We start from the raw sequence: 72,089 nt of genomic DNA on the forward strand, positions 1-72,089 counted from the left end.
TCCTCCGCTTCCCATGTAGCTTCTTCAACAAATTGATTCCTCCATAGGACTTTAACTGAGGCAATCTTTTTATTCCTCAATTTGCGGATTTGGCGATCAAGAATTTGGACCGGAACCTATTCATAGGATAAGCTATCCTTAACTCCGATACTATCAATGGGGACTACCAATGAGGGATCGCCCAAGGACTTTTTCAACATCGAAACGTGGAACACCGGATGAATAGAGGCTAGCTCTGAAGGTAACTCCAACTTATAGGCAACACTCCCAATCCGCTTTAAAATCTGGTAAGGACCAACATATCGAGGACTGAGCTTCCCTTTCCTTCCAAACCTCATGACACCCTTCATGGGTGACACTTTCAAATATACCCAATCACCCACCTCAAACTCTAAGTCTCTCCTCCTCACATCGGTGTAAGATTTTTGGCAACTTTGGGATGTCTTTATCCTATCTTGAATAACCCTAACCTTCTCCATGGCTTGGTGAACAAAATCAGGCCCAATTAACTCAACTTCACCAACTTTGAACCATCCAATTGGCGATCTACACCTCCCCCCATACAAAGCTTCATAAGGAGCCATTTGAATGCTTGCATGATAACTATTATTATATGCAAACTCTATGAGAGGTAAGTGATCATCCCAATTTCCCTTGAGGTCAAGCACACATGCCCTCAACATATCTTCCAACATCTGAATGGTGCATTCTGCTTGGCCATCTGTCTGGGGTGGAAAGTCGTACTCAAGTTCACCTTCGAACCCAGTCCCTTCTGAAAGGATTTCTAAAATTAGGAAGTGAATTGAGCTCCTCTGTCTGAGATGATAGACAAGGGAACCCCATGCAGTCTGAGGATCTCCCGAATGTACAACCTTGCATAATCTTCTGCGGTGTCAGTAGTCTTAATCGCCAAGAAGTGAGCTAATTTCGTCATTCTATCCACAATCACCCAAATGGAATCGTTTTGCTTTCGAGACCTCGGCAAGCCTATAATAAAGTCCATGTTGATCATCTCCCACTTCTATTCCGGAATTTCTATGTTTTGGACTAAGCCACATGGCCTTTGATGATCCACCTTCACTTGTTGGCAATTCGTGCACTTGGAAACAAATTCTGCAATATCCCTCTTCATCCTACTCCACTAGTAGATTTTCCTCAAGTCATGATACATTTTCGTGGAGCCTGGATGAATAGAGTACTTGGAACTATGCGCTTCAGCCATAATCCTTTCTCGAACATCATCGACATTAGGTATACACAATCTACTTTGGTACCTCAACATACCATTTCCCCCTTTGGTGAAAACCATCACCCCTTGTTTGTGAACAACTTCCTTCAAATTGAGGAGGATGGGATCTTGGTCTTGTTTCTCCTTTACCTCTGCCACAAGTGAGGATGTAGACCCATCCTGAACAGTAACTCTGCCTTCATTGTTCTCTTCTAGGCGGACTCCCAATCGAGCTAATCTAGGTACCTCCTTGGCTAATTCCCTCCTTCCCTCTTCTACATGGGTACTGCTACCCATAGACAACCTGCTAAGAGCATCAGCAACAACATTAGCTTTACCTAGATGGTAAAGGATGCTCATATCATAGTCCTTGAGTAGCTCAAGCCATCTCCTTTGCCTCAGGTTGAGTTCCTTCTGGCTAAAGATGTATTGTAAGCTCTTGTGATCGGTGAACACATCAACATGCACTCCGTACAAGTAGTGGCGCAAAATGTTAAGCGCAAACACCACAGCTGCCAGCTCGAGGTCATGAGTTGGGTAGTTTTGCTCATGAACCTTAAGTTGCCTTGAAGCATAGGCTATCACCTTCCCCCTCTGCATCAACACGCAACCCAAACCAATTCTGGATGCATCACAGTAGACCACAAAGCCCTCTGTTCCATCGGGCAAGGTCAGGACAGGAGCAGTGGTTATCTTGGCTTTTAGTTTTTGGAAACTCCTCTCGCAAGCATCGGACCATTAGAACTTAGCCTTCTTTTGGGTCAGCTTAGTCAATGGTGATGATATGGATGAGAATCCCTCTACAAACCTTCGATAATAGCCGGCCAAACCCAAGAAGCTTCTAATCTCCGTCGGAGATGTGGGTCTGGGCTAATTCTTCACCGCTTCAATCTTCTGAGCATCAACCTGAATGCCATCTCCAGATACAATATAGCTTAAGAAGGCCACTGATGAAAGCCAAACCTCACATTTAGAGAACTTCGCATACAATACCTGATCTCTCAAGTTTTGTAAAACGACTCTAAAATAGTAGGTGTGCTCCTCTTCATTCTTGGAGTAGACCAGAATATCATCTATGAATACAATCACAAACATATCAAGATACGGTTTAAACACTCGGTTCATGAGATCCATGAAAGTTGCGGGGGCATTAGTCAACCCAAAAGACATGAACAAAAATTCAAAGTGGCCATAACGGGTTCGAAACGCTGTCTTTGGAATATCACACTCCCTCACCTTCAACTAGTGGTAGCCAGATCTCAGGTCTATCTTTGAGAAGCAAGTGGCACCCTGAAGTTGATCAAATAAGTCGTCTATTCTGGGGAGAGGGTATTTGTTCTTTACGGTGACCTTGTTTAATTGCCTGTAATCAATACACATTCTAAGGGACCCATCTTTCTTCCGCACAAATAGGACCGGAGCTCCCCATGGTTAGACACTCAGACTAACGAACCCCTTATCTAACAAGTCCTTCAACTGCTCCTTCAACTCCTTCAACTCAGCTGGAGCCATTCTATAAGGAGGAATTGAGATAGGTTGGGTATCAGGAAGAACATCAATCCCAAAGTCAATCTCTCTATCAGGAGGGACTCCAGGCAGATTCTTGGGAAAAATGTCGGGAAACTCATTGACAATCGGAACCTACTCAAGGGATGGAGACTCAGCATTATCGTCTTTCACTCGGACAAGGTGATAGATACACCCTTTTGAGATTAGCTTCTTGGACCTAAGGTAAGAAATAAACCTACCCTTAAGCGTGACAGGACTCCTTTTCCACTCTATGACTGTCTCATTCGGGAATTTGAACTTGACAATCCGAGTCCTATAATCAATAGAGGCATAGCAGACATAAAGCCAGTCCATGCCAAGGATCACATTGAAATCCACCATGTCCAACTCAACCAAGTCAGCCAAGGTATCCTTGTGATGAATTGACACAGTGCAATCTCTATAGATTCTCTTAGCTAAGACAGAATCACCGATAGGAGTAGCTACACTGAAAGGCTCAAGAAGATATTTGGGAATTTTATTGAATTTACTAGCCACGTAAGGAGTCACAAAAGATAGAGTGGCACCCGGATCTATCAAAACATAGCAATCAAGAGAAGATACTCGAATCATACCCGTCACGACATTTGGAGAGTCCTCTTGATCTTGGCGACTACCCATGGCATATAAATGGTTTGTACCTCCACTGGTGCCTGAAGTAGTGCCCTTTTGATTACCTCTAGCCGGCGGTGCGGTGGCATAATGCTGGACTCTATTTCCCCCTATTGGACACTTCTTCTGAAAATGGTCCATTTGGCCACATTTATAACAACCAACCCTTCCCGCTCTGCATTCCCCCAAGTGGAGCCTACCACACTTACCGCATGGTGGCTTCCCCCTCGAACCTTGACTTACGCTGGCCTGGTATTGAGAACCCTGGGGTCTGAAATTCTGGCGACTCTGTCCCTGCCGATCATACCTGCTCTGCGGCATAGGTGCGCTGGCGGTAGATGAGGCATAATTGGGAGGCCTCTTCCGAAAGAAGGACCTATTGCCCTTGTTTTGCCTCTGCTCATTCTCATGCCCAGCTGATCTTGCCTTTTTCCTCAGATGCTCCTCTCTATCTTTCCTCTTGTCATCCTCTACCTGTTGAGCATACACCATCAATCTAGAAATATCCATGTCCGAGATCAACAATGCTTCTTTGCACTTCTTCTTTACATGCCTTCCTAATCCAGAGACGAACTTCCTCATCTTTGACCTCACATCTGGGATCATTTCTAGAGCATACCTGGATAACTGGATGAACTTCAGGCTGTACTCCTTAATAGTCATGCCTTCTTATTTTAGATTTACAAATTCCTCCACTTTCGCTTCCCTCAATTCTCAAGGAAAGAAGTGGTCAAGAAAGGCTCCCTTAAATTCATCCCACCTAGCAGGTTCAAAATCCTCACCTCTACCTTGTTCCCATTGGTTATACCAAATGTTTGCCACATCCTTGAGCTGGTAAGACACCAACTCAACCCTCTCAACCTCCATAACATGCATAGCTTTTAGGATTTTTCATATCTCATCAATAAAGTTTTGGAGGTCTTCATCAACTTTAGAACCCGTTAATGCAGGCGGATTCATCCTCAGAAAGTCTCTAATTCTAATGGCAGCAGATGGCTCTTGGGAACTAGAGCTGAGAGTCGCGAACTCTGGTTACCATTCCGGGTAGCTATTAACTGAGTGAGTATTGCAATCGCCCCTCGAAATTCTGCCTCTGATATGGGTGCAGGCAGAGTAGAAGGCACTTGGGTTGCCTCTGCATACTTCGTAGGTCGGCCTCTAGCCCTTGCTGGCCGTACCTCTGATTGGGGCATCTTGGCGTTGTCAATGTTTCTCTGGCTAGCCGTACATTTTAGAGGCATTATTTGTAATGTAAAAATGCACGAATTAGAAAGGAGTTTTATAGAGTTTAACTCTATCGCACGAAGTCAGAGTATGAAAGAAGAGAAACAGTTCCTAATGTCCTATAGCCTCTTGCTTATAAATGTGGTGCACAACAAACCTATAAGCAAGACTCTACTAGACACGGCTTCATAGACTCCCTAATATACTTGAACTCTGGGCTTTGATACCATGTTTGTCACGCCCTGGGAGAGTACCCTAGACGTGACCGGCACTTGAAATCCATTTCTGACCTTCAAGCGAACCACTTAACTCAATCATTCTGTCATTCAATCATATACGCTCAAAGGAAGGCGCAATTATAACATGTTATTTACAATCTGGGGGCCGAAAGCCTAACATGTTTAACTCAAAAAAATAAGTATAATAGGACTCCCCAAAGTAACAGTCCAAACTCCCCACACTCTAGTCTATGAAGCCTCTACCAAAGTCTAGAAGGTGCCAATGACAAGCCCATGGCTACCACAACCAAAATAAGGAGACAACATGAAGCTATACAGGGAGCTCAAGATCCTCCGAAAGCTAGGAGGACTCACCACGTAGTTTAAAATGCGTACAAAATCAACGGTGTGCTGGTTGATGATTTCTGGTACCTGTCTCTGCATCATGAAACGATACAGGCCAAATGGTGTCAGTACGTGGAATGTATGAGTATGTAAAATGGTCGGATGAAACAACATCAAGAAAACATCAATATCAACTCAGGATCTCAACTCGTACATATATACATAACAACTCACTCAAATATCATAAGTCTAACAAGAATAGTTTAGACAGGACTAACTCATAAGCCACTTAACTCAATTGACTCGGAGCACTATCAAGACCTAAATGGGAGTTTCTCATATTCGACAACTATCACCTATGATACTTTACAAAAAAAATAGGAGTAAGCTTATTGGTGATAGTGCAACAATCAGACGTTATTGCCACGTCCGTCCATACCTTGCCAGGGCATGAATGCCTCTCTAATCATGGATACCATCACTTAGTCAAGTCCTATCATTTCAGGATAATAAAATGGGAAACATCTGACTTTAACAGTTCGATCCCATGGGAAGTATCTAATTTTAATGGTTCCATCCCTACCTACGTTGGCGGCGTAGTTTCGGGGGTTCGAGTATGGACTATAGTCTTACCCGCTTTGGTGCTCGATACTCCTCCCATGACTTCATGCTCATAAGTCTCTCTCCAATCATCTCAAACAAGCCCTCACGGCTAGTTTCATGTGGAACATTTCCCACTCATCAACTTTATCCTCATTTTCAACTCAATTAAGTCAAAATGGCAAGTTCCATTTAGGACCTCATCCACTCGTCAAGTCTATCCTCTAATTAACTCAATCAAGCCTCATTTAGGTAAGCACTTATGACATCTCCTCAAAACTCATCACAACTCTATGACTTTAGCTCAACAATTCAAGTAGAATAACACATTTAAGGAAAATGACTTAAGCAACATAATCACATGGCTAAAGAGATCAACAAAACATAATAACAAGTCATCTCCCTTAACTCATACTAACATGAAGGTTTTAGGAACTTCTTAGCTCAACAACATCAACACATATAGCATCAAATAAATAAGGGACAAAACTCATTCAAATATAAACCGTACCAAGAAACTCCATTTTTATGGACATCTAACGTCAAAGCAAGAGTAGGGCACATGGGTGGGCTCAACCCCTGTTTTGGATAGGCTTACATACCTTAGTGAAGACTTGAATAAAACCTTGATGTTGGGTCTTCAATAGGGAACTCAAATCTTGAACCTCTTAGAACTCTTATTGTTGGAATTGGAGAAGAAGAAGAACAGAGAGAGAGAGAGGAACTTCTAGGGCTTTTTAGAGAGTAAGTGGGGGCTGAAAATATGATCTCAAAATAATCTAGGGTGATATATATATAATTTGGGTAAGTTCCCAAATTGCCCCTTCTCAAAAGTTCTGAAAATAGGCAAATATGCACCTGGCGCAATAGTGGCGAATCGCGTCATTGCAGCGCCAGGCTGATTACGCCTAAAACCTGCACACCTCGTAGTGGCGCACCGCACCAGAGACCAAACTACTGAGGCATGTTTCTGGCGCGATAGTGGCGCGTCGCGCCCTTACAGCACCAAGGACAATATTTTCTGGGTTCTGGAAATTGGCTTGAAAAAACCTGCACACCTTTTAGTGGTGTGTCGTGCCAGAGACCAAACTACTGAGGCATGTTTCTGGCACGATAGTGGCACGTCGCTCCACTGCGGCGCCAAGCCCAGTTTTCCAGCAGTTCCAACCCAGGCCTGGAAATCTCTGTTGTGCTAGTTCATCTTAGGATCGTCATATCTTTTGACTCCAAACTCCAAAATGTACATTCTTGGTGGCGTTGGAGAGAAGACTCGACGAACATTAATTTAATAGGTCGTGGGCTACGCAGATTGTCATATATCAAAAGATAGGGTCGTTAGAAGTCAACCCCTCATGCGAACTCCTCCTCAAACTTAGTCACGACGAATCTTTTAGACTTAGCTTGGTCCTAAGGGTCCTTTGTGACCCCACATGACCTCTAACACTTCTCAATTTCTCAAGGACTCATCTTAACTCATGCAAATGCTCCACAATACTCGAGTTTGACCTTAAACGAATACAAAAAGGGTCTGAATCTTAGGGAAATTATTTTGAGTAGTGTTACAATTCCACTCAGCCAGTTTGGAAGGAGCTCCATTGATTCGGAGCTGCATTTTAGTACCAAACCTCCTATGTATATATTTGTTTATTCAGGGGTATGGCGGGGGCCCTATCCAGCCATATGTTACTATTAATATTCTTAAAGGGCTGTAGACATATGCGTGGGTTATACGTGTAAGTTCTATTCAGTTATGCCTACATGATGTATTGTAAATATTAAGATACTATGGCAGCCTTGTCGTCTTGCATGCCCTTTCATGATAAAATACAAATGAAAGAGTTTACATGTATAAAAAGGCTAGAACCCACTTGGGTTCTTATGGATAGTTCTTATATTGATAATTACATCTGATAGATACGAACATGAGGGTCTAGGTCGGACCCTAGTCGTGGCCCATGGGGTTGGGTGATGATAGAAGTGGTATCAGAGCAGTTTGTTCTTGAAATGTCTATAGACCGTATCTAGTAGAGTCTTGTTTATCGGTGTGTTGCGTGCCACATCTATAAATAGGAGGCTATAGGATATTTAGGATGTTACTTTTTTTCATATCTAAGATCGTGCTATAGATCTGAGTCATAGGAAAACTCCTTATATTAACCTTAGATCTTAACAAAAGGATGACATCAATGGAAGGAAGTGACTGACGATATTGGAAGTCACAAAGCACGCAGGTAAGCAAAGGTATAAAGGATATGTGTTAGGTATGGTATTGAAGTATGATTGAAATATAAAGTTGAAAACTGAGAGGAGAGTTGACAGGGAAGTATAACAGATGCAGTTCGAAGTTGGACATACGAGGTAAGTCCATTATTTTTATACTATTATTGATATTGAGAGCCCTATGTGGCTGTGATGTGATATGAATATATATGTTGGCCCTGTAAGGCATTATTGGTATTTTCTGTGTGCAGGTTTTAGAGATAGTTAAGAAATATAGAGGAAACTCTACTGAAATTTTCCCAGAATAGGAAAAGGGAATGAAACGTAGATTCTTAATATATCTTGGAAGTTGATACCAAGTACCCCTAGTATGTTGAATTAAAGTAGGTAATCTCTAGGTCGTCGATAAGAGGCACCCTTTTTACTTAGGGAATTTTATTTTGGGAAAGCAAAAGCCTATTTGAGCAATAAAGTTCAGCCTAAGGTATCTTCAGTCGTAGTTTGCCTTAAGCAAAAGCTCATGTTGAATAGCAAGATGCCCAATGATAGAGTTTCATTTTTGGTTGAAAAGTATAGAACCCTCAACTATTATTAGAGGACAAGATAAGTTGTTCACAACTTAAGAATAAATCTATAGGAAGACCATGTGAGTCAAGCATTAAGGAGAATAATGATGCTCATTGGATTCTAGCTCCCTTTTGGTGGTAATTGGAATATGTCCCAGGAGAACACTTTATTAGCCCTTGACCAACTAATTGAAGATGGAGTCTATAGGAGGAAATTCTAATAGAAGCACCCCAGATAGATGTCATGAACTGAATATGTAAGTATGAATTTAAAGGTGTGGTACAACAATACGGGGACAGGATACAGTACTAAGTAAGTTGGGAAAAGAAATTGGATGAATTTGAGACTGGACACAGAGATATAGAGCAAGGTATAAAAGTATAAAGGTATAAGTACCCCGTTAAAGGGGGGAAGCGAATAAGAGGAATGCAAGGGTGAGATGGAAATAGTGGACACTACAATATATTGGACATGGATGCTTAAACTCAATAAGATCCCTTTCTGAAACAAGTTAGTAAGGTTTGAAAGCCACGAATGATTGGATAGAAGTTAGAATAGTATCTAAGGTAGTGTTAAGAAGTTTTTGACAAGACCCTGAATGACACAACGTTAGAAGATGAATGCACATGGAAAGGGAAGGGTACGACTAGGGAATGGTATCGATTAACTCAGGAGATACTATAGAGGATAAGGATACAATGCTGGATTAAAAGCCAAGATGTTAGTTATGGAATGAGTCGCGAATGGTGTTGCAATAGATAAATAACCAAGGAAAGGGAATAGAAAACCCCCTATGATAGGAGATGAGATATGCTAAGATGGGTTCAGCCAAACTACCGAAATAGGATTAGAGTTAAGGGCAAGTAAGATATGGCCATAGTTGGACCAAAGAGCTATCCCAATATCGATTGTAGAATAAGGGAGGAAAAGGCAAGGTAACACATGAGACCTAGCAAGACGACGCTAAGATATTTCTCAAGTCAAGTTGAGCACCTTCTTATATTCTCGTGAAGGTAAAGGATGACACGGGATATCATGTTTAGAGGGTTATAAGATGGATAAGAAAATTGTGAAATAGTTTAACTAAGACAAGCAGAATTAACTAGTTACTAAAAGATGGCAAACTTATATGCCAAATTGCTTCCGAATTATACCAGCTAATGATAGACAGAGCTCAAAGCAGCTATGAAGGTCACTGTATGAACGAACTTTAGTACTACACAGTAGCCAACCCTAAGGATTAGGAAAACAAGAAGAAACCCAAATGGTAGAGTACTAATTAAAGTCTTCTCTAAGAAGTCCAGAAGTAATACATGAGGTCCCCACAGCTATTATCTTGAATAAAGAAGCTTAATTTACAGCTAACGTTTGGATATAAGTCCAAGAAGAAGTCAAGAACATAGGTAGGTCTTAGTACCACCTTTCACCCTCATAACTAATGAGCATACTACTTAAATGCTGGGAGATATGTCATGAGTTGGTGTTGTTAACTTTGAAGGTAGCTAGGACAGTCACCTACCACCTATCGAGTTTTCCTACAATAATAGCTACCATCCCAACATCTAGAGGGCCCCGTACAAGGCTTTATATGGTAGGACGTGTAAGTCCCCTATTGATTGGGTTAATATTGGGAAGACTAAACTAGCAGACCCAGACCTATTTGAGCAAGCTATTAACTAGTAGCCCAGAGTTGGAAGAAATTACAAGCGGATAATTGACATTAACATTTAGCGTTTAAGTTGATGATTGGGTATTCTTAAAAGTGTCACCCAAGAAAGAAATAATAAGATTCGGTAACAAAAGGAAACTTATCCCAAACTACATTAGAACATATCAAGTTGCTCGTAAGATAGACAAAGTTACTTGTAAATTGAACTTACCACCTGATTTGGAAACCATACGCCCAATCCATTAGATATGTATGCTTCGTAAATGTACTGGTGATCCACCTAGAGTATGTCCCATCAATAATGTCCAAGAAATGGAAGAGTTATCCAACTTATCTCCATCTTGGATTTGCAAATTAGAAGGTTGCGAACTGAGGATGTGACTTCTGTCAAAAAAGTGTGGCAAAACAAAAACAAAGAGATGGAATACCCTGAGAAGTTGAAAAAGAGATCGAGCAAAGATACTCGTACTTGTTACCTATAGCCAAGGGTAATCTAAACTCCTACATGGAGCAGATGGCGACTGTTATAGAGAATGCCCAAAATCTCCCTGAAACCCTATAAGACAAGTTAAAAGGGGGAAATATGTTATATCCCGTACTTCTATACCTTAAGACGTGTTCTTAAACTTCTTGAAAGTCACCATGTGATCCCTATAATCTATCACGTTACCAAATAACTCTAAGGAAGGGAGGATGTGATGCCCCATGATAGTGAAGGTTGGAAATAGAGTTATAAGCATTTAAAAGGAGTTGGAGGCCAACTAACAAATTGTGGAACTCGACTTGCTTGCGTAAGCTACCGGCTTGTACATCTTATATAACTAATATACTTGAGTACACATCAATATTAAGTAGCAAGGAAATACATAGGCTCTTAAAGTAAGAGGAGATTACAAAACCACGAAAGAGAAATAAGGAGATGATGCACCTACTTGGGGTGGACCACAGGCTGCCATGTGGAAGTTTTGGGTTGGAGGCATAGATGAGGTGGCACCCTAGGGGATGCCATATGTAACCTTCTAAAAGAGGGATATATACATATGCAATATGATGAAAATGTTTCATTTCTTCATCTTTCCACTTTGGAAAACTTAGAGAAACTAGAGAAGGCTAGAGGCAGCCACGAATTTTCTCAAGAATAGGTAATTCCTCCGATTTCATTTCATAAGTTAAGTGTCTAAGGTATTCTTCAGTTAACCAACAGTGTTTAACAACATAAAATTTATCATTGGGGCAACGAGGAGGTTTTTGTTCTTGTTAACAAATCCATTTTTTAAATGGGACTGCTGTTAGTAATACTAGTATAACTCCTTGTGTAAAGTTTCTTTTCGAGTGATTCAAGATGTTTTGGAAATATATTTCATAGGTATATAACTTTCATTTAGCCTCTAAACCCAATTTTGCTTTATCTTCTCACAAAAGGGTGATGAAGTATAGGAGAGATGCTGCCCAGATTTTGTTTTGGAAATCCTACATGGACTACTTTTGGTATTTTGGGCATATCATTTTGTACAAAATTGATATAGGGGTGATTCCAAATTTTATGCGACCCTAAGACACATTTATATAAATTTAATTGGGCCACAAATCTTTTTTCCCTCAAATACCCATTTAAAACTAAGAGATAATACAAGATAGTAGGTTGTCCAGAATTCACATTTTGATAGTTCTTGCGAATTTTTGCCAATTTTGGGTAAGGTAAGGTATTTACTTTCAATTTTGAGGTTATGGTGTTGGTATGAAGTGTTATATGTTGTTTAAGCGGCTGGAATTTTGAAAATATCATAGAAATACTTGATATTGGAAATAATCTAAAATTGAAGTCGTTATAGTTAAATTGTAGTCGAAATGAGGCATTGTGCATGTGGGGTGCTGATGAAGGTGTGTGGTAGTGTGTTGTAGGGCCTAAAAGTATTATAAAATATGTTTGGGAGATGTTGGTTGTATCCACACGACCCTCCGCTTCATACGGTTAAAGATTTTACAAAATAGAGACTAGAAACACTATTTTGGATATCGTAACTTTGAGCGAGTCATTTGGAGTTGGTATTGTGCAATGTTGATGTGAATTGCTTATATATATGCTATAGGTTATTTTTTTGGTTGGATGTATAATTAGGTATGTTATTGGAAATTCGGATAGGGCATATTATAGAGGAGGTACTACCCAATTTCCGGTAACTCCTTAACTAACTAAAGAACTAGTCGAGAAGATGAGCGAGGAAATGAGTTCTATGAATACTCGTGTGCAACTTAAGATGATGAAAAGTCAAGGATTGTTGATGTTCATATTGCTTCCGTGTTGAATAGGTTCAAAGAAAGATGAGGCGAACGTGACAAAGAGTAACCCGTAAGAGGTATGTAAATCCTGTCTCTCTTTTCTTTTGGGAATGTATTAGATTTAAGTGACAAATGATATGTGCATGAAGTATGGGGTAATTCTATTCATGAACTCTGAACATGATTCATGATTCATAATTCGTGTTCACTTCTGAATATTAAGACTCTTAAAGTAGTTAAGCTCCCATTCCTCAAGTCTTCTATATGCTGAAAAGTAGTGTATGTAAAGCCTGTCTCTCTTTTCTTTAGGGCATGTCTTAGATTTAAGTGACAAATGATATGTGCATGAAGTCTGGGGTAATTCTATTCATGAGCTCTGATCATGATTCATGATTCATAATTCGTGTTCACTTTTGAATGCTAAGATTCTTAAAGTAGTTAAGCTCTCATTCCTCAGGTCTTCTATATGATGAAAAGTAGTGTATGTAAAGCTTATTCCTTCTCTTGCATGTCTTTGGCATAAGTACGTAAAGTTTATCTCTTTCTTTCTTTTGGCATGTCTTTAAGTTAAGTAGTGAATGATATGAGCTTGAGGGTAAATCTACTCATATATGCCAAGCGTAATTCACGGTTCAAACTTACTTCTTGATGATAAAACTCTTACAGTAATTAAACTAGAGCTTCTTAAGCCTTACATACATTAGGAAGGGACTAGTATGTAAAGCTTAACTCTTTTTTTCTCTCGGCATGTCTTAGCCATAAGTTGTTGTTATATGTAATGTGGGGATAGTTCCATTCTTAGAACCCTGAGCATGACTTGTTAATCCTATTCACTTCTTGATGTTAGAATTCCCGCGATGGTTGAGTTATGTCTTGTAAGCCTTCTACGTCATACAAAGTAATACAAGTGAAGCGCAATTTTTCTACTTCCAAACTTATTTAAGACATGTAATATACCTCATAACGATATCATAAAGTTCAATTTGAAAGGTAATCCCTTACCTTTCCCAAAACTCATCAAACTCGTCGAAACTTGCCTCGGAAGTTTCTTTAGCGCGCCTAAAACTTCATAGATGTTTGCTAACATTTTGGGCTGCTCCAAAACATATATTTTCATTAATAAAATCTTCATAACGTCGTGATACACCTTAGATAATTAAATTACAGAGCAAAATTGAAGAACTCACTTTTGTTTTCCTTCCAAAACCGTGGCTCTCTCCCTCTCTAGTTTCTTCTCTTGTCTTCTTTCTTGTTCTTGAATTTTCTTGATAAGTATGAAAATTTAATAAGTCACAAGACATATATATATAGTCCACCTAAGGGGGTGACACGTGTTAACCCCTAAGTCATGGCACATGTCAAGCCCTAAGTGGTGACACGTGTCATGCCCTTATTGGGCCAACACACCCCTTTTCTCCAATCATAGGCTACCACATGGAATGTGGGGTCTACCATTCTTGCTCCAGCTTCTTCCACGTGGAACTCTCTCATACTTCCATGTAGCACTCTCTTCTCCCCCTCGTGGGTTCGTAATCTCGTCTTACTTTACAAACCTATGTAATCCTTGCTACATAAGCTTGGTATGTACTCCAGTAGCTTAAGTATGTAAGATTTCCAAGTTGGTAGCTTATGTAAATAAGTTGTGTCCTACGACTCATCATTCGGTCTCCAACTTCTTCCGGATTCTTATAACTCTATTTTCAATCTTCTCTACTATTGGGTATCACATTCTCCTTTCCTTAGAGTTGTTTGATAGAGTTATAGATTATTCGTCTCATATGGAAACTCTTAAGAAGCTTAAGAGTTCTTAAGAAGTCTTAAGAAGCTTTAAGAAACTTTAGAAAATCTTAAGAAACTTAAGAGGCTTATGATCCTTCCATGAAACTTAAGAGCCTTTCAAGAGACTTAAAAACACGTTCCAAGGAACAAAAGTATGGGTTTTAACATCCTTCCCCCCTTTAGAACATTCATCCTCAAATGTGAATCAAAACCCTCCTTATACAGACTATATAGAGAGTTTCTCTGTTCCATTGCAATAACATATACTTTCATCGAGCCATCACTATCAGAGTTCCAAAGGTTAGGATTACCTGTAACGTAAGGGGTAGGTACGGATACTTGTATTTCATTTCCTCTTCAGCTTCCCAGGTCATTTCTTTGCAAATTTTTTTCGCCAGAACAACTTGATGGAAGCTACCTCCTTATTTCACAATCTTCTACTCCACCGATCCAGGATGGCGATAGGTTGCTTCTCGTAGGATAACTCCTCTGTGACTTGGATATCCTTTACGGGATATACTCGGGTTGGATTATCCACACACTTGCAATGCATTGATACATGGAATACTGGATGTACTGCTTTTAGATTCTCTAGTAAGTCCAGCTTATAGGCAACCTTACCTATTCGGGAGAGGATCTGATACGGCCAATGTATCTGGGACTAAGGTCCTCTTTCCTACTGGATCTCATTACTTTCTTTGTGGGTGGTACCTTCGGAAATGCCCAATCATTAACTTGAAACTCTAAAAGTCGATGTCGATTACCTATGTATGATTTCTGTCGATTTTAGGCAGCTAATAACCTCTCCTATATGAGCTTCACCTTCTATACAACTTATTGGACCATGTCCGATCCCATTAGTCATGTTTTACCAATATCAACTAACCAATTGGCGACCTACATTGTCTGCCTTACAAAGTCTCATACAAGATCATCTAGATACTAGAATGACAGTTAGTATCGTAAGTAATTTTGAAAGATAGTAGGCAATTGTCCTAGATACCTTTGAAGTCAACCGTATAGGCCCGCAATATATCCTCTAGCGTTTGGCTAGTAAGCATAATTTGTCCCTCGATCTGAGGGTACAATGGTGTACGAAGACCTATCTGTCTTCCCAATCTCTTCGTGGACTGATCTTTAGTAGTTCGCTGTAAATTGGTCTCTTTTGTTTGAGACACCAACTATGAGAACTCCATAAGGTCTCACCACCCTCTCGACCTATAAATTCACATCATCTCGGCTGCACAGGTAGTCCTTGATTGAAGGAACATAGGATGATCTTGTTAATCTGCGGATCACATTCCATATAGAATTATCTATCCAGGGAGTGCAAAGTGAGTCTTGTAGCCAAGGTCATGTTATGGAATCTTCGACCTCGTATATTACTTCTTACCTTCTTTAGATGACATCAACTGGTACCCTTACCTTTTGGGTTTTGCTTTTTTACCCTCAGAGTTGGCTACCAAGTTGTGCTGAAGTCCCCTCACACGATGACCTATATAGCTGTTCTATGGTTTGCCTATCATTAACTGGTATTATGTTGAAGAATTGTGGCATACAAGTGCGCCATCTATTAGTAATCGGCTAATCCTGCTTGTTTTTCTTCAGCTCTTTTACAATTCCCTCATCATAACTTATAACACTCTAGGTACATAATCTCGTGTCGTTGCTTCGTTGCTAGTTCGGATTCTCCCATCTCGTGCTATCATAGCAGCACTAACACACTGGATCCCACTAGAATTCTGAAATTAAACGTGCCTGGGCGAGAGTAGTACTAGAATGGGTGACCCCCCTAGGAATTCCTCGTGTCACGTTCCACTGCCATCCTTGCAATAATGTGTGTAGGCTCTCATCTTAGCCCAAGATTTACCTTAGCGTCTTCTCGCTAGTCTTCATGTTTTGCCTTGCCCTCTCTTTTTCTCTCTTACAACTGGTGTCGGCATAATTTTTAATTCAACCATAACTGTGTCCTTTTTGGCCATTTGATTTAACTTCTCTTCGTATTCCTCTGTAACATCTCCAAAATATCATAACTCCTTTTCATCATGTACTGCTCCGCTTGGTGTTATGTTGTATATAACTATTTGTAGGTTGGACAACTACTCTTATACCACTGGTATGAGCTAAATGCGGTCTTTTCATCTCCCGACCCATCTTGTGTTACATATCAACTTCACACTAGGACTTGCTCATTCTAACGCTTTTTTGTCCTACTTCTTTCTTTTCTTTCTTTACGTACCCCTTGGTCTCCTCATTTCCTATCGTAGGAGATTTTCTATTTTCCTTGCTACTTGTACGTCCCAATATCAGCGACCAATGACGTTGTTTCCATATCTTAATCTGTACTCAAACACGGCCCTGCTACCCTTTTCACGGCCCTTAGTTTCCTCACTCCTACTCTCTTAACGTATTCACCCTTTTTTGTAGGCAACCATGATTATTCGCACAGTCTCAGATACCTTGGCTTCTATCTATTTATTGTTGGCCTTGAACTCTTGCTAACTCGTGCCAGTATGGGATCTCGCTTGAAATTTAAGCGGTCCTGTCAATATGTGACAGTGTTAGTTAATTTTCTCCCACGCTTATATTTCTCTTGTCCACTTCCCCCCTTTAGGGTGTACCCATGTCATCCTCTATTTATTTTCAACTGTTCATACGCATATGATTCTGTTCCAACACATTTGACATACTACACCATGTATACACCTTCTGTTAACTCATCTATACTTTAGGTTGCCCCTGTAAGAAACCTTAATATAACCATGGGGTGCTTTGAATTCTCGATAAGTAGTACACAATCTAGTTCGAGTACTGGTACTCGAGTCATATAACTAATGTAGTAGCTTAGTCGAAGCCGCATTTCCATCATCCCAATCAATACATCACTAGTGTTTATAATCGTATCTGATTCTCCATTCGGGGCAACTTATACTCTGATGACATGTGTTTCTAGATTTGCTATAACACTACCTTCATCCCAGTGAATACCACTTATTCCTCTTAATGGACTCGCAACGCATCAATGGTCTTGCAGAGCTACCTCCCTGATCCTTGAGGGTTCTTACTATTTTCCACGGTGGAGGTATATATACACAATACCTTTTTCTGCTTCATGCACTTTCATCGTTAATACCTCGCAGGTAGTCTTAAGACGTTCATATCCATCACCATTCTTCTCATCATATCAGTATCAACCTTCTAATTACCACCTATACCGCAATTTAGTTATTTTCCAAAGTCAGTTGTACTCCTAGTTTAGTCGGATATTATCATTACCATGGATACAATCTCTCAAGATATACTACAACCTTATATCTCATTCTCTTTTTATTTCAAAAAAAATCGACAGAATTTCCTCTATATTCCTTACTATACCAAACCTGCACTTAGGAAATACCAACAATGCCTCACAAGGACAAAATATATATATTTATATCACCGCCACACAGGGCACCTAATATCAATAACAGTATAAAATAATGGACTTACCTCGTACGTCCAACTCGAACTGCACCCGTTATACTTTCTTGTCTACATTTCCCTTTAATCTTTGACTTTAAATTTCAATAATATTTCAATCTTCTTACCTTATATAGCATGCCTCTTTCACGCCATTACTTACCTATATACTGGGTAGCTTCCAATATCATCCGTCATTTTCTTCTGTCGATATCATTCTTTAGCTGAAACCAAAGGTTAGAAAAAGGAATTTCATATCCTATGGCTAGGCTCTATCGCACGATCTAAGACAAAAAAGGAAAATAATATCTTAAATGTCCTGTAGCCTCTTATTTATAGATGTGGTGTACAACACACTGATAAACAAGACTCTACTAGACACGATTTGTAGGCATTCCAGGAAAGACCGCTCTAATACCACTTTTGTCACGACCTAACCCCGTAGGCCATGATGGGTGCCTGAGCTAGGCACTCGCGTATATCCCTACTATCTGTAAGTAAATTTGTCCCCTATTTAAGTTATAACACATCAATAGGCAGAATAACATATAAGCCGGTGAGGCTTATCATAGATACCACTGTACATATATGCATATACAATCCATACACAACCCACATACATGTCCACAGACCTCTAAGAGTAAGAACAGTAACATAAAGCGGGACAGGGCCCCCGCCGTACCCGTGAACAAATAAATATATACATCGAGAGTTAATACTAAAACTAGGATCTGGCACAATGGAGTGCTTCTGAATTGCTGAGTGGAAATCCTATGCTGATGGATCCCTAAAGTGTGTATAATTACCTGCGGGCATGAATGCAGCCCCCTCCCCTCGAGAAAGGGGGGTCAGTATGACATATGTATAGAGTATGTAAAGCATAGACATAATAAGGAAATTACAATTGGCGTAGGGATGCAGGGGGCAAGTATAACATTTAACCATTTACCGTACTCGCACCGTATAAAAACAATCACACTTATTACCATCACGTATTGTGCCCGGCCCGTTAGGGGACTCGGTGTACCATCTACATCATTCTGTCATCATAAGTACATATATATTATTAGCACTGTAGAACCTACAGCCCGATCTATGTATATAGTAAGTACATACCGAGGAACGTATGGCCTGATCCTCATATCGTATAATAATGCCGAGGAACGATGGCCCAATCCACATATCATATAGTAATACCGAGAAATGTTTGGTCCAATCCACATATCATATAGTAATGCTGAGAAATGTTTGGTCCAATCCACATATCATATAGTAACGCCAAGGAATGTTCGTTCTGATCCACATATCATATAATAATGCCGAGGAACATTCAGTCCAATCCACGTATCATATAGTAATGCCGAAGAATGTTTCGTCTGATCTGCATATCATATAGTAATGCCCAGGAACGATCGGCATGATCCATATACCATTTAATAATTATTATATTATAGCCGGCCCGGGACTCGGTGAAAGATGTATTACAGTATACACGAATAAAGTAGTGAGTAACCCTATACAATCTAAATCATTATCAGAGACTCGACAATGTAAGAAGATTAAGCTATCATCTAAGGACCATAATAGTAGTGTAGCCATCTTGAGTGCCTTCTAAATGACATTGAGGCCTATATCACTTAAGACCTCAAGGACCCTAGACATGTACTAAAGTAATACTAACAGTTCATAGAATCAAGGATACCCATCGTCACATAATCCTTAGGACTAGGAGCTTGTGCATCTAGTACTTCTCAACCTATGGAGTTCAAGGAAAGTAGTTCAACTTACTACAAAAGTTTGACATTCAGAATTGAATAAGAGATACGAATTACATTTAGGACTTAAAAGTGGAGTTACCCCAGAGCTCGTATCATATTTTACTTATAATTAGGACATTCCAAAGGAAAATAAAGAATAAGCTTTACCTAGCCTCTACTTTTCCTCAAGGATTCATCATTTACATATATCATACCCGGCCCATCATGGGCTCGGTATCATAACCTTATTATTGCATTACCTTACCATCATAGCACCACACTTATGTCAAAGATATATCAAGAGGAAAGAAGGGTAGCTCTACATACTTATGCCAAAATGTTCCAAGAGAAAGGAGATAACTTCACATACTTACTACTCTCTATTATATAGAAGCCTTGAGAGGCAATAACTCAACTAGTATAGGAATTCTACCATTGAGAGTATAGGAATTCTACCATCGAGAAGTGAATAAGACTTATGAGTCATACTTGGGGTTATATGAATGAAATTATCCCCACATTTTGTATATCAATCACTTAAGGCTAAGACATGCCAAGAGAAAGCTTCACATACTTATGCCAAAGACAATACAAGAGAAAGTTTCACATACCTTTTTCGGGATTAATTGAAATCCGGCTTGCCTTGATACCACCTTAACCTATTTGACATGAAAGTAAATGTAAGATTAATAGCCTTTCACTTTCCAACATCCCACTCTACAACCAAGTACTAATAGGAGTCATTTTCTTATCCATTACCCTCGACTAGTTTGTTACTAGTTCTGATACTACCAAAAATAGGGCAGCATTTCCCCTGTAACTTCAACATTCCCGACATTTTAAATCAGCCACAGTGTCAACAACCATACCAACAACAAAAACCAGCAGCATATATACAAGTAAACCACCTCAATATTACACAATACAACTCCAAACAACTAGCTCAAAACTACGATACAAAAATACAGTTTTTAATCTTTATTTTACAAAATCATTAACCATACCAAATGGAGGGTCATGTGGATGTAACCAAAAGCACCCACACCCTTTTTAAAAAACATTAAAGCCCTGTAACACGCAACCCAATCAGCTGCACCCACAGCACCACAACGACAACCCACTACTCGACTTCGATTTAGCTACAACCACTTCAATTTAGTTTGTTTCTAACGGCAAGCATCCTTATGCAATTTTTATACTTCCAACATTATTTAAGACATTTAATATACCTCATACCAACATCATAAACTCCAATTTGAAAGGGAATCCCTTACCTTGCCCGAAACTCTTCAAACTCATCAAAACTTGCCTCGAAAGTTCCTTTAGCGCGCCTAAAACTTCGTAGCTGTTTGCTAACATTTTGGGATGCTACAAATCATATATTTTCATTAAAAAAATCTTCATAACATCGTGGTATATCCTAGATAATTAATTCACAGAGCTAAATTGAAGAACTCACTTTTTGTTTCCTTCCAAAACTGTGGCTCTCTCCCTCTCTAGTTTCTTCTCTTCTCTTCTTTCTTGATCTTGAATTTTCTAGATAAGTATGGAACTTTAATAAGTCACAAAACATATATATATAGTCCACCTCAGGGGGTGACACATGTTAACCCCTAAGTGGTGGCACATGTCAAGCCCTAAATGGTGACATGTGTCAAGCCCTCATTGGGCCAACACACCCCTTTCCTCCAATCACAGGCTTCTATATGGCATGTGGGGGTACACCATCCTTTCTCCAGCTTCTTCCACATGGTAGTCTCTCATAATTCCATGTGGCACTCTCTTCTCTCCCTCGTGGGTTCATAATCTCATCTTACTTTACGAACCTCTGTAATCCTTGCTATGTAAGCTTGGTATGTACTGCAGTAGCTTAAGTATGTAAGATTTTTAAGTTGGTATCTTACGTAAATAACTCGTGTCCTAGACTCATTATTCGGTCTCCAACTTCTTCCAAATTCTTATAACTCTATTTCCAATCTTCTCTACAATGGGGTATTGCCTTCTCCTTTCCTTAGAGTTGTTTGATAGTGTTATAGATTATACGGCTCACATGGAAACTCTTAAGAAGCTTAAGAGTTCTTAAAAGTCTTAAGAAGCTTTTAGAAGCTTTAAGAAACTTTAGGAAACCTTAAGAAACTTAAGAGGCTTACGATCCTTCCATGAAACATAAAAGCCTTTCAAGAGACTTAAGAACGCATTCCAAGGTACAAAAGTACGGGGTGTAAGACTTAAATTATGGAAAGATTCATGGGGATATTCTATATTGCTTCATGAGATGAAATTTTAACCCTAAATCTATGTTTTTCTAGTTAAATTAGTGCTTTAATGGTGCTTAGGGATCAGGAAAATAGGGATTTTGCCCTGAGTATAGAGATGAAATGTACGACCCAACTTCGTAGGCCACAATTGGGGTCCGACCTGGACCCCCCGTATACATATCTATCAGTCAGGGTTATATCGAATTATAAGCATGCAATGCATATAAATCAAGTGTAGTCAAACTGGACTACAACGATATGATACGTACATGAGAACCCTCTTGGGTCATAACATTTCATATATTTGTAGCCTCTTTCTTATGTATCACCTCATGTAAGGGAACGCAAGCCAACCAGGCTTCCATAACATAACAACACGTACAATATATCATATAGACCTAGCTGAACCCAACTGACATATACAACCCACATATACAGGTCTGCAGATCTCTAAAAATATTAACGACAATATATGGCGAGATAGGGCCCCCGCTGTACCCCTGAATAGACAAAAAAAAATTATACATCAGTGGTCAGTATCAAAAACTAGGCTCCGATACAATGAAGCCTCTTCTAGCTGAGCTGTGAGAAACCCAAAGATGATGGACTCCCAAAACCTGCATCTGCACCTGCGGACATAAAACGTAGCCCCCCAAAAAAAGAGGGTCAGTACGATATATGTACTAAGTATGTAAAACATAACATAATATAACTTGAAGCATATTTGAGATAGAGGAACAGGGGATAAAATATCAAATCCGAAATTTGTACCTGAACTCTGTGAATTACAAAAGCATGCATGTTCAAATTATACCATATAGCCGACCCTACTAGGGATTCGGTGAATACATTTGTGAAACCATCATAGGCCCCATGCCATCAGCACCTTATTAAAATACATCATCATATATATACATACGTACCCGGCCCTCTAGTGAGGGGCTTGGTGGATAATGCAGTGAATTGTGCACGATAACGTACCCGGCCCGGGACTCAGTAAAAGAAGGGTTACAGTATACACGAGTAGAATAGTGAGTAACTATATGCAATTTAAATCATTATCAAAGACTCGACAAAATAAGAAAGTTAAGCTTTTATTTGAGGACCTGAATAATGGTGTAGTCATCTCGAGTGTCCTCTAAATGCCATTATGGACTGCCTCAAAAGTAATCTCGGTGACCCTAGACATGTATTAACATAGGGCCAAATCATTTATGGAATCAGAAACACTTAGTCTTGTATAGTCTTTAAGACTTGGAGCCTATACATTTGGTACCTCTTTAATCATATAGAAGTTTCCAAGGAAATAGTTTAACTACTATCAGAGTTCGATATTCAAAAGTAAATAGGAGATTTTAAGAATGGAGTTACTCCGGATCTCACATCATATTTAACTAACCACTAAGACATGCCAGAAAAGAAAGTGAGTAAACTCTATATAGTCTGTACTTTCCTTCAGGTGGTCATTATATACATATCTCGTACCCGGCCCATCCTCGGGCTTGGTGAACAACTATGGCATCGTAATCTCATTTTCATACCAAGTACATATCAAGAGAAAGGAAAGATAGTTTCCCATACACTACTCTTTAGCACGTAGAAGCCTTAACAGGCAATGCTCAATTCTTGTAAGGGTGTCAACACCTAACTGTAGTTAGGGATTATGAGGCATACCTGGAGTTCTGGGAATGGAATTATCCCCACATTCCACATACAATTCACTTAAGGCTAAGACTTGCCAAAAGGAAAGAAAGATAGTTGTACGTACTTATACCAACACATGCCAAGAGAAAGCTTTACATACCTCGTACGAGTCACTTTTTTTCACGTTCGCCTCGTCGTCCTTTGAACCTATTCAAAATGGAAGTAATACGAATATCAAGAACTCTTGACTTTCCATCACCTTCAGTTGCACCTTAGTATTCATGGAATCTATTTCCTTATTCGTTTCCTCGACTAGTTCTTTAATTAGTTAAGGCATTAACGAAAATTGGGCAGCACCTCCCCTATAACGTGCCCTATCTAAATTTCCAATTATATCCCTAAACACTATAGCCAACCAACAACAACAACCTTCAGCATATGTTTAAGCAATTCACACCAACAATATACAACATAAGCTCCAAACGACTCGCTCAAAAATATGATATCAAAATAGGGTGTCTAGCCTTTATTTTATAACACCTTTAATTATACGAAATGAGAGGTAACATGGCTGAAATTAAAATCAACCATACACCTTTTATAATACCTTTAGGCCCTTCAACAAAACACCACACTCCTGCAGCAGCACCTCATAAGCACTACCCGTTACTTCAACGACAATTCAACTATAACGACTCCAACTTAGTTTATTTTGAACGTCAAGCATATCTATGATGTTTTCACATTTCCAGCAACTTAAACAACATATAATACACTTCTTAAAAATACCATAAACTCCAAATTAAGAGGAGAAACCTTACCTTACCTGAAATTGGCCAAAACTGCCAAATTGTAACTCGGAAACTTTTCAAACTTGCTGAAATCGCGCGGACTACTTGTTATCCGTTTGGTGCTGATCCAAGACATAATTTTTCATTATTAACACCTTCATATAATTTAAAAACCCTTACCAAAACATGGGAGAATAAAACGAAGACATACCTTAACAAACGGCTTCCCAAACTTGCTGAAAATTAACTTCGAAAACCCCCTGAACGTGCTGAAAGTTGCAGACTGTTTGTGCCACTTCTCCGCTGCTCCAAATTGGAATTTCTTGATATAAAACATCATTATACAACTTTTCTATACCTTAAATAATTAATTCACGGAATAAAAGTTGGACCTTACCTTTCTTGGCCTCAAACCCTTAGCCCCTCTAGCTTGGCCCTTTATATTTTTCCTTCAACTTTCTTTTAAGTTGCTAAGCGTAAGGTTAAAGAAATGAATCCTTAGTCATCATCATATACATATATATACATATATACATCTCCATGTGCTTGAGGAATACCGTAGATAATTAATTCACGGAGGAAAATGTTGAAAAACTTACCTTGAACTCTTTCAAGCCATGGCTGCCTCCTTCTCTTCTCTCAAATTTTTCCTCTTATTTGGCTTCTGTTTTTAGATGAATAATGAGTTTAAGAGTCACTTAAAATGTATATATATTTTGCCTTAGGGGGTGACACGTGTCAGCCCCTAAGGGTGATATATGTTCGCCCCCATTAGGCCAACACATACATGATGCCAATAAGGGGATGCCACGTGGCAGTGGGGCCCACCTCCCCCAAGCAAGTGAGTCACCTACTTGACCCCAAGAAGGTGGTTTACCTACTTGCTTGAGGCGCTGCCATGTGTCACTCCTCCATTAGCTGCCACGTGTCGTCTTTTCCCCTTCCTCGTGGGTTCGTAATCTCGTCCTATTTTAGAAGCCTATGTAATCCGTGCTATGTAAGCTTGGTATGTCCTTAAGTATCTCAAGTATATAAGACTTCTAAGTTAGTAGCTTACGTAGGTAAGTCGAGTCCTACGACTCATCACTTGGCCTCCAATTCCTTCTAGATTCTTATGACTCTATTTCCATCCTTCTCTACTTGGGGTATCACATTCTCCCTTCCTTAGATCATTTGATAGTGTCGTAGCGTATCCGGCTCACATGATAATGTCTAAGGAACTTATAAGACATTCCGAGTGTTTAAAAGTATAGGGTATAACATCCTTCCCCCTTTAGAAATTCGTCCCCAAATGTTAAACCAAACTTCCCTTAGCACCTTATACAAATCGTAGGGAGATTCTTTACTGTTTCCATAACACATACTTCTATCTAAGTACTTAATATACGAGTTTCAGGAATTGGGGTTAACTGTAGACATCATTAATAGGTGCGAATACTTGTGTTTCATGTTCTCTCCAGCTTCCTCGGTCATCCTCTTTCTGGTTTTTCTTTTGCCAGAGTATCTTAACGGAAGGCACATCTTTAGTCTACAATCTTCTAGTTTGTCGATCTAAGATGACGATAGGTTGTTCCTCGCAGGGTTCCATTTCCTGGACATTATCTATGGAACATACTTCGGGTGGCTCACTAGTACCTTTGCAAAACATCCTTACCTAATAGACTGGGCGTATAGTTTTCCAATCAGGTGGTAAGCTCAACTTACCGGTAACTTTTCCCACCTTATGACCAACTTGACAAGATCCAATGTATTTTGGGTTAATTTTCCTTTTCTAGGTGACCCTGTTATGAAAATCCAATCATCAATTTGAACTCTGTATGTCGACGTCGATTATCTATATATTATTTCTATTGACTCTGGATTGTTAGTCGATAGTTTGCTTAATCATGTCGGGCCTTTTTAGCTTAGTCTTTCTAACATCGACCCATCCAATAGGAGACGTACACATCTTGCTCTATCCGTCTTGTACGGGGCCATTGGGATACCGGAGTAGTAATTATTATTGTAGGCAACTTGATAAGTGATGGAAAATCATCCCAGCTATTTTCGAAGTTAACAACACCAGCTCATGACATATCTTCTAGCGTTTAAATGGTACATTTTAACCTGTTCATCAGGTTTGAGGGTAAAGTAGTGTATGAAGACTTATCTGTCTTCCCAGTTTCTTCGTGGACTAATCCTCGGTAGTTAACTATAACTTGGGCTCCTTCATCTGGGATAATAGCTATGGGGACTCTATAAGGTCCTACTTCTCTTTTACTCTATAATTTTACACCTTCTCGGCTGAGTAGGTAGCCTTTGATTGAAGGAGCATGGGCTAATATCGTTAATCCCTAGGTAACATTCCCTCCAGAGTTATCTTTCGATGGAGTGCGATGTGAGTCTTGTAGCCCTGGTCATATTATGGAATTTTCAACCTCGTGCATTACTTCCTATCTTCTGTAAATTACATCAACTGGTACCCTTACCTTTTGAGTTTTACTTTTTCACCCTTAGAGTGGGCTGCCAAGTGTTGTCAAAATTCTCCGCCCACTGGCCCATATAGCCATTTTGTGGTTTGCCTCTCATTAACTGGTACTATGTTGAAGAACTGTGGCATTCGAGTATGTCGTCAGTTAGCAATTAGCTAATCCTTCTTGTCTTGCTTAAATCATTTTAACAATACCCTCAACGTAATTTATAGTACTCCAGGAACATAATCTCATGTTGGTTCTTCGCTACTAGTTCAAATTCTTCCATCTCGCGCGACCACACCCACACTATCGCACTAAATTCCACCAGAATTTAAAAGTTAAGCGTGCTTGGGCGAGAGAAATACTGGGATGGGTGACCTCTTTGGGAAGTCCTCATGTCGCGTTTCATGGTAATCCTTGCAATAATGTGCGGGGCACTCAACTTAGCCCAAGATTTATCTTAGCATCGTCTCACCAGTCTTTATGTGTTGCCTTGCCCTTTCCTCTATTAACTGGCAACCGGTATAGGGGTAGATCTTTAGTTCCACTACAACCATGTCCCTTTTTGGTCATTTTGGTTTAACTCCTCCTATTGTATTCACCCCTTTTTGTACGCACCTATTCATTAGGGTTGGCTACTGAGTAGCGCTAAAGTTCGTTCATATAGTGACCTTTAGAGCCACTTGAGTTCTGTGTATCATTAGCTGGCATAGCTTTAAAGGAATTTTGACATATAAGCTTGTCAATCCTATAGTAACTAGCTAGTCATATCCGTCTTATTTAAACCATTTCACAATTTTTCCTTACCCCCACTTGTAACCTTCTTAACACATTCTCGTGTCATTCTTTACCTTTACGAGAATATGAGAAAGTGCAAGAAATACCTTATCGCACTTCTTTCTATTTCCTTATTCACTCTGTGTTCTTCTCATTTCCTACCACAGGAGCCTTTCTATTCCTTTTTCTTTGGTTATTTATCTATCGCAACATCATTTGTGACTAACTCTATAGCCCACACTTTGGCTTTTGGTCTAGTATGCTGTCATTATCCTTTGTAATGTCTCTTGAGTTATTCAATATCTTTTCATGGTTACACTCTTTTATTTTTATACGCAGCCGCCTTCTAGTGTTATGTTGTTCAGGGTCTCATCACAAACTTCTTAACGCTGCCTTATGTAGCATTTTGGCTTCCATCCAATTATTGGTGGCTTCCGGACCTTTCTAACTTGGTTCGACAAGATATTTTATTAAAGTTTAGACGTCCATCTCAAATATATTGCCATATCAATTGCCTCCTCCTACTTTTGCCATTTTCTCATTAACTTTCCCCATTTAGAGGGTACTCGTACTTTCATCTGCTTGTACCTTGCTCTATGTCTTTATGTCCAGTCTCCATTTTGTCCAATCTACTTGGTACTGCATCAAGTCCCCATCTTCCTATATATTTTTACAACCTGGTTATCCGCGTATGGAATCTTAGCTAAATTATGAAACGATGAGAACCTTTTCATACATAGTGTGACACCTCATCTATTACTCTATACTTGAGTAATGGGACCCATGGGACTATTCGTCTGAGGCCAGATTCAAAAATTAATTAGTACTTGTAGTCATTCCGATTTCAATTAGGCAGTACTGGTATTCTGACGATAACTATTCCAGGTTTTCTTGAAGTAGTGACTTTGTCCCAACCTATATCCTTTGTTTCATGGGATGAACGTAAGTTGCACCATTTATTCGCTAAGTCTGCCATCTTTGTATTTTAAGGGTTCCACTATTTTTGGGGCGACGTTGTGTACACGCGTTATTCCTTTATATCTTAAGCTTCATACCCTTACTGCGTACTCAATGCAGGCCTTTAACTTAGTTAACATCTACTAAGGGCACCTTATTAGCGGTCTCACTTTATCCCTGTATACTTGTATCACACTTTTCAATTCATACTTACATATTCCCCTTTTAGTTCGTACTCATATTCAGTTTCTAACAACTCTTTTAGGTGCTTCTGTTAGAAGTTCTTTCCCAAATTAGTTGGTGGAGAACTAATAAATTGTTATCATAGAGCGCTTTCCGACCACTAGTAGAAGAAAACTAGAATCCCTTAAACATCATAGTACTCCTTAACACTTGCCCATATGGTCTTTTTTTGAGTTTATCCCCATGTTATGAACAACTTATCTAGTTTACAACTAGCAGTTGGGGCTTAGTACTTTTCAAGAAAAATGAAACTCAATCACTGGCACCTTACCCTTCTACCTAGTTTTTTTTTCTTACAGCACAATTACGGCTGGAGATACTGTGGTTTGAACTGTACTACTCAGATAGGCTTTTGTTTCTCCAACATAAACTTCCCCAAGTAAAAAGGGTATCCCTTATTGATGACATGAAGAGTACCTCTTACAGCTTTAATTTGGCATAATATAGGTACTCGGTATCAATTTCCAAGACATGTTATTAAGCTATATTTTATTCCCTTTTTTTGTTTTGGGAAAATTTTGGCAGAGTTTCCTCTACACTCCTTACTATCCCAAAACCTGCACGATGAAAATACCAACAATGCCTCACAGGGCCAACACATATATATATATTCATATCATATCACAGGTGCACAGGGCTTTTAATATCATATCATATCGTAGCCACACAGGGCTTTCAACGTCAACAATAATATAAAAATATTGGACTTACCTCGTATGTCCAGCTTCAAACTGCATCTGTTGCACTTCCTGTCTATTTTTCTTTCAGGTTTCAACTTCAAATTTCAATATTACTTTAATACCTTACCCAACAGATATCTTTCGTGCCTTTACTTTACTTACCTGCGTGCTTCATAACTTCCAATATCGTCACTTACTTTCTTCTATTGATGTCATCCTTCTTTTAAGATCCAAGGTTAGTATAAGGATATTTTCCTATGACTCGGATCTATAGCATGATTTTAGATGTGAAAGAAAAGTAACATCCTAAGTGTCTTGTAGCCACCTGTTTATATATGTAGTGCGCAACACATCGATAATCAACATTTTAGTAGACACGGTCTGCAGACAATCCAAGGATGAACTGCTCTGATACCACTTCTATCACGACCCAACCCCGTAAGCCACGACTGCGGTCCGACCTGGACCCCCCTATACAAATCTATCAACTGTGGTCATATCAAATTATAAACATGCAATGCATATAAATCAAGTGTAGTCTATCCGGACTACAACGACATATTACGTATATGAGAACCCTCATGGGTCATGTCTCTTTCATCTGTATCACCTCATTAAAGGGCACGTAAGCCGACCAGGCTGCCATACCATAACAACACGTATAATATATCATATAGACCTAGCTGAACCCAACTGACATATACAACCCACATATACAGGTCTGCAGACCTCTAAAAATATTAACGACAACATATGGCGGGATAGGGCCCCCGCCGTACCCCTAAATAGACAAAACAATTTTATACATCAGTGGTCAGTATCGAAAACTAGGCTTTGATACAATGGAGCCTCTTCTAGCTGAACTGTGCGGAACCCAAAGCTGATGGACTCCCAAAACCTGCATCTGCACCTGCGGACATGAAACGTAGCCCCCCGAAAAAAGAAGGTCAGTACGATATATGTACTAAGTATGTAAAACATAACATAATACAACTTGAAGCATATCTGAGATAGAGGAACAGGGGATAAAATATCAAATCAGAAATTTGTACCTGAACTCTGTGAATTACAAAAGCATGCATGTTCAAATTATACCATATAGCCGGCCCTACCAGGGATCTGGTGAATACATCTGTGAAACCATCATAGGCCCCATACCATCACCACCTTATTAAAACACATCATCATATATATACATACGTACCCGGCCCTCTAGTAAGGGGCTTGGTGGATAATGCAGTGAATTGTGCACGATAACGTACCCGGCCCGGGACTCAGTAAAAGAAGGGTTACAGTATACACGAGTAGAATAGTGAGTAACTATATGCAATTTAAATCATTATCAAAGACTCGACAAAATAAGAAAGTTAAGCTTTTATTTGAGGACCTGAATAATGGTGTAGTCATCTCGAGTGTCCTCTAAATGCCATTATGGGCTGCCTCAAAAGTAATCTCGGTGACCCTAGACATGTATTAACATAGGGCCAAATCATTTATGGAATCAGAAACACTTAGTCTTGTATAGTCTTTAAGACTTGGAGCCTATACATTTGGTACCTCTTTAATCATATAGAAGTTTCCAAGGAAATAGTTTAACTACTATCAGAGTTCGATATTCAAAAGTAAATAGGAGATTTTAAGAATGGAGTTACTCCGGAGCTCACATCATATTTAACTAACCACTAAGACATGCCAGAAAAGAAAGTGAGTAAACTCTATATAGTCTGTACTTTCCTTCAGGTGGTCATTATATACATATCTCGTACCCGGCCCATCCTCGGGCTTGGTAAACAACTATGGCATCGTAATCTCATTTTCATACCAAGTACATATCAAGAGAAAGGAAAGATAGTTTCCCATACACTACTCTTTAGCACGTAGAAGCCTTAACAGGCAATGCTCAATTCTTGTAAGGGTGTCAACACCTAACTGTAGTTAGGGATTATGAGGCATACCTGGAGTTCTGGGAATGGAATTATCCCCACATTCCACATACAATTCACTTAAGGCTAAGACTTGCCAAAAGGAAAGAAAGATAGTTGTACGTACTTATACCAACACATGCCAAGAGAAAGCTTTACATACCTCGTACGAGTCACTTTTTTTCACGTTCGCCTCGTCGTCCTTTGAACCTATTCAAAATGGAAGTAATACGAATATCAAGCACTCTTGACTTTCCATCACCTTCAGTTGCACCTTAGTATTCATGGAATCTATTTCCTTATTCGTTTCCTCGACTAGTTCTTTAATTAGTTAAGGCATTAACGAAAATTGGGCAGCACCTCCCCTATAACGTGCCCTATCCAAATTTCCAATTAGATCCCTAAACACTATAGCCAACCAACAACAACAACCTTCAGCATATGTTTAAGCAATTCACACCAACAATATACAACATAAGTTCCAAACGACTCGCTCAAAAATACGATATCAAAATAGGGTGTCTAGCCTTTATTTTATAACACCTTTAATTATACGAAATGAGAGGTCACATGGATGAAACTTAAACCACCCATACACCTTTTATAATACCGTTAGGCCCTTCAACAAAATACCACACTCCTGCAGCAGCACCTCACAAGCACAACCCTTTACTTCAACGACAATTCAACTATAACGATTCCAACTTAGTTTATTTTGAACGTCAAGCATCTCTATGATGTTTTCACATTTCCAGAAACTTAAACAACATATAATACACTTCTTAAAAATACCATAAACTCCAAATCAAGAGGAGAAACCTTACCTTACCCGAAATTGGCCAAAACTGCCAAATTGTAACTAGAAAACTTTTCAAACTTGCTGAAATCGCGCGGACTGCTTGTTATCCATTTGGTTCTGATCCCAGGCATGATTTTTCATTATTAACACCTTCATATAATTTACAAACCCTTACCAAAACGTGGCAGAATAAAAATAAGACATACCTTAATAAACGGCTTCCCAAACTTTCTGAAAATTAACTTCGAAAACCCCCTTAACGTGCTGAAAGTTGCAGACTGTTTGTGCCACTTCTCCGCTGCTCCAAATTGGAATTTCTTGATATAAAACATCATTATACAACTTTTCTATACCTTAAATAATTAATTCACGGAATAAAAGTTGGACCTTACCTTTCTTGGCCTCAAACCCTTAGCCCCTCTAGCTTGGCCCTTTATATTTTTCCTTCAACTTTCTTTTAAGTTGCTAAGCGTAAGGTTAAAGAAATGAATCCTTAGTCATCATCATATACATATATATACATATATACATCTCCATGTGCTTGAGGAATACCGTAGATAATTAATTCACGGAGGAAAACGTTGAAAAACTTACCTTGAACTCTTTCAAGCCATGGCTGCCTCCTTCTTTTCTCTCACGTTTTTCCTCATCTTTGGCCGATATTTTTGGATGCATAATGAGGTTAAGAGTCACTTAACATGTATATATATTTTTCCTTAGGGGGTGACACGTGTCAGCCCCTAAGGGTGATATATGTTCGCCCCCATTGGGCCAACACATACATGATGCCAATAAGGGGATGCCACATGGCAGTGGGGACCACCTCCCCCAAGTAGGTGGGTCACCTAATTGACCCCAAGAAAGTGGTTCACCTACTTGCTTGAGGTACTGCCACGTGTCACTCCTCTATTAGCTGCCACGTGTTGTCTTTTCCCCTTCCTCATGGGTTCGTAATCTCGTCCTATTTTAGGAGCCTATGTAATCCGTGCTATGTAAGCTTGGTATGTCCTTAAGTAGCTCAAGTATGTAAGACTTCTAAGTTAGTAGCTTAATTAGGTAAGTCGAGTCCTACGACTCATCACTTGGCATTCAATTCCTTCCGGATTCTTATGACTCTATTTCCAACCCTCTCTACTATGGGGTATCACATTCTCCCTTCTTTATATTCGTTTGATAGTGTCGTAGCGTATCCGGATCACATGATAATGTCTAAGGAACTTATAAGACATTCCAAGTTTTTAAAAGTGTACGGTGTAACATGAAATTCTTTGATTTGAGGGTTAATTAGTTATCCCAATTAGCTAATTTTCGACTTATGAGTTCTCCAAATAAGGAATAAACCATTTTCTAAAAAAAATAGTCTCAATTCGACACTGAGGTTTGGGGTAGAATTTTGACGTGATTTTTTTAGTAAATTCTTTTATAGAAATATGAATATCTACAGACTCTTTTACTCATCTAGATAGTATAATTGATCACATTGGAATCATTCGGAGGCTTAATAGAAGGACAAGGCCATAATGACTTTTTTGTCTTTGATTAAGGCAAGTTGAGACTTTTCTTGACTCTTTATAAAGTGTTAATGTGTTGTTAGACTTAATAAAAAGGGAACGGCAATGGAGGGACCGTATAAATAAGATGACAAGCATTTATGTAGGTACTGATTCCATGATATGAATAATTGTAGATTATATCCCTGAATTGATGGAATTTATTACTATGTGAGCCTGATTATAGTTCTAACATTGATTGTATGTCCGTGTTGCACACATAATATTGATAATATGATCTGTAATTGAAGATTTGCGTATGAACATTTATTTGAATACTCTTCATTATCTTACTCTCTTTGATGGTTACTTTGGACTTATTTATGATCGTCTATGCTGAGAATTGAATTAGGTGTCAAATTTAGTGTGTGTTGGCATTACATATTGAAATTGAAAAAGTGAAAGGATAAATTCCATTAAAGATTCATCTAGGATAATCCCCCATTTAGGATTATTCGATATAGGATGTTTCACCTAGAGAGCTTCCGGTATAGATTGTCTAATACATGATGGGTATATAGACCGTACGAGACCCACGGATCTCGACTATACAATATAAAAAGAGGATATATATAAGTCTTTGTCTAGGTAGGATGTATTACATCATCCTCATACACTCATATCATTCTTATTATTATATGGTGTAATAGCATGATGTGTAATTGATTTAGTGGTTATGAACATAATATATTAGAAAACCTTCAATTTGATATTGATTCTAATGTTTTCTGGAACTGATAAAGTATTTTCTTTAACTTCTAGCCTGGGTCTTTACATGAGTGTATTGATGTACATATCATTGAGTATTGAACAAGATAGTATAGGAATGACCCTCACCATCCTTCATGTTAGGGTCAGTCGAAAATGTTATTGAGTGCACTTGTTAATTGTACTCACTTTTACCTTTTCTGCATGTTTGTTGTGCAGGTTTTAACCCAGACACGAGTCATGGGTGATTTCTTGGTACTTGAAGAGTATTCAGAGTCTAAAGGTGGTTGCATGGTTGTTTCACAGTTTTTCTTTGATTTCCTTTTTTCATTGTTGCATTTCTTGTTTTATAGTTCATAGACGTGTGTCATATTCGTATTGTATTTTGAAAGTCTTAGGAGCTTGTAATTGTTTCACCATATTTTGAGTGTTATTTTTTGCGCACTTCGTATCTTATCACAGTTGTTAATAAAATGACCTATTTAAGTATTACTTCCTCTTTCAAGTATTTAATTTCCTCATTTTTACTCTTTTAATTGATTGCTTGAAGGTTGACTTACCTATTTGTGAGATTGAGCTAGTGACATCACGATTGCAGATTTCAAATCGTAACATAATTGCAATCGTCCAACAACCAAGAGAAATTGACTAAATAAGTCTTGTAGTTGCCTTAGGTGATCATTAGATGAGTTAATTTGACGGTTCAACCAAGTTGAATTTTCAGTTCGCACTCAACAAAATTTAATATAACTATACAAGTAATAAAATATACTATTTTTGCTATAGCTCCACGAGAAAATTGTTTGACCTAGTTTGAGTTGACAAAAAATTTAACAAAACAAAAAAGACTTTTTCATCTTGTGGTCATAAATTAAAGTTATGTCAAATGTATCAAAATATCCTTTAATCTTGTAGCCTTAAACATGACACATGGAAAATTGAAATTAAAGTTTTACCAAAAAACGAAAATGGTCATTCTTTTTTAAATAGATTAAAAAGGAAAGGAGACCCTTCTTTTTGAAATGGAGAAAGTAATTTCTACACATATAACTCATGTAATTATAGGGTATAGGTGGTAAAGTAGAAATTTATTTCTTCCATTTTTAAGAAAAAAATAAAATTTAATAGTTATTTAGTTGTTTTAGTGGACCATCAAATGGGTTAATTTGACAGAACAACCAAGCGAAATCATCTGAGCAGGGGAAATGGGCCTATAATTGTCTTGTTTTTTGCCAATTTCACGTGCAAATAGCATTTCCCTTTTCTAAATTCTCCTCTTCTTCTTTTTATTCCTTTTATCAACAACACTCTAATATTGTATATGTTTCAACACACCAATCACTAAATATAGCACATGAGTTCGCTTTCATCAATCCCATGGCTTGACTTCTCCATGGTTGTTGTGCATCTTAATGTTGAAATGAACATCTCCAAAAGGGTTTCCCAAGTAAAAAACATTGTGCGCAATAAATTTTAAAGAAGAAAATATCACCAAAAGTTCGCCTTTTAATATTGTTATCTTCTTGTCGTAATGTGAATTAAGCAGCCAATATTGCACTTACTTTTATTATTTTAATTTCTTTAACCTATTTATAATTAAAATAAATAGATTATAATTTGAGTAATTTATCCTTTCTAAATTAATTGTACGAATACTTTTAGATATTATTATTGAATGAAGAAGCTGAAGGATTAGGTTTAGTTTTGTCTTCTTCGTTATTTAAATAAATTAGTATTAAACTAAACAGACGACTATATGAATAAAAGTTAAAGAATTCCAAGTGGAGGAAGAAGAAGTCGAAAGCCAGACAAGGTATAGTATTTGATAATGCTCGATGTTAGTTGGTTTTGTTGATTTAACAAACTCAGGGAACGGGTAGAGGACATGGTCCCTTTAAGGGCATTTTGCTGATAATGATGATAACGCTCAATTACACCTCTTGAAAGAGATATAGACAATCGTTAGCATTATATTTTATCCAACTAAGAGTCGGGGTTGAACCCACAGAAAATAGATTAAAACAAGTTTTATTAGTTAAGACTATTAGTCGTATTTCCTACTTTTCGAAAATAAACTGGCATAAAGTAAAATTGGGAGGTTTCATTTATGATTTAAGAACAAATGAAAAATTAATAACAAGTAAATAAGATTTAGGTTGTAAACAATATGAAGACTAGACTAGGATAGTGTTCCCCATGACTTGTAAGCTAATAGGCTAATCGTATTCATGAATAGTTCAATATATTGCATGAAAAATCTAGCGAGTTGGGTAACATCTAATTCACCTCCCGGTCCTTCTTAGACGTATATCATTCATCTCCTTCCGGTATTAGAATGTATACTTTACTAACCATCACCCTGGATCCCAGAGTACTATCTTCTTTCGGTCTCAAGTAACTTAGACAAAGTTTATCCCTTCTTTTGAAGTCAGACTCTTCAAATTTCTGTTGTGAAGTCCTTTCCTAATCACTATCTCCCTCTCGGGAAAGAAATAAATACGGGCAAGTTCTTAATGCATGCACTCACTAAGAAATATTTTTAATGAAGAAATCACAATACATGCAAAAATAATTCACAAATATCAATCCTATGTTTGCCTATTTTAGTTAAGTTCTCATGGTTCGCACAACCCTAGTTGTGGATTTAGCCTTGCATAATTATGATGAATAACTCAATAAACAATGAATGAAACATGTATTAGAAGGCTTAAAAGTAAAAATGAACCAAACTCACAATTTAAGAATAAGATTTAGAATTAAATCACCAAAACTAGAACCCGAAGAATATAGGTTGTGTGTTCTTCTTCCAAATTTGTCCAATTGCGTGTGGATGATGAACCAATGGAGTTTTGATTGTGTAATGTATCCTCTAAATAGTAGGAAAAGTGTATCAAAAGTGCATCTTCAGGTCTCCTTAAACCTAGAACAAAATAGGGTATTTATAGAAGTTGAAATCTAATCCTAAACAAACTAGAAAACCAAAGTCTTGTTGGACTTGGTTTGCTCTGGATGGGCAACACCACGGCTAGTGGTGAGCACAACAGCTTGTGGTGGTGTTTCTTGGTGTTTTAATTTGCATTTTGTGTCTGGCCAACCCACCACAGCACCCTCCACGGCCAGTGGTGAGCACCATGGCATGTGGTGAGGCCCGTGGAGTTTGCCTTAGCCATTTGATGGCTTTTTCTTGGTGGCTTCCTTCTTCACTGATGAAAGCTCCCCTTCACGGATAGTGGTGTGCACCATGCACCTTTAAGGGTCTCGTAGTGTGCACCTTTGTTCCAAACATGCAGCCTTCACCTCTTTACATCCAAACCAAGGTCCTTCAATGAGCGTTGAAGTTCGTTCTTTGATTTCTCCTTTCAAGTCTTCCTAAAACCTCACCAAGATCAAGTCAATTTAGCACTTCTTGAATATTTCGTTTTTCTTGTGATCTCTCCTAAACACCAAGCTAGCAACTTACTCCAAGATCAATTAAGTTTCCATATAAACCATGCTAAAGATCATCAACCCAAGCGTACTTCAATTTCCCTGAAAATTAATCGAAAGCATATATCAAACTAACAAAATGTGCTTGAGAACTTATAATAATTCCATGTTTTGAGAATCGTAAGTGTCATATTTTTGAGACACATCAAATTAGAATTGTTGCTTGTCCTCAAGAAATAACACAACATCAAACCAAACAACGCGCAAGTACAAGCAACTCATAGGAAATTTATATATAGCAACCCTATAACCTCAACCTCTTGCCCAACATCACTTATGTAATGCACTCATTCTCTAACCAATATTTGGAAGGATTAGTTCATAGCATAAAAATATCCATAGATTAACCAAATCAATGCAAATAGTCATAGACCAGTCAATGTAGCAACCAAACAATATAATCACAGTGCCCTCACGAAAAAAAAGTCTCTCACACAGTGTATATAAACAAAACAGAGACTGAAACAAGATTACTCGCACTCTCAAAAGAAGTTCAAACAATGCAAAAGTAAAGACCATAGGCCTGTCCTTATTTTCAACACTTCAACTTTTGAATAACCTTTTTAGGATCACAATAGGACTTTTTAGTCTTGTAACGTAGGCTCGGGCATGGGTAGGATACATTTAGGATAAAAGTGACTACTTTTCCCCTCCAAATGCTACTTTGTCTTAGCTACTTGTTTTCAACCCTCCAAATTTTATTGGTCTCTTATTTCCTCATTCTTCCTTCTCGGGTATGGTTTCCGCTTTTGTTCAAATTTTTTTCTTTTATGACTTGCTTTTGTAATTATTTTCTTTTTCACTTGCAGTCACAACCTATGCTTTTCTTTTCTTCTCTCTCCATCATTCTTTTCATACCCTAACTTTTCTGCTTTCCTTATGGTAGTTATCCTTAACTTAGGATTTTGGCCTGAGTTGAAGTACATAATCACCTAGGAGGGACCAGGGCCAAGATAAAGGTTCACCAAAATTGATTCTCCTTATAGTAGTCACCCTCAACTTAGGCTTTTGGCCTGAGTTGAGGTACACATTGTCCTTAGAGGGACCAGAGCTAAAATTTGGATTCACAGACAACAAGGGAAGGTGAATTTTGGTTAATCAAAGAAAAGGTGTATTTAAAACTCAAACTTTTTGTTCATAGAGCAGGGCCAAAATTTGAATTCACAGACAGCAAGGGTAGGTGAATTTTGGTTACCAAAGAAAAGGTCTATTTAAAGCTCAAAATTTTTGTTCAAAGGGTACAATTTTATTTGATTGGTTAAATTTAGGCTAAGTGACTCATTAACAACAAAGGCCTATGATCCTGTCCTAATCCAGTTATCCAATTGTTTCAATGAGACTAAGTAGGCAAGTTCTATCTTACAAATGCATCAATCAAACTACACAAATTTAGCTCAACCACACATGGCACTGATCTTATGTTATTTAGCACTAATCAACACAATCATAACTAGAAAATCATCATATATAATATTATAAAGATCCTTGAAAATCATCTATCACATTTGAGATGCAATCACAATCATTCAGAAATGTTTAAATAAGGGCCATTTTTTTTTACTTTCACGGGCTTACTATAAACTCCTATAGATACTTGTATTCACACAAATAACCTAAACATACCAGTTCTACTAGATAATACACCTTCAAAGAAAAGAAATATGGCAAGAAAAACTACAAAGGGTTTCAGGATGCCTCACTCCCCACTAAAATTTTTGCATTGTCCCCAATGCACTGAAAAACTCTAAGGTTTAATATAAGGGAAGTGATCAAACCTGCGATGCCTTTGGTATCATTAGTAGGTTACCTAACTACTCAGACTTTCTCAAGTATCCAGGTGGGTTGCATCCTATGAAAAGCTAGATTTAATATCGTGGAACGATGCAATGTACTTGATTACTCATATTTTACCAAGTTTCCAAATGGGTTTTGAACTAACTTGAGCCCTGTAGTAACCAAAAACAAAAACAAAAACAAAGACAAATAGTAAAACTAGGAAATAAAACTACAAACTGAACTAGCAACTAATAGAATGTTTCAAAGCCTTATTCCCTGGAAATGGCTCCTTTTTTATAAAGCTCAATTATACCTCTCGAAAGAGATATAGATGATCGTTAGCAATATATTTTAACCAACTAAGAGGCCGGGTAGAACCCATAGGGAATAGGTTGAAATAAGTTCTATTAGCTATCACTATTTAGTTGTAGTTCCTACTTTCCAAAAATAAACTTGCATAAAGTAAAAGTGGGAGGTTTTGTTTATGATTTAAGAACAACCAAAAAAGTAGTAACAAGTAAACAAGATTTAGGTTGTAAACAATATGAAGACTCGACTAGGATAGTGCTCCCCATGACTTATAAGTTAATTGGCTAATCGTTTTCATAATATCATTCAATGTATTGCATTTAAAATCTAGCGAGTTGGGTAACATCTAATTCACCTCCCGCTCCTTCTTAGACATATCCCATTCATCTTCTTTTGTTCTTAGAATGTATACTTTACTAACCCTCACCCAGGATCCCAGAGTACTATCTCCTACCGGTCTCAATTAACTTACATAAAGTTTATCCCTTCTTTTAAAGCTAGACTTTTTAAATTTCTATTGTGAAGTCTTTTCTTAATCACTACCTCCCGCCCAGGAAAGCAATGAATACAGATAAGTTCTTAATTCTTTCACTAATAAATACTTTTGAATAAAGAAATCATAATACATGCAAAAATAATTCACAAATATCAATCCTACATTTGCCAATTCTAGTTAAGTCATCATGGTTCCCACAACCCTAGTTGTGGGTTTAGCCTTGCATAATTATGATGAATAACTCAATAAATAATGAATAAAACATGTATTAGAAGTCTAAAAAATAACAATGAACCAAATGCACAATTTAAGAATAAGATTTAGAATCAAATCACCAAAACTAGAACTCGAAGAATCTAGGTTATGTGTTCTTCTTCCAAATGTGTCCAGTTTCATGTGGATGATGAACCAATGGAGTTTTGGTCATGTAATGTAGCCTCTAAACAGTAGGAAAAGTGTATCAAAAGTGTGTCTCCAGGTTCCCTTAAACCTAGAACAAAATAGGGTACTTATAGAAGTTGAAATCTAATCCTAAACAAACTAGGAAACCAAAGTCTTGTTGGGCTCAGTTTGCTTTGGATGGGCACCACAAAGGCCAGTGCTGAACACCATGGCTTGTTGTGGTGTTCCTTGATGTTTTCCTTGGCATTTTATGTCTAGACAACCCACTGCGGCACCCTCCACGGCCAGTGGTGAGTACCATAGCCCGTGGTGAGGTCCGTGAAGTTTGCCTTAGCCATTTTAATGGCTTTTGCTTGGTGGCTTCCTTCTTCACGGATGGAAGCTTCCCTCCACAGCCAGTGGTGTGCACCATAGCCCTTTAAAGGTCTTGTGGTGGGAACCCTTGGTCCAAATATGCAGCTTTCACCTCCATACATCCAAACCAAGGTCCTTCAATGCGAGGTGGAGTTCGTTCTTTAATTTCTCCCTTCAAGTCGTCATAAAACCTCACCCAAATCAAGTCAATTTAGCACTTCTTGAATATTTTATTTTCCTTGTGATCTATCCTCAACACCAAGCTTCCAACTTACTCCAAGATCAATCAAATTTCCATATAAACCAATCCAAATATCATCAACCCAAGCATACTTCAATTTCCCTAAAAATTAACCAAAAGCACATATCAAGCTAACAAAATATGCTTGAGAACTTACAACAATTCTATGTTTTGAGCATCGTAAGTGTTATATTTGTAGACACATCAAACAAAATAGACAAATAGTACAAAACAGATCATGTCAAGTCTGCAGGTATGTGTGTATGATGCCGAGTTCCTGTGGAGAAGGCCAGTTGTCTAACCAATAGAAATTGTCCAATGCATTGTATATCACTGATGTATACATTCTTTACAACCAATTCTCATTTGTCTATTTGGAATCAAAAAAAGAAAATATCCATTGAAGCTCATGCTCTCAAGTATCTGAAATTTTCTCTTGAAGAAGATCAAGGATCTGATAGAGTTATCAGTTGTTTTGTTCTTATTTTAGAGTTGTAATTTCTTCATCTTAATCTATTAAGGTCTACTCCTAATATGTAAAGAAAGCTAAACCAGTTCTTTATTTTTATTTCTATTGTTCATCTTATTGAAATAACTAGAGCTAGTTGTAGAGACTACCAGAATTCGAAATAAGCTAGGAGGTTAGTGATTTAGGAAGCAATACAATTATTTCTTCAAATCTATAACAGAGTTGTTACAAGGAGAGAAGAAAAATTGTGAGTATAATTCCTAGATAACAATAGCTTATAATCTGAATCTTTGGCTAAGTTATTCTAGTGAAGTTTTGAGCTGAAATTCTGTGGAACATGTCGTGGTTTTTCTCCCTTGAGTAAGAAGTTTCCACGTAAAAAATCTTTTGTCTATTTTATCTTTCTATTGTTTAAGTTTTTATACTAATTTCTGATAAGGAACCTAGTTCTAACTATTCTGATGGAAGCATACATTCTAATAATTGGTATCAGAGCGGGTTTTCTCTATCTGGTTAACACTAAGAGAAGTTTCTACAAGAATGGCTGCTCCACTAAGTTTGGACAAAGGTTAGTCGTCAACCAGACCTCCTCAATTCAATGATCAATTCTATAGTAGGTGGAAAACTCGTATGCATGATTTTCTCATGAGTGAGAATAGTGAACTTTGGGACATTGTTCGTGATGGTTCCTATGTTCCCACTATTGAAGAAAAAGATGGAGAGATTACAAGGATCATTCCTAAAACTCATAGGTAGTATACTGAGGCTGATAGAAAGAAGATTGAGAAGAAATATAAGGCTAAGTAACTGTTGGTATGTGGTATTAGATCTGAAAAATATAACAGAATTTTTGCTTGTGAGTCCGCAAAAAAAATATGAGATTGTCTGAGGACTGTTCATGAAGAAACTAAACAAGTTAAAGAAAAAAATGGATATTCTAACTACTCAATATGAAAATTTCACGATGAAAGAAGGAGAGTCTATCTATGACATACACACCAGGTTCTCTTTCATTACCAATAAGCTTCAAAGTCTTGGTGAACCTATTCATCGTAGTAAAAGTCTTGCTCTTAAAGTTGCTTCAAATGAACTCTTAGCTGAGGATGAAGATATGGCATATTTGACTAAGATATTTCATAAGATTGTAAGAAAGCATGAAGGTTTCTTCAAGAAAGGTGACTCAAATTGACTTGCAAATGCTACAAGATCTGTGTCATAAATGTGGCAAATTAGGGCACTTCATCAAATATTGTCTAATCCATAAGGTAGAATATAAAGATTATGTCAAAAATAGAGTTAAAAAAGGAGGGACCTGGTACCTTATAAGAAGGGAAGGAAGGTTGAAGCTGATTATATCATAAAAGGGCTCTTTTTGTATGGAGAAATACCCCAATTAACTCTGAGGAGTCTACTCATCCAAAAGATACTTCCATGGTGGCCGTAAAAAATTATGAAGAAGTATTTGACTTACTATTTGCATTCATTGCTTAATCAGATAATTAAGAAGATGATGTTGATGATGAAACAAAATTAACTCTTGCTGATCTTAGATAAAATTTGCACATTTACTCTACTAAAAAATTAAGAAGCTTAGAAGCAGTATTGATTGACTCAGTCACGATTGAAAAATGAGAAAGACATGATAAATAACACTTGATATTTTTCAAGATGAAAATCTTGCTCTCGTGTCTCTAATCACTAATTTGGAAGAACAAATTATGGTCCTGATAAGCAACAATGTTGAGCTTGATCTACAGCTCAAGAATTTGAACAAAAGCAGTGAAGATTGCAAGAATGAAGATAAGATGTACAAGCTGATCTTGAAGAAAAGTTAAAAGGGGCTGAGATAAAAATGTATGATCTAGAAAAGCAGATAATGGTCGTAGTGGATGATAATGTAGAGATTGATATTGAATCAAGAAGCTGAGCAAGAGTAGTAAAAGCTGCAACAGTGAAGTTAAGAATAATGAGGCTGAGCTTAAAGAGAAGTTGAATTAAGCTATTTGATCTGGAGGAGAAGATTATGGTGTTAATGGCTAACAATGCAGAGCTCAATCATGTGCTTCGAAAATTCAACAAGAAATGCTTAAAGGGAAAATGTGAAGTTGATAATTTACAGTGGGAACTTGAAGATAAGTTGAATGAAGCTGATGTGAAGTTAGCCATGGCTCTTGAAAGAAATACTCAACTAGAAGGAGATCTCATCCAGGCAAAAGAAGAGCTGAGAAAATCTCTAAAATGGACTGCTTCATCAAAGATGCTTGAAAATATGACAACTTGGGAGCATAATGGTGGAAGAGGATTGGGACGCTTGAATAAGAGTCCTCCTTACAATCCTCACAACAAATATGTCGCTGCATTTGATAATTTACTGTGTCTCTATTGTTGAAAAACTGGCCATCTGAAGAATGAGTGTTCTTCCTGGAAGAGTTCTCAAGAAAATTTCTCGAACTACCTTAAATAAAAGGCGAAACAGATCAAGGGAACTGGTCCTAACTCTGCACATAAGAGTAATATGAGAAAGGATATTTGGCCTCACTAGACCAAAAATTCCTTGATTATGCCATTATCGGATTACTAGGGACTCCATTTGAAATGGGTTCCCATGCTTAACAATTAACTTGTGTTGTAGGAAAGTAAGTGAAGTGTAAGCTGGTATTTGCTTTATGTCAAAGATGTGAGCAAAATACATGGAAAGTAAAGACTTCATCTCACTCAAAATCACTTTAAGGAGAAGGTGTTTTATTTGCTTGCAACTCCGCTTGACTATGATCAGGATGCGAGTATATCTAATCTTTGCATTACCCTTTTTATGAAAAGTCAATTAAGTACCTATGCAGGCATACACTTATGAGAAGTAAGCTTGAAGAAAAGAGAACTGGAAGGTTAGAAAATTCGTTCTTAAAACACTGAAGAGGGACCTGGTCCTACTTCAAGGTTAGTATTCCTTACATTACTTATTAATTGACTGTGTGAACCATTGTGATTGCCATATGTCAATTATCTATCTTCTTACCGTTGTTCCATTAGTTAAAACTTAAACATCGTAAATCTTTCGGAGGGACTTGATACACCTTTTTCTTTCCTTTTATATAACAGTTCCTTCTTCAAATCAAACCCTAACTTGTCCTAAGAAATTCATTTCTTTCTTACAAAAAATGTATTTTTTTGTCTTTATCTTCTGTATCCAAGATGTCTAACCCAAGTTCGACCACTCAGGATATGTTCAAGGCCCTTCAAGATATTGATCCTACTGTATTTCCTCAAACTTCTGACATTTCATCGTCTTCTTCTCTACCTTCAAACACTTCTGCTGATGAAGTGTCAGAGAATCCTATTCTTGATTCCTCCATTAAAGCCAATGAATAAGAGTTTCCTATCATTTTCTCTATTATTGGCTTTAATGAATCCCAAAACCTATCACCAGATGAGTCTATTCAGCCCAAACCATCCTTTGAAACTGAGTTGTCATTATCTCTAATGGTTATGTCTTCAAATGAGATTACAGAGAAATATTTCGAAGAAGATCTTCCTGAAATAAAAGGAACAGAGTCAAACATTCTTGCTATGAGTAAAGAATTGATAGTTGAAAACTTGGCTGCAGAAACTCTCACAACCATGAAGAACAAAAGTGTACCTTCCTTCTCAGAAGAAGAACCAGGTAATGTTAATCCTTCTCTTTGTGAGGAACTATCTCCTAGATTGAATAAAACTCCGAAAACTGCTCCATGATTTGTAAATACTCGTGATGATGAAGATGATGAGTTCAATATGCCCTTTGCTTAGGGATTAAAAAGAAGAATGGTACCAATTTCAGAAAAATGTAGAGAGAAAGTAGTGGATTTTGCAAGCTTGAAACTAAAATCTCACCCCACTACAAGAAGTTCTTCACAAAAATTGATGAGTGATGCAATGAAAGTAAGCAAAGGAAAAATTACTGAGAGAAGAAGAAGAAGAAGATTGAAACAAGTTGATGAGTCTGTTATACCTGAGAAAGATGAAATTGTTGAAGTGCCAAAAGGAGAAGATGATGATGAAATTGAGTTAGACAAGAGTGAGGAAAGGGTTTAAAGGAGTTCAAAAAAGATTGCTTCTAAATGTATAAGGGTCACAAAGCCCAGGACAAGAAAAATTTCTGCAAGAACGCCAGCAAGCAAGAAAAGAAAAATAAAAGCTAAGAAGGTGAAAGAAGAAAATAGACAAACCAAAAGAAAGAGGAAGATATCTCCTGAGCAGTCTGGAGAAGAAGATACTGATGAACTGTTTGTTGCATCTGATCTTGAACCTAAAAAGGAACCAGGTTCAAGCAGTAAAAGAATAAAGATTGAAAAGGAGTTTTCCAAAGAAGAAAGAGTTGAAATTCTGAGAACTCAAAAGGTTCTAAATAGAAGAATATTTGACACTAATATCCTGGATAAATCAGGAATGTGCGACTTAGCTGATGCTGTGGAGGTTCAATATTGGTCCCATTTATTCAGAGATACATGTTCCTATGCTGCATGAGCAACAGGTTAGTGGCTTTTATTATAATGATGAGTTTAGAGAAGATGGGTGTTTATACACCAATTTGGAGAATTGGATGTTTGATTGGATGAATTTATGCTTGGCAAAATACTGAATGTAAAAACTAAAGGGATCAAATCAGTTTTAGGGATGGGGTGTTCTAAGAAATTTGTTTAGGAGTGTGGGAAACTCCAAAAATTGAATACAATAGGCATTCCCAAGAAATTTCTCAAAGGAGTGTATCAAGAAATTTCTCAAAGAACAGTGGCTTCTGCTTCTGGTTTGTTTATCATGGAAACCTTGAACAAGTTTGACTTCATCAACTTACCAGCCATCATTTTGGAGCATATGCATAAGATTATATCTGCCAAGGATGGTAAGTATAGAATGGGGTATGTATATTTCCTTACTAAAGTGTTCAGCCATAAAGTTCCTCTTGGTGCAGGTGTAAAAGGAACCGTTAAGAAAACATTCTCCACGAACACTTTGGTTGAGTGTCAATGTGTTGAGGAAAAAACTGGACAAGTAAGTAAGATGTCTAAATTATTGTTTGAGAAGGAGCAGTTGAAGCATGAGTTGGAAGATATGAAAACACTTTTACGTGTTAAAGATGCAGAGATTGCGAGGCTTAAGGAACAGCTAGCTACAGTACAATCAAAGGGATCGTGTTCTTTTGAATTGCAAGCACTCAAAGAGGAAAAATCAAGCCTAGCAGCACAAGTCGTCAGTATCAAAGACAAACTTCTTCTACATCATGAAAGTCATTCTAATCAGATGTCTCTTATCCTCAAATTCCTCACCCAAAACCCCCCCTCCACCTAGTGTCATTCTCTATTATTATGTCCTCTTCTTGAACTGATCACATGATTTACTTTTCACTTAGTTTGTAATGTTTTGAGTATTGTCCTTTAGTTGTGATAAATGAATATTTCTGTTTCTCCGATTAATCTCATGGTTCATTGCTTCTTGGCTTGTGCTTGTGTTTCCCTTTGTGTCTATGACTTTTCTATAATAGTTCATGCTCAAATTTTAGTTTATTGTTTTCCTTTTCAATGATGTCAAAAGGAAAAATATTGTAAGCTGATGATATGATAGGAAAGCTTAGTGAAAAGGGGAAATTGGAAAACTGGGATATTGGTGAAAGGGGGAATATTGATTATTTGGCTAAGGAGATCTGTTTCTGATTTTGTTCTCAGTTTGTAAAGAGAAAATATTATAAACGAGTTTGCCATCATCAAAAAGGGAAAAATTGATAATGCTCGATTTTAGTTGGTTTTGACGATTTAACAAACTCAGAGAACAAGTAGAAGACCTAGTCCCTTTGAGGGCATTTTGTTGATAACGACAACAGACAAATGGTGCAAAACAGATCCTGCCAAGTCTGGAAGTTTGTGTGTACGCGGCCGAGTCCCTGCGTAGAAGGTCAGTTATCTTACCAATACAAATCGTTCAACGCATTGTATATCACTGATATATACATTCTTTACAACCAATTCTCACTTGGCTATTTGGAATCAAAAAGAGGAAATATCCATTGAAGATTATGCTCTCAAGTATCAGAAATTTTCTCTTGAAGAAGATCAAGGATTTGATAGAGTTATTAGTTGTTTTGTTCTTATTTTAGAGTTGTAATTTCTTGGTCTTAATCTTGTAAGGTCTACTCCTAATCTGTAAAGGGAGCTAGACCATTTCTTTGTTTTCATTTCTATTGTTCATCTTGTCAAAGTAACTACAACTAGTTATGAAGACAACCAGAACTCTAAATCAGCTAGGAGGTTAGTGATTTAGAAAGCAGTAGAGTTATTGCTTCAAATCTGTAAGAGAGTTCTTATAAGGAGAGGAGAGGGATTGTGAGTGCAATTCCTAGATTACAATAGCTTGTAATCTGAATTTTTGGCTCAATTATTCTAGTGAAGTTTTGAGCTGAAATCCTGTGGAACAGGTCGTAGTTTTTCTCCATTGAGCAAGGAGTTTCAACATAAAAAATCTTATGTCTATTTTATCTTTCTATTTTTTAAATTTCTGCACTAAATTTTGATAAGGGACCCGGTCCTAACTGTTTTGGTGGAAGCATACATTCTAACTATATTTCGATCATTTTGAACCAATTATAGGAATTGGAGAATATTAAATCTTCATATGCAAGGAAGCATGAGGCAATGAAGTAATAATACAAATAAAAGCCTCTGGCCTCATAGAATTTCCTTTTTATTAAAAACACTGAACCTAATGTGAAAATATAATGACAACAACAAAAAGTCTATTACTAAAAAAGTCATTCAACTATGGCACAGTCAATGTTTTTTTGTTTTGTAATAGAAAAATTGCTTATCCCATATAGTATTTTGACCCTCTCAATTTCATTTTTACCAAAATCCAGATTTCTTGCACTATAGACAGATGAGCCCAACGGAATTTTTTTGTACGATGAATAGTTAATTCTTAAAATTATTAGGGCCGTTTGGTCGGTAGTTAGAGTTATGTAGATATTAGTAATATATATATTAGTTATGTCGGGGTTAATTATGCAAGTATTAGTAATACATAGTTTAGTTATGTAGGGTTTAATTATAGCTTATAAAAATAAAATACTATTAATTATTTCAAACATTCTATTTTATGTAATGTAAATATTCTGTCAATATGTTGCATATATTATTTATACATTTTTAACATACCAAATAGATAAATTATGTATAAATTCATGTCCTAAACAAAATATAATACATGCTAATTAAATATGTGGAATATATTTAATAATACTAGTGCTAATATATGATTAGCACATGCGCCGTCAAAATATATACAATCCGGGCATGATGACTTGACGTCATCCTCACCTTCCTCCGGCTTATCACCGGCAGTCTGTTCAGGATTCCAAACTCAACGATGGCAACTAAACACGAGGGTTGTAATATTAATAAAATATTTACATCTGGAGTTCAAATGGAAAGAAATAGAAATTTGTCCGTATATAAAAAAATAAGAAACAAAAATAGTTAGGAAAACATAATAGTTATAAAGTTCTCAATAAAAAAAGTTTTAAAAATAAATGAATTGGGGTAAATATGTAATTTACTATTTTAATATATATATATAACTAATACCACATAACTTATTCCACATTTTATCCGCATAACTTATACATAGATTTCCCATAATTTATGTATGATTACAAAAAAAAACATAACCAAATATAATAAAACTAATACAATTTCTATCAAACATAGTAAAATTAATACAACTTTTTATACTTGAATAAGATTTATCTTATATAGTAACCAAACGGCTTCTTAGTGTCCAAAATGGAATCAAGAATTCTGTTACATGATCAAGGCTGGCAGAGATGAAAAAAATATTTAATACTGTCCGAGCAACATATTGCAGTTGCAGAAAGATACTTAAATTAGAAGATTAATCAAAATACCAAAAATTTATCAACTTGGGTGGCATAACTTTCATCACCATGGTTAGATTTGCAGTACTCCTCATCTTCCTCCTCTTCAACTTTAAACACTCCTTGTACAAATAACTCCACATCAATTTCATTATTCTCCTCTAAATTACTCAAGTCCTCATCAAACGGCACAGGAATAAACGGCGGCCTTGGAAGATGCACTATAAAATTCCAGTCTACGGATTTGAAAAAATAGTGACCTTTAATTTCATCCACAGACATCCTCTGCTTCGGATCCTTTTCAAGTAACTTCTTTATCAAGTCTCTCAACGGCGTCGCCTCACCTACTAAATCCGGCGCCTTCGAAAGTATTCGATAATATGTTTCCTTTCGATTTGAGCCCCCAAACGGCGTCATTCCGTACAGCATCTCATACAGCACAACTCCTAAACACCACCAGTCCACCGAGAAATCATGGCCGTTACCTAGGATGATCTCCGGCGCCAGATACTCCTCCGTTCCAACGAATGAATTTGACTTCTCCATCGGGTCGAATTCGAGAGGAGCCGAGTCAGGAGCGAATCGAGCCGAGTGAATTGAATCATCTGGAGATATTCCAGAGTTGCAAAATTTATTCAAGAGGGACAACCGGTTCTTCTTTTTGCTCTTCAACGCGGTTTGTTCAGATTGTTTGGCTGTTTCTATTAGCGGTGCTTCTGGAGTAATTTTATGTGGAAGTTTTGTAGACAGATCAAAATCGATTAGCATTATATGACCGTTCTCTTGAATCATCACGTTTTCTGGCTTTAAATCTCTGTATACAATTCCTGATCTATGAAGATGCTCCAATGCCAGCACTAACTCCGCCGCGTAGAATCTGATGAATAAAACAACATTTTAAAAGACAGGTTCTCCAAACAAAATTCGTACCAATATAGAATAGCAGTCTTTCAATGTGCATATATATATATATATATACCGAATGAATGATCGATTACCTTATAGTATCGTCGGAGAACATCTTTTCAGTTTGTTTTTTCCGGAGAGAATTGAGATCACCACCAGGACAGTAATCAATGGCATATCCGACAATCTTATCCGTCGACACAACTCCTTTGAGTTTAGGCAGAAGCGGATGCTGAAAAGAATTGAGTACGTCACGCTCGAGGCAGATTCTCCTGTATTCGCAGTTCCTACTTGCCTTGTTCTTCTCGATTGAAGCTCTCAAAATAGTTTTCAGAGCAAGCAACTCACCGTTTTCGGTTTGAACCAAAAACACCACTCCTTTAGCTCCGCGGCCAAGTGCTGAAATTACCTTCAGTCTCCGCAGTTGTATGGAGGCAATCTCTGGCTTTTCAAGATTGTCTCCGTTGTTCATGGCGGACACCTGCTTGATACACAAATCCTGATATACTAAACTTCTTATTCTTATAGTATTAAATTAAATAAAATAATATGTAAATTTGAGAATCATTAGGAGTTTGGGTGACTCGATTTAATTTCTCGAGCAACATACACAACTGTTCGTCTGCTAGGATTTTTATAGGGCTAGACTTTTGAGGTATTAACAATTTCAGAGAATTAAAATATGTCCCCTCTCTTTTTCCTTGCGGGAGAAGATTGGAAGTGGAAATGATTTTTCAATTACGTTTTTCTATTTCAATTCATATCATATTCTTTTCTTTCATAACTCAAAATAAATAAATTTTTTAAAGTTCAAAAATTTTACTCGAATTTTTTATATTTATTTTTCATTTAATAAGATTTTTAATTAATTTACTTTTTTTAGTAAAATAATTTGGAAATCTAAAGAATAACAATAGAAAATACAGTATTTAAGTGTCGTTTGACCTCAAATAGTATTTGAAAAAAAACTTGAGAACTAGTGTTTGGCCATATAATTTGTCATTAGTTGACAAATATCCCAAGTTCCAGAAAAAAACTAAAACTTGAAAAGTTTAAAAATTTAAAAACTACCCCAAACTCTTATATTTTATAAAAACACTCATCATTTATTGTCAGAAAGAAGATTGTCCGTAGAATGTAGAAAGATTTTATAAAAAAATAGTTTGTTATTACCTTATAAAAAAATAGTTTGAATGACAAGATAGAGAAAAAAGAATTAATTTATTGCTCTTGCCCATATTGTTGTTTTGTTGTTGTTGATTATTATCAATTATGATATAATTTTTTTTAATGGAACATGTTCATTATAAATTGATAACACAAACTTATGAGTATTTTAAATAATTTTTAAAAATTATTGTACAAAATAATATTTTTTGAAACAGTCAAATATTTTTGAAAAAATTTATGTCCAACCGCATGGTAAAACTTCACCGAAAAATTACTTACTAAAAATATTTTGGAACTTCGGGCCAAACGCTAGCTTAATTTATGTTCTTAAATATTTTTCTTAAGAGTGTGTCAAATCTAGACGATTCACTTAATATGGACTAGAGGAAGTAACTCGTTTTGACAAAATATAATATCTAATATAATTTAATATTACAATATTTATTTTATGTTTTAATGCAGTAATTCATAATTAGATAAATCATATAAATTACAGATTTATACTCCCTTCATTCCATATTAAGTGAATTTTTGAAGATTTTTTTATTGTTCAAAATAATTGAATTGTTCAAAGTTCAAGATAGATGTTTGAAACTTTTTTCATTTATTGAAATTTTATATTTTTTAGGAGATAAATCACACTACTTATAAAATTATATTTATGATTTTATAAAGGATAATAGTGAAAAGTACAATTCAAATTATATTTTTAAATATTCTTTTTAATATACATTATATGAAATGACTGACATATTTTTTTTATCATACCAATGTCAAACGGGGTTATTGTTTTAACGTGATTGAAAAAGTTGAGGTACTGGATGTGTTCCCTATGGTCAAAGACTTCGGGCGCAAGTTCGAATACGGTGTGGTATTCTAGAAGCCCATTCACGGACTTTTCTGACCCTTTAAACCAAATGACTTTCTTGCATAAATAATTGTTATTTATAGTACTTTTAATATATTTTTCAAATAATATACGTTATTTATTTTATCTCAATTTATATGGTACACGTGAAATTTTGAAAATTAATTAAATTTTTAATATATTTTTAAAAATATTTTAAGTTGTTTATTATTGTAATTTATAGTACTCTTAATTAACGTAATTTTCAAATAATATATGTTATTTTCTCTGCCCTAATTTATGTGGCACATGTGAAATTTCGATAATTAACCATATTTTAATATGTTTTTAAATATTTTAAGTTGTGATTTATAGTACTCGTAACTTAATTTTTAAATAATATATGTTGCTTCCTCTATCCCAATTTAGTTGGCACATGTGAAATTTTGAGAGTTAATCAAAATTTTAATATGTAGTTCAATTATTTTAAATTGTTAATTATTGTAATTTATAATACTTTTAATGTAATTTTTAAATAACATATGTTACCCCCTCTGTCCCAATTTATGTGATACATACGAAATTTTGAGAGTTAATCAAATTTTTAATATTTGAAGTTATTAGTTATTATAATTTATAGTATTATTTTTAAAATAATTTTTAGATAAATAAATTTCAAAATACCCATGTGTCTGTCACTGAAAAAGCCAAAAAATACATGAAGCTCCAGCCTGCAATTTAGAAGTGATGACCAAGATAAATTCAATTGACAAAAAATTAAGTAGATTACCAAACTACCCTTTTGACCTCAAGCTCCTCTCTTATTCCCTCTTTTAATATGTCATGCACTTTCTAACCCTTTAAGCCAAATCATTTTCTTGCAAAAATGTCTTTTATATATATATATATATATATATATATATATATATTGTAAAGTCCGACTCAGTACTCCTTATCTTGTATAGTCTTATCATATTTTAGTCTCTTAATTATTGAAATTAATCTATATTCTCCTCATTTTTATTTTTATTTTTTTAAAATTTTTATATTACTCTGTTCATCTTTCTCTCTTAACGTGTGTTTTTAACAACTTTTTCTTTAACCACACTCCAGACATGGTCTAAGGCAACGACGTCCTTTTAATTCAAGTGGACTTTAAGGTTAAGCCGTCAAATTTTTCTTAGAAATTTACAGGTTAATCCATCGTTGTTATTAATAGATTAAGAGGTTAACCATATACTAAGGGTAATTGATAATATGCAAATAATAAACAACTTACTTTAATACATCCACAAATATACATCTACAAATATAAAAATATATTTTTTGGGGGAGAGATATAAGCAATATAACAATATTAAGGACTTACATGATTAAACTAAGAGAGCTTTTCCTTTTGGGAACCCCCGAAGAACTTTCACAAATTTGAAAAACTTTCAACAAACTTAAATATTATACAAAACTTTTATTACACAAAGAGGGTAATTGATTTTTGGAGAGGACTTGGAAACATAAAGGAAAGGGGAATATGTTGTGTTTTTTGGTTCTTGTTGGTCTCCGTTCTCTATGTTTTGTCCATCTTCTAATGAAGAGAAATGTTTTATGTAGACATACGATAAAGGAAATAAGTGTACATAAATGGAAAACGTGTCCTCAAAACAATGAATTCAAAGTGTGGCCACAAAATAATTGACCGACCAAATAAGATAAGATTTCATATAATGTAAGTCGGGTGCGCATTTGGGCCCCATCGTCACATGCATTATTAATTTTTTTTCTTATTTTAACTGACACGGACATACGTGTGCTTATCAGTTTTTCCCTTATTGGAGGGTAGTGATAAAGTAAGCACTCACAAGACAAATGTGGGAATACCTACATGACACACTCTATTTACTTACATAGTAGGTAGTAGTAGTTCATCCATGTTGCTGATCCCATCGTCTTTCCTTTTTTACCATGTTTTTCATCCTTCGCTCTTGTTACATTATTGTTGATGACTTTTCTTTTGTCCTTATCTTCTTGTCCTTATCTTCTTGTCTTCACATGTTAATAGAATAGTTCCATGCCTTCACATATTTACTAGAACAGTTACGTATCCAAGTTATGTAAAGCAATGGAGTCAAAACTCATGCCAAAATCATCATCCTCGTTGGGGTCTTGAGCGTCTTGATAGTAGTGGTGTCCACAGTTATCTTCTTCTCTAGTGCTCGGGGACCTAGATCTATTAGATCTTTTTGAACTTTCATTAGAACTCCGTCTATATCGGAAACTAATCGTTCTAAACTTGGACTTGGACTATCTTTATTAATTACATGTTTATCATGTTCTTTATTTTTTTAAAATTGTTTTAATGTCTGTTTAATTATATTTTTAATATTTTTAGTTTTTTTCTTTTTGGAGAGTATGTGTTACTTTTTAAATTTTTCTCCCTAGGAAAAAGAGCTGGGTAATTGTCTTCTTCACTTTTTCGTAAAATGACAGTCATCAACGAATTTGATGTATCTTTACTGGTTATCGTTTGAACCGACTAGTTGTATCTATAACTGATACAGTGGATTTCTTTGCATTCATTGGGGAATGCACACCCTTCTCATCTATTTTTTCTTGAGATGGGAAACTCGATTCTGATGTCTGTGTTCCTGCATTGATCTTCTGAAGAATAATTATTCCTTTAAGTGCCTCCAGTTGTTCCTCTAATTTAGCATTCTCTTTGAGTAAAGCTAGAATTTTTGTAGTCTAACTTTCACTTTTTTCATTCAATCTTTTGAAAGTCTCGATCATAGAAGAGAAATGGTCACAAAAAATTATTTTATTGGTGTCTTTTTTTTTGGGAATAGACCCTACACGAGGCTTTCACCTCTCGTGCACAGCCAGGAGTTGAGAAACACCCCCAAACTTTATTATACATGAACACAGAAAAATATAAGGAGGGGGACATAAACCTTACCTCCGTTCTTAAGTTGGTTCATAAGTCGGCTAACCTACTAAGGTCGGCTAACTCATCCCCGATACAATAGAGTATTTTCTAAATACTAGAAAAGTGATAAAACCTATGAGAGGACTCTTCTTGATACAATGCGATAAAGAAAACATACATGAGGGAAACTCTTCCCTTCCATGTGAATACAAGAAAGAAACATACACTAGTCCTATTCAAATAAGCTACATTTTATACATAGCTAAAATGAAGAAAAACAAGTATACAAAACTTCCAATTTCCATGGATCGATCGTTCTTTTCATCTTTGTCCTTCTTAGTCTTGTAATATTAAGTTTGTCCATGAAATGAGAGTGCATTATGCATAGAATGTATAGGTTGTTGCAGCTTTGTGGGTTGTGAGTTGATGGACTTCATGTTGGCTGCTGCAGTTCTGCAGCTCTAGAGTTGTTGTTGTTGGATGTTGATGTAGATTGTTGTATGGTTGGTTGAAAATGGAGGGTCTAACTACAGCTTCAGTCTTCCCCCCCATTTCTGCAGCTATTGAGAATTGGATGTGGAAAGCACCTTACTAAATTCCACTTCAACTTCTTGGATACTGCAAGTCTTGAGTATACCTGCACAAATAAGAAGAAAAGAAGAAACAAAGAAAGAACTCCAAATGTTGGTTGAGATTTTGTAGGTGTGCAGTGTACTGCTGCAATTCTGCTGATTGTTGCAAGTTTTTGGATGTTCATGGTTTTGTTGTTGGGTGTTGCATCTTTGTTGAGGTCAACCTGCAGCTTCTTGTACTCTGTAGGCACTGGAAGCTTGCTGGAACTCCATAACCAAGTGCTATAACACTTTAGACCTGTACAAGAAATCAAGCAATGCAATTCCAAGTTTTGGCTCAAGTGTTGCAGGTTAGCCATGTACCTACAAAGAAAAAACACAGAAGGAGAAGCTACTCTATTCCTTATCTATAATAGTTAGTTGGCTATTCTATGAAAGCAATAAACAACGGAGACTCTCCCATTTACAAATGTTCTAACTATGCAAATCATATAATTTGGCTCCATGGTAATAATTGAGTGCAATTGAAAAATTTATGCTTGTCATGGAGGTTGTTTAATCCTCTTGAGCTTCCTTCTCCTAAATCCAGTCATCTCCAACTTGTCTAGCTTGACATATCCTCTAGTTGCATGAGGAACTTGCTGGTAGCTGTAGAACTGCTGAGTATTAACAACTTCATGGCTGTATTTGGACAGCGTGTCTGCTGAAAAATTGGCTTCCCTGTATACATGGTTACATTGGAACTGATCCAATAATTGAACCAGCTTTTGAAGCTCTGTAATGTACTGAATCATTCTCCATGGTGGTCTAAGTTTATGCTTCAGCCATCCCACTAAAAGTTCTGAATTAGTCTCCAAGATTACCCTGTTGTATCCATTTTGAATACACCAAGTAATTCTAAGTACTGCAGCTTGAACCTCTGCCTGGTTATTGGATCCTTCTCCTAGTGGAGTAGCATAGGCATATATCAACTCCCCTTTATGATCTCTAAGTATACCACCTGCTCCTATCCTTCCAGGGTTGTTGATGGCACTTCCATAAGTATTAAGCTTAACAAAATTAGGAGGGGGTTTGTTCCATTTGACCTGAATCACACTTGTATCATGTTTTCTATTTTCCACCATGGACACAAAATATTTCCATTTACAGGGTACCTTGCAATCATGATAAATTATGAAAAAACATAATTTTATTGATAAACATTGTGGGTATAAATCTATTAATCTCTTGACTCTCCTAAGATTTCTCTTTGATTCAATGATTGTTAATGACGTATTTCTCGAACTAGAGTGATGTAGACCTCCTTGAGATTTATTTGATCTCCATGGGCGGATCTTCTTAAATAATTTGATTGTCAATAAGAGTTCGACCACATATTGATCTCTTTGTAAATATTCCATGAATTTATGAAAATTTTGATATGGCTCTTCAAGGGAATATATTACCTTTATATATGAATGAGCTAGAATTTAAGATAGAGTAACCTCGAAGGATCCTAACTAAAATTGAACTCGTCTTATAGATTCTGACAAAATTTCAATGTTCCAACAAGTGTCACAATACAAACTAGGGCCTAGATGTGGCACGACTATTAGAATTCCCAAGGAAACCCCAACCAAGCCTCTTAACATATCATAAGCATACATAAGATAACAAATAAGCGAAAACTCATAAAATTCTAAGAAAACATAGCATAGCTAGAATGAAGTAAGACGACATAGACTCCATACATATATATCCAACATACCTCTATTTGACTACATAGGCAGGAACTAGGACATGTTCCTAGCTCACCCTCAAGAAAGTAATGACATGACATAGAATAGTCTCAATGTACCAACATAGTATAAGAATGACAAAAAGAAAAGATAGACTCGGTTTGCCCTAGAAGCATGATGACTCAACACAAAATCTTCAATAGCTCACCAACTAGCCACAAGAAGAGGTTGGGGCACATGTCCCTACATTGTGATATAATATAGGCAATGAAGCATGCGTTAGTATGCTTGAATGTACTAAGTACGTAGGCAATGCAATGCATACAAAAATCATATTGTGAAAATGAACATTTCAAATAGCATGATAGGAGAGGTAGTAAAATCATAAGTAAACATAAGAAAGATCAATGCATAATAAACCATGAGAGTATCATATAAAAGTAAAGAGAGAATTAGTCATTTAAAATATTTTACGGACCATACATATGTGGGAGATAACCTTAACCAACATTAAGACCATCCGAGACATAACATGGAATCTGATGATCCCCACACAGAGAAGGGGAAAGGCTACTTGCCAAGGTAAAATCCATCCAACATTATCATCATTAGACTGGGTACTCGCTTATAGTCCTTGAGATTGGGTACTCGCTTCTAATCTCTTTCCCTACAATGACACGTAGTTTATGGGACATGGGTAATCACCACTAGTACACTCTATGCTAAGTACAACTCTCAACGGAATATCATTCATAACAGACATATATTATAACAGTAGCTCATTCGTCATTATTCCTTACTTTTCATGAGTCATCCATATGCCTTGATAATCATTCATAAAACTTGTTCATAAAAGTATCTCATTATCATGTGATTAATATAATGTGGGTGTAAACCTTCCATCATTATGAATTCATTTTCATAGAAACATCATCAAAGACCTTGCATGAGTTGTTCATAAACATTTATTGAAAATCCCTTGAAATTCCATGATCATGACTTTTACTTGAAAATAAGATAAAAATATGAATACATGATCAATTCACTTGGAAATCATGAAATTGGATTTAAAACATGCATGATAATATACTTTATATCAACCCATACATAATTTATCAAAATAACATCAATTGGAAGTATAGTTAAAAAAACCTACAATCCATATCATGAACCCTAAATATCAATGTACGAAAATTCATAGAAAACTGTTACACCCCGTACTTTGGTACCTTAGAATGCTTCATAAGCTTCTCAAGTTTCTGGGAAGGCTCTTAAGTTTCTCAAAAGTCGTTATGTGAGTTGGATAGTCTATAATGCTATGAAATAACTCCAAGGAAAGGAGAACGAAATGCTTCATAATAAGGAAGATTGGAAATAAGGTTATAAAAATTCGAAAGGAGTTGGAGGCCGAAAAATGAGTCATAGCACTCGATTGAATCGCATAAACTACCAACTTGGAGGTCTTACATACTTAAGCTACTCGAGTGCGTTTTGAGACTAAGTAGAAAGGAATACATAGGCTCTTAAAGTGCGATGAAATTACGAACCCACGAAGAGAAATAAGAAAATGACGCACCTACTTGAAGCAAGTAGGTGACTCACCTACTTGACACATGGCAGCACATGATAGGTACACATGGCATCACATGAAAGTGACACATGGCAGAAGGTGACACACCATGGGGTGGACCCCCACCTGCCACGTGGCAACCATGGATTGGTTGCATAATTGAGGTGGCTGCCTAAGGGTGTGACACATGTCACCCTTAGGGGATGACATGTGTCACTCTCCAAAAAGATATATATCTATGTATGGATGACTATTAAGTCATTTTTAGCCAAAATCAGCCCAAAAATAGAGAGGAAAACGTAGAGAAAGAGAGCTCACAACAGCAGCCACAAATTGGAGGAAATTAAGGTAAGTTCTTCACTTTTCTTCCATGAATTAATAATCTACGGTGTTTCTCAATTACGTAGAGGTGTATATATGTATATAAAGATGCCTACGGAACCATATTTTCAGTTCTTCACTTGGAAAACTAAGAGAAACGTAAAGAGAAAACGCTAGGGAACAGACCCGTTTTTGGAGGGGACAGTTGTTAGTAATATTGGTATAACTTCTTGTGTATAGCTTATTTTCGGGTGATTCAATATATTTTGGAAAGGTATTTCGTAGGTCTATAACTTTTATTTAGACTTTAAAACCTATTTTTGCTTGTCTCTGCTCTAAAAAGGGTGATTAAGTATGGGGGTGCTGCTGCCCAGATTGTGTTTTGGAATTCCTACACGGACAGCTGTGAGTATTTTGGTCATATATTTTCGTATAAAATTGCTGTAGGGGTAATTCAAAATTTGTTGATACCTTGATACACATTTCTATAACTTTAATTAAGGCCACAAGTCCTGTTTCCCTTAATTACCCCTTTGAAACTAAGCGACAATATAAGACAGTGGGCTGTCCAGATATTTTTGGATAGTTTTGGCGAGTTTGACAAGTTTAACGTAAGGTAGGGCCTTTCCTTTTAAGTTGGAGATTATGGTGTTTTTATAGAGGGTATTATACATTGTGTAAGTGGCTGGAAATGTGAAAATATGATAAATATGCATGACGTCCGAAATAAATTAAATTGGAATCGCTATAGTTAAATTGTAGTCGAAATGAGGCGTTGTTCGTGTGAGGTGCTGCTGCAGGGGTGTAATGCATTGTTTTAGGGACTAAATGCATTCTAAAAGGGGTGTGGATGCTTCTGGTTTCAGCCACACGACTCCTCTTTGCGTATAATAAAAGGCGTTACAAAATAAAGGCTAGACGCCCTATTGTGCTACCGCATTTTTGAATAAGTCATTCAGAGTTTATGTTGTATATTGTTGGTGTGAATTGCTGCAGGTTGTTGTTGTTGGTTGGCTGTAGGTCTTAGGGACCTAATTGGAAGGGCACATTATACGGGAGGTGCTGCCCAATTTTCGTCGACGCCTTAGCGAGTAACAAAACAAATCGGGAAAACGACTAAGGAAATAGATTCCATTACTACTAAGATATAACCTAGGGTGCTGGAAAGTAAAAGGGGTTGATATTCATACTAATTTTATGTTGAATAGGTTCAAAGGACGGCGAGGAAAGCAGGATAAGGAATAATTCAGACAAGGTATGTGAAGCTTTCTTTTGGCATATTTTCGGCATAAGTATGTAAAGCCATTCCTTCTTTTGGCATGTTTTGGTATAAATATGTAAAGCTTATCTGTTCTTTCTTTTGGGCATGTGTTAGATCTATATGACAAAGTGATATGTGTATGAAGCTTGGGTAACTCTATTCATGAGCTCTGAACATGATTCATGATTCATAATTCGTGTTCACTGTTGAATGTTAAGACTCTTAAAGTAGTTAAGCTTCCATTTGTCAAGTCTTCTATATGCTGAGAAGTAGTATATGTAAAGTTATTCTTACTCTCTTTTGGCATGACTTAGATGTAAGTATTATATATATGAAGTTTGAATTTATTCCACTCTTAAAACTCTGAGTGTGAGTTAAGGCTTTTGTTCACTTCCTACTGATTAGAACTCCTGTAATTTCAAAGTTTCCATGTGATAGGAAATGGTACATGTAAAGCTTGTCTTTTCCTATTTCTAGAAAGACTAGACTAAAGGTACTATAGGACATGGATTTTGATATAGCCCCATTTATAGACTCTGGATGTAACTCATGACTTGTACCCACTTTTGAATGATAAGAGCCTTGAAGTAGTTGAACTACGACCCTTAAGCCTTCTATAATTCCACTCGAGCGGAACTTCTAACTGAAGTTGCTCACATTTTTTAGCAGGGTCTAGGCTACGGGGTCGTTGAATAGTGTTGGAATGTGTAAGCTCCTATACCTAGGGGCTCTTGAACATGCTGTATGGTGATATCTAAGGGATATTTGATATGTTACAGAGTTTTGCGTGCATGTATATGCATTATGATATATATATGGATCGGGTCGGACGTACTTCGACACAGTTTGCTATGTAAGGATCGGGTCGTACGTTCCACGATAGCTTATGCATTATACAGATCGGGCCATTGTACCTCGGCATTATTATTCATTATACGGATCGGGCCGTCGTACCTTGGCATTATTATGCATTATACGAATCGGGCCATCGTACCTTGGCATTATTATATATTATACGGATCGGGCCATCGTACCGCGACATTGTTATACGATATATAGATCGGGCTGTCATTCCTCGACATTATTATATGATACATGGATCGGGCCGTTATTCCTTGGCATGTACTTTCTATATACAGGGATCGGACTGTACGTCCTACAGCGTTAATGGTATATATATACCTATCATGATAGATGATGTGTTTGTAATACTAGGTCCCTGAGTGGGCTAGATACGGTATGCGATAATGGTATATATGACTTTATTTTATGAGATGCAGGTACAGTACCCTATTAAATGCAATACTTGGTTTCCTGCATCCTTGTTTCAGTTGTTATCTCAGTTATGTTATGCTTATATACTCAGTACTTGTATCGTACTGACCCCCCTTTCTTTGGGGGGCTGCGTTTTATGCCCGCAGGTATCATAAAGATTTTGGGAGTCCACCAGCTCAGGATTCCACTCAACAAGTTTAGAAGGAGCTCTATTGATTCAGAGCCAAGTTTTGGTACCAAACCACCGATGTATATATTTGGTTACACAGGGGTACGACGGGGGCCCTGTCCCGCCATATGTTGTCGTTCCTATTCTTAGAGGTCTATAGACATGTATGTGTGGGTTGTTCATGAGTTTATTTCAGTTGTGCCTATAGGGCATGTTGTAAATGTTTTTACGTTATGGAAGCCTTGTCGGCTTGCATTCTCTTTCATGATACGATATGAATAAAGGAGGCTACATGAACATGAAAATTTTTTAACCCATTGGGGTTTTTAGGGGTTGTATCACATAACCCATAGTTCAATTTGACTATAGTCGATAGTTACATAAACGGGGGTCCAAGTCGGGCCCCAATCGCGGCCCACGGGGTTGGGTCGTGACAGAAATAGTATCAGAGCAGTTCGGTCCTTGGAGTATCTACAGACCGTGTCTAGTAGAGTCTTGTTTATCAGTGTGTTGTGCACCACATCTATAGACAAGAGGCTACAAGACATTTATGATATTACCTTTGTTTCATATCTACGATCGTGCGATAGAGCTGAGTCATAGGGAATGAAATTCCTCATACTAACTTGTGATTTCAGCAGAAGGACAGCATCAATATAAGAAGGTTACTGACGACATTGGAAGTTACACAGCACGCAGGTAATCAAGGCATGAATGATAGGTGCCAGGTAAGGTATTGAATTACGGTTGACATGTAAAGTTGAAAATTAAAAGGAAAAGTAGACGGAAAGTCTAAACAGGTGCAGTTTGAGTTGGACATATGAGGTAAGTCCATCAGTTTATACTATTGTTGATATTGAGAGCCCTGTGAGGCTGCGATATGACGTTATATGATACATATATATGTATCTTTATGCGTGTTGCCCCTGTGAGGCATTGTTGGCATTTTCTGCGTGCAGGTGTTCAGATAGTAAGAAATACAGAGGAAACTTTGCCCAAATTTTCCTTAAAATAAAAGGAAAATAATTTAGGAAAGACAGGTAGTTCTGGATAGAATGATATATTAAGGATAAGACTAACTAAGAAGGGTAAGTAACCCACGGTAAGAATCGTGAAAAAGGTTAAGAAGTGTTATACTATGGGGTAGAATGCAAACAGGATATGATGTGAATATAATGAGGATAGTTATGAAAATAAGTAAAGCCTTGTGAGAAAGTGGCTTCAAATAAATTGCTATGTGACTCAAGTACCCATAATTAGACTGGATTAGCACCTCATGATTGTGTTAAGTTGTTGTACCTAGGCAACCAAAGGTATGGAAGATATAAAGGAAGGCATAGATATGGTGCAGTATAATGAATGTGTTGGAAAAGAATCATACGTATTGGAAAATTGGAAATAAGGGCGTAAGGTAGAACACAACAGATAGTGACATGGGTACACCCTAAAGGGGGGAAGTGGCTTCAAGTGAGATCCCATACTGGTACGAGTTAATAAGATCTAAAGGCCCGCAATAAATGGATAAAAGCCATGATACCAGAGACAGTGCGGAGAATTAATAGTAAGGACTTGAATAGTATGACATCAAAGAATAGGTTCGTACAAAGGGGATGAATACAACAGGAGAATTACGATGAGAACTTAAACATACTGTAAGGAATATCCAGGCTATACTCGACTGAAGGTAAGATATTGGTAACGAAGTTACTGACTACTAATATTGTGGTGTACAAGCAGCAAAACAAGGAAAGGATGAGAGATCTGTCCTATATTGGAATATGAGGAAACTCAAGGGTAAGTAAAGGAAGGAAGTAAGAAATGATACAGGTTTACGTACAGACTAGTATGGTGATGCTAAAGCATCTTTCAGGCTATTTTAAGCTCCTACACATATTCGTGTAAAGGGTGCAATATGATGGGTGGTAAAGAAACTGGAAAGAAGTAATGGAAAAGAAATATCACCTATTCCCTATGCCTAGAGGTAATCTACCTTCTTAAATAGACCATATGAGTTGATACAAGGCCTATGAACGGCAGCCAGTATAAAAGAATCCCGAAGCACTCGTAAGACCTTATGAGGCTAGTTAACATTCGGGGACGAATGTTCTAAAGGGGGGAAGGATGTTACACCCCGTACTTTGGTACCTTAGAACGCTTCATAAGCTTCTCAAGTTTCTGGGAAGGCTCTTAAGTTTCTCAAAAGTTGTTATGTGAGTTGGATAGTTTATAATTCTATCAAATAACTCCAAGGAAAGGAGAACGAAATGCTTCATAATAAGGAAGATTGGAAATAAGGTTATAAAATTCGAAAAGAGTTAGAGGCTGAAAAATGAGTCGTAGCACTCGATTGACTCGCGTAAACTACCAACTTGGAGGTCTTAAATACTTAAGCCACTCGAGTGCGTTTTGAGACTAAGTAGCAAGGAATACATAGGCTCTTAAAGTGCGACGAAAATACGAACCCACGGAAGAGAAATAAGGAAACGACGTACCTACTTGAAGCAAATAGGTGACTCACCTACTTGACACATGGCAGCACATGATAGGTACACATGGCATCACATGAAAGTGACACGTGGTAGAAGGTGACACACCATGGGGTGGACCCCCCACCTGCCACGTGGCAACCATGGATTGGTTGCATAATTGAGGTGGCTGCCTAAGGGTGTATATATCTATGTTTGGATGACTATTAAGTCATTTTTAGCCAAAATCAGCCCAAAAATAGAGAGAAAAACGTGAGAGAAAGAGAGCTCACAACAGCAGCCACAAATTGGAGGAAATTAAGGTAAGTTCTTCACTTTTCTTCCGTGAATTAATAATCTACGGTGTTCCTCAATTACATAGAGGTGTATATATGTATATAACGATGCCTACGGAACTATATTTTCAGTTATTCACTTGGAAAACTAAGAGAAACGTAAAGAGAAAATGCTAGGGAACAGACCCGTTTTTGGAGGGGACAGTTGTTAGTAATATTGGTATAACTTCTTGTGTATAGCTTAGTTTCGGGTGATTCAATATGTTTTGGAAAGGTATTTCATAGGTATATAACTTTTATTTAGAATTTAAAACCTAATTTTGCTTGTATCTTCTCTAAAAAGGGTGATTAAGTATGGGGTGCAGCTGCCCAGATTGTCTTTTGGAAATCCTACACGGACAGCTGTGAGTATTTTGGTCATATATTTTCGTACAAAATTGCTGTAGGGGTAATTCAAAATTGGTTGAGACCTTGATACACATTTATATAACTTTAATTAAGGCCATATGTCCTGTTTCCCTTAATTACCCCTTTGAAACTAAGCGACAATATAATACAGTGGGCTGTCCAGATGTTTTTGGATAGTTTTGGCGAGTTTGACAAGTTTAACGTAAGGTAGGGCCTTTCCTTTTAAGTTGGAGATTATGGTGATTTTATAGAGGGTATTATACATTGTGTAAGTGGCTGGAAATGTGAAACTATGATAAATATGCATGACGTCCAAAATAAATTAAATTGAAATCGCTATAGTTAAATTGTAGTCGAAATGAGGCATTGTTCATGTGAGGTGCTGCTGCAGGGGTGTAATGCATTGTTTAAGGGCCTAAATGCATTCTAAAAGGGGTGTGGATGCTGCTGGTTTCAGCCACACGACTCCTCTTTGCGTATAATAAAAGGCGTTACAAAATAAAGGCTAGACGCCCTATTGTGCTACCGCATTTTTGAATAAGTCATTCAGAGTGTATGTTGTATATTGTTGGTGTGAATTGCTGCAGGTTGTTGTTGTTGGTTGGCTGTAGGTCTTAGGGACCTAATTGGAAGGGCACATTATAGGGGAGGTGCTGCCCAATTTTCGTCGACGCCTTAGCGAGTAACAGAACTAATCGGGAAAACGACTAAGGAAATAGATTCCATTACTACTAAGATATAACCTAGGGTGCTGGAAAGTAAAAGGGGTTGATATTCATACTAATTTTATGTTGAATAGGTTCAAAGGACGGCGAGGCAAGCAGGATAAGGAATAATTCAGAAAAGGTATGTGAAGCTTTCTTTTGGCATATTTTCGGCATAAGTATGTAAAGCCATTCCTTCTTTTGGCATGTTTTGGTATAAATATGTAAAGCTTATCTGTTCTTTCTTTTGGGCATGTGTTAGATCTATATGACAAAGTGATATGTGTATGAAGCTTGGGTAACTCTATTCATGAGCTCTGAACATGATTCATGATTCATAATTCGTGTTCAGTTGAATGTTAAGACTCTTAAAGTAGTTAAGCTTCCATTTGTCAAGTCTTCTATATGCTGAGAAGTAGTATATGTAAAGTTATTCTTACTCTCTTTTGGCATGACTTAGATGTAAGTATTATATATATGAAGTTTGAATTTATTCCACTCTTAAAACTCTGAGTGTGAGTTAAGGCTCTTGTTCACTTCCTACTGATTAGAACTCCTGTAATTTCAAAGTTTCCATGTGATAGGAAATGGTACATGTAAAGCTTGTCTTTTCCTACTTCTAGAAAGACTAGACTAAAGGTACTATAGGACATGGATTTTGATATAGCCCCATTTATAGACTCTGGATGTAACTCGTGACTTGTACCCACTTTTGAATGATAAGGGCCTTGAAGTAGTTGAACTACGACCCTTAAGCCTTCTATAGGTTGAATAGTGTTGGAATGTGTAAGATCCTATACCTAAGGGCTCTTGAACATGCTGTATAGTGATATCTAAGGGATATTTGATATATTACAGAGTTTTGCGTGCATGTATATGCATTATGATATATATATGGATCGGGTCGAACGTACCTCAACACATTTTGCTATGTAAGGATCGGGTCATACGTTCCATGACAGATTATGCATTATACAGATCGGGTCGTCGTCCTTGGCAATATTATGCATTATACAGATCGGGACATCATACCTAGGCATTATTATGCATTATATGGATCGGGCAGTCGTACCTCGGCATTGCTATACGATATACGGATTGGGCCGTCGTTCCTCGGCATTATTATATGATAAATGGATTGGGCCGTCATTCCTTGGCATGTACTTTCTATATACAGGGATCGGACTGTACGTCCCACAGCGTTAATGGTATATATATACCTATCATGATAGATGATGTGTTTGTAACACTGGGTCCCCGAGTGGGCCAGATACGGTACGTGATAATGGTATATATGACTTTATTTTATGAGATGCAGGTACGATACCCTATTAAATGCTATACTTGGTTTCCTGCATCCCTATTTTAGTTGTTATTTCAGTTATGTTATGCTTATATACTCACTACATGTATCGTACTGACCCCCCTTTCTTTGGGGGGCTGCGTTTTATGCCCGCAGGTACCATAAAGATTTTGGGAGTCCACCAGCTCAGAATTCCACTCAGCAAGTTTAGAAGGAGCTCCATTGATTCGGAGCCAAGTTTTGGTACCAAACCACCGATGTATATATTTGGTTACACAGGGGTACGGCGGGGGCCCTGTCCCGCCATATGTTGTCGTTCCTATTCTTAGAGGTCTGTAGACATGTATGTGTGGGTTGGTCATGAGTTTATTTCAGTTGTGCCTATAGGGCACGTTGTAAATGTTTTTACGTTATGGAAGCCTTATCGGCTTGCATTCTCTTCCATGATACGATTTGAATAAAGGAGGCTACTTGAACATGTAATTTTTTTAACCCATTGGGGTTTTGGGGGGTTGTATCACATAACCCATAGTTCAATTTGACTGTAGTCGACAGTTACGTAAACGGGGGTCTAGGTCGGGCCCTAGTCGTGACCCACGGGTTGGGTCGTGACAGAAAGTCTTCAATTACATGCAATAATCATCAATTTATATTGAAATAGGATCATAATCACAATTATAATTCATAATTCATGCAATTAAGGTATAGATCATAAACCCATAAAAATACATACTTTAATTGATTGAAAAAGTAGAGAATTTATTGGGCTCCATGGGTGAAAGGTTCCCTTGGATAAGATACCCACATACCTTTAATGAGAAGATCAAAGAATCTTGAAGAAATATTGACTTTTAATGCAGAACTTGGAAGAATTCGTTGAATGTCTTCAATTGAGTTTTTGAGAGCTTTGTAGAGAGAGAATTGTTTGAATAGATGAATTGTGGTAGAATGAAGAAGATTAGGGGTTTAGGGTAGTTTATAGAGTCCAATTATATTCTAAAAATGTCTAGGTTCATTATCTAATAGTTAGAAAAATGTCTAAAGTGTCTCCATTTAAAAAATGAATTAGGACGAAAAACCTACGCCAAGTTCGCGATGCGGACTTGTTCCCTAGTAGACCAATTTTTGGTGAATGAGAATTTGTCCATATTTTAATTTGTAGAAAAATTTACACTATGGGGGAGAAGGTCTGCGACGCAGACCTGTAGCACACCCTTTTGGAAATGCAATTTTTGAAAATATTTAACTTTCGGAATTTTTGACCTAAAAATCCACCAAGGCCATTTTGCAACGCTTAACCTTATTATATCATATTCCAACCTTCAAATATCTGATATGTTACAACATGAATTGAACACATCTTGTAAAGTTTTATAAAGTTTTCATGTCTACAAATTCCTCCTACTTTAAGACTTGTCTAGGTATGAATTGATTGAACTCAAAAATGAAACTTGAAGTACACATAAAAATAGAGCTTCTACCTTTGCAATTTTGTGGATTCAGATTTGCAAATTTGATTAGTGAGAGAACAGATGAAGGGTAGATTTGATCCCGTCGGATGTGCCAATTAGTTTATAGTAGTTTTAACGTGATGAAAAATAAATTATAATCACAAATAAAATATAAAGAAATATAATTATATTGATAAACAATGTTGGTACGATTCTATTCCTTCCTTCATTCATCGTTCTTAAGATTTCTTTGTGATTCAAGGGTCGCTAGTGGCATATTTATCGAACTAGCATGATTTGGAGTTGATCTTCATGAAATGATTTGTGGATCTTCTTGAAGTATTTGATTATTGATATGCCTAAATTATACCTCGAATAAAGAAGTATAACACAATCATTGTCAAATATAAGACCCAACAAGTTTGGGATCGAATCCTATAGAAAATAAGGCGAGAACTAAGTGTATGCAATTATTTACTACTAGCGACTTATTTATAAAAAAATGAGAAATTTTGGAGGGATTTTATCGATTATTAAAATCAAGTAGTGACTTGTAGTTTAACAATGTTGGTTGGAAACAAAAAATTTATATAGAGAGAAATCAGGATTGTGTTCACCAAGACTGTATGACTTATTTCAGAGTCAATATAGAATTCAACTTTGTAGTGCTAGTATATTAGTTTACCAATATCATACTACATTTAATTATTTCTCAATCAAATTAAATGCATGTCACTTTTATTCTGCTGAACTAAAGTTTTAACCTTAAACCAATGACATTTACTCTAAGTTGGTTAATCTTTCTATAACATCAACCATTAGATGAGTTTTTTGAATCTAAAAACCTCTTTATTAGCTACTTTCCTAGGTTTTGCACATTTTTACTTAAACAAGTCAAACCTAGGACATATTCTAATGCTTGCAACCATTAGAAATCAATTCAGATGAAAGAACTAACAATGTATATATAATCACTGTACACGTTTTATTCTGTAAACACCCTTTATTTAGGCCAAGTCATCATATATTTTACAACAATTGATCATGGGATTTATCCATTCCTGATAATTGAAATAAAGCAATCAATTGCATTCATCAAATAAATATTTACTTACAAAATTTAAGGCAATCAAATAAGCTTTGATTTCAAAAACTAAGTAATCTCTGAATAAACATTGGTTCAAGCATATATTGTTATTCTCTAAAAAATGATGATAAAATAAACCCTAGAAAATACTATATGTAGTCTTAGAAAGTTGAAATTTAGAATATAAAATCTTACCCTACGAAGAATGCGTGACGATTCGCTTGGCGGCCTGTCACATGTGTGATGATTTGTCGACTTCGCCGTCGTGTGATATCAAAAGCTTAGTGTGAAGACCCTTAGTGATGGTCTTCCTAACAAACCTTCGAGAGTGTGATGATTCTTCAGGTAGATTGTCAGAAGCCACACTTTTATGTTGATACTATTAGCCTCTAACGCTGGAACTGACAGTTTGTTGGAAATATGACGGTCCGTCAGTTCTCCCATTAGAGGTATATTTTGCCAACATTTATCTTTATTTTGCTTTCTTTTTTTATGTGATTTTCTATCTAACATAGTAGAAAATATAGTAAAAAAAATATTAAAAGACACAATCGTTTCTTAAGAACTAACATTTATTCATAGTTAAGAGCATCAAATGTGTCTCTAATGCCAGCACATCAACACCCTTAACTTAGAACATTCGCTTGACCTGAAGAAACACCTAACACTATAGTTATAGACTTATAAACTATTGACACTCACAGTAGTCATAGTGCAACACTTCAGCAATGGAGGCATATGCTTCTTAGTTAACACATCAAATTAAGAGTACCTAAGGATGCCATTAGAATATATACAAGCAACTTGGCATTCACCATTAACAATTATCTCAACAATCAGATATTAACAGAGCAATCTTAATGCCCTTACCACAAAGTAGTCCCTATTGCTCATAAATCAAGATTTATTTATGAGGAACAATATAAAACACTCACTCTCAAAATGAAATTCAAACCATGCATACACAATCCATAAGTTTGTCCATATTATTTTCACACCAACTTTACAGACAATTAGACTAGGATCACTATAGGACTTTCTCAGTTTGTAACGTAGACTCAGGATGAAGGTAGGATACATTGGAGACTAGTGATTATGCCTTATATTACACCATCTTTAACTTCCTTTACTTTTCTTTTCTTAGCCAACCTTTTCTGTTCTTTTTATTCCTTAATTTTTGATATTTTGGATGTGATTCCCCTTCTTTTCTCTTTTTCCATTTACTACCCTCCCCCCATAAACTTCTAACTGTCAAGTTTTATACACATATATTAGGCACAATTATTTTATGTTTCATTCATAATTATAGTATGTTACACAGAGATCCTCAACAGTCAATATAACTAAAGATACATTTCATAACATACACAATGTAAAACACTTTCCCTATTAACTGATGCAATTATTTTTAGAACTTATTTTTTTTAGAGACACATACTCTCTTTTGACAAACCACACTCAACTTGCATAAGATGTATTTGCACAACCACACTCTTAAACATGTCGGTTCTACTAGCTAGCACCTAAGGAAAAAAGACATGATGACAAAAAAATCTAGGTGATGTGATAGACTCACAGGTGTAGCCCTTTCCAAAAGATATACATTATTCCTAATGCATTAAAAATATAATAAAGTGCTAAGAATAGGGTTTACCGATAAAGCTCTAGTCTTCGGAGTTTGATACTCATGGTAGGGCATTAGTCGCCCTAGTAACCTCTGTAGTAGTACCGGTGGTGGCCGGCAAACTCAATAATGCCTTGGCAGGAACATCCACAACTGATGGGAAGTAATAGAAGTATATGATTCCATGGCACTATCAACTCCACCACTCGGGGTCATTCGAGTTAGTAGTGAATAGTAGAAGCCCCAAATACATGAGCTTATAACTTCTCCAATCTTAGTTCCTTCTCGAGTCGCGACCTCC

General features: G+C 36.9%; 2 protein-coding genes and 2 pseudogenes across 2 annotated transcripts; 2 read left to right on the plus strand and 2 right to left on the minus strand.

The window, feature by feature from the left end:
- Nucleotides 1-15,987: 15,987 nt before the first annotated feature.
- Nucleotides 15,988-16,105, plus strand: LOC129883843 (5S ribosomal RNA; annotated as a pseudogene).
- A 10,834-nt stretch (nt 16,106-26,939) lies between these two features.
- On the plus strand, nt 26,940-27,059 carry LOC129883868 (5S ribosomal RNA; annotated as a pseudogene).
- Nucleotides 27,060-49,705: 22,646 nt separating this feature from the next.
- On the minus strand, nt 49,706-51,327 carry LOC129881649 (serine/threonine-protein kinase OXI1-like). Its single transcript, XM_055955779.1, has 2 exons — nt 50,720-51,327; nt 49,706-50,598 (listed from the first exon to the last, which is right to left on the minus strand). The coding sequence occupies exons 1-2, from the start codon at nt 51,097-51,099 to the stop codon at nt 49,743-49,745; spliced, it is 1,236 nt and encodes a 411-aa protein (XP_055811754.1). The 5' UTR covers nt 51,100-51,327; the 3' UTR covers nt 49,706-49,742.
- A 5,351-nt stretch (nt 51,328-56,678) lies between these two features.
- On the minus strand, nt 56,679-57,260 carry LOC129883575 (uncharacterized). The gene has a single exon (XM_055958208.1). The coding sequence runs from the start codon at nt 57,258-57,260 to the stop codon at nt 56,679-56,681; it is 582 nt and encodes a 193-aa protein (XP_055814183.1).
- Between the last annotated feature and the right edge of the window lie 14,829 nt (nt 57,261-72,089).

This window comes from Solanum dulcamara, chromosome 3, assembly GCF_947179165.1.
Source record: "Solanum dulcamara chromosome 3, daSolDulc1.2, whole genome shotgun sequence".
NCBI classification, from domain to species: Eukaryota; Viridiplantae; Streptophyta; class Magnoliopsida; order Solanales; family Solanaceae; genus Solanum; species Solanum dulcamara.

What these genes read in the sequence shown, in the direction of transcription:
- LOC129883575 (XM_055958208.1), bottom strand. Translation starts at nt 57,260, where the DNA reads ATGGTGGAAAATAGAAAACATGATACAAGTGTGATTCAGGTCAAATGG.
- LOC129881649 (XM_055955779.1), bottom strand. Translation starts at nt 51,099, where the DNA reads ATGAACAACGGAGACAATCTTGAAAAGCCAGAGATTGCCTCCATACAA. An exon ending in TTCTCCGACGATACTATAAG is followed by an intron (nt 50,599 to 50,719) that starts GTAATCGATCAT and finishes TTTATTCATCAG; the next exon opens with ATTCTACGCGGCGGAGTTAG.